This window comes from Amblyomma americanum, chromosome 3 (genome assembly GCF_052857255.1).
Source record: "Amblyomma americanum isolate KBUSLIRL-KWMA chromosome 3, ASM5285725v1, whole genome shotgun sequence".
Taxonomy (NCBI): domain Eukaryota; kingdom Metazoa; phylum Arthropoda; class Arachnida; order Ixodida; family Ixodidae; genus Amblyomma; species Amblyomma americanum.
Genome location: NC_135499.1, coordinates 103,398,020 through 103,465,954, shown reverse-complemented (window position 1 = coordinate 103,465,954; position 67,935 = coordinate 103,398,020). Strand labels below are relative to the sequence as shown.

The following is a 67,935-nucleotide window of genomic DNA, read 5'->3' as shown; positions in this document are numbered from 1 at the left end:
TGGTTAATATTTATGTCAATGCAGCAGAGGCTAATCAGGAAAGGGAAGACGGTCACTTGTACCCGGTGCTATGGGGTGTGTGTTTATTATTGTTCGGATTCGTGGTGCCGAGGGTGAATAGCAACAACAGAGGGCGTTGATTGTAGTGATAACTCAAGAGGCAGTACCCTCCTCTTTGAAGCTAGGTCAGAGTGTCTTAGAATGCGCAGGTACAAAAATAAATTTAACGAAAAGATGACACATGCGCTGTGTGTGTAAATCTCTAGAAACAATAGAACACCAAATTCTAAAATGTGATTGTATTCATCCCGATGCCGATGCAGGCACAGTGACTCTTCCTGAGGCCTTAGGATTTAGAGATAACAATAGTCATGTAAATAAATCTGCGGTGGAAATTAGCAAAAAGCGATTGGAGGATTGGTGGCTGAAAAGCAGAGAGCTGACATAAGTTTTAATGTGTAGGAAGACGTATTTAAAAAAATTGCGAATTTTATTAACAACTCACAGCAGAGTTAAACAAAAATGAAGAAAAAAAACTGAGCATGGTGGCAACTACCACTGCCCCGTTTCAAAGGGGACGCTGCTACATTCCATCCATCCATCGGGGGAGGAGGAGAGTTCGCGGTCATTAGTGTTGAAGAGGCCACTCCTCAAGGCATGGGGACAATCGAACTTTTCTGCTTAGGCTACTGTAGAGAGTAAAAATAAAGGCTGCAACGCGTAGCGAAGCGCCTCTCAATGAGAGACAGGATGGCGCATGTCAACTTGAGTGTAGCATATATAGAAATATGGCAGTAGGTGCGTTAGCACCCCATCTTTATCGCTTTTTTCGCACAAATCGACCTTTTAGAGGCGTCCAACAAATAAGCTATTTTCTCTGTTTTTTTTTAAACCTTAGTAGAGAGCAGTCGGTTGCGTGGAGAAAACCGTAGACTAATGCATACCCCAAACACAGTTAACCAAGCAAAATCATTCATTCAACACATGACAGCAAATGGCCACTCTGCGGGGAACACTCAACACTTTATCACATTGCATGGGCCTGTCAGAAAACGCAGGCAGCGCCAATAAACAGCACACCAACACCGGAGCAGCGGGAGGCTGCGCTGTCCTGCTCGAAGCCTGAAGAACAGCTCAAGCTGATCGACAGGGCTCGAAAGACTGCAAAGGCCACTGGGGCCCCGGACTGAGGGACCGACCTAAGCCGCGAGAATCATCCTTAACAATAAGGTTTTTCATTCATTCATTTTCTGTTTTTTGTATGTTTTGACTTTTTTGTGTTGCTTGCCGCCGCGTGCGTTCTTCGATGCTGTAGCCATCATTCGTGGCTGTGTCGCTGCCATGCTTTTCACGTTTGTTCCTCGCCTGTATTCGGTGTTCAACGTCCACCAGTAAAATTCATGTGACAGTCAGCGAGCGCTTGTGTGGTGTTTCGTACCTCTTTCTGCGGTTGCACGTTAGCAGTGTTTTTTTTTTCCGGAATCACGATGTGCCAACTCAGCCAGAAAGAAGTCTTAATGGCCCGAAAGACGCGGGTTTGATCCCGGCTGCGGCGGTCGAATTTCGATGGAGGCGAAATTCTAGAGGCCCGTGTACTGTGCGATGTCAGTGCACGTTAATGAACCCCAGGTGGTCGAAAGTCCCGGAGCCCTTCACAACGGCTTCTCTCATAGCCAGAGTCGCTTTGGGACGCTAAACACCTATAAACCATAAACCAAACGTTTCTGCCCCGTAGGTGAGCACCGGTAAGATACAGCTGTTGTACACTTTTTTCTTCAGGGATATTGGTAAGCTGATTATTCATGATCTGAGAGAACCTGCCATATGAGCTCCCCCCCATTCTCATCCTTCTAGTTATTTCCCTCTCATGATCCGGATCAGCTGTTACTACCTGCCCTAAGTAGACGTATTTGTTTACCAATTCCAGCACCTCGCTTCGAATTGTGAACTGCTGTTCCTTTGCTGGACAGTTAAACATTACTTTGGTTTTCTGCATGTTAATTTTAAGACCCATCGTTGTGCTCTGTCTAACTCATTGATCATAGTCTGCAGATCATCTCCTGAGTGACTCATCAAGGCAATCTGACCACCGAATCGCAAGATTATTCTCCATTAACCCTTATCCTCAAATGTCCCCAATTCAGGCCTTGGAAAACCTCCTCTAAACAGGCGGTGAATACCACTGGCGAGATTGTGTGTCCTAGCCTGGCGCCCTTCCTTATTAGAATTTTATTGCTTACTTTATGGAGAAATATTGCATATATATGGATACATGCTTATAGAATTTTATGTATATATATATATATATATATAATATATATAATATATATATATATATATATATATATATATATATATATATATATATATATAAATATATATATATATATATATATATATATATATATATATATATATATATATATTTATATATATATATATCCGAACCCGGCGGCGGCATGGTTGTGTTTTCTGTTGCTTTATAAGTCATTTTCTCTAAAACCAATTGATTGTCATTACAAAAAAAAAATAGAAACATTCCCCTATGCACCTGGGTTTCGGTGACTGTTAGCTTCCTTATTATATTTGTCAAACGAGCCCCTCATTTCATTTGCCTTGTCTGCTAATATATATATATATATATATATATATATATATATATATATATATATATATAGAAAGATAAACGTATTTGGTTGCTAGAGGCAAAAATTCTCAAGTCTTGAGAAAGGACAGGCTCTGTCCGAAACGTCGACTCAAAATAAATCTATGGCTAAATGAAGCGTATTCAACTTTGAATATATATATATATATATATATATATATATATATATATATATATATATATATATATATATATATATATATATATATATATATATCTTTCAGTACTTTGATCTAAGGAGGCTATTCTACACCCTGATTCTGCAATTCCGCAATGCCTGTATCACTGCTGAGGTTTCCACTGAGTCAAATGCTTTCTCGTAATCAACGGTTTTGGTTTACGGTTTGGTTTACGGCGGTTTAACGTCCCAAAGCGACTCAGGCTATGAGAGACGCCGTAGTGAAGGGCTCCGGGAATTTCGACTACCTGGGGTTCTTTAACGTGCACTGACATCGTACAGTACGCGGGCCTCTAGAATTTCGCCTCCATCGAAATTCGACCGCCGCGGCCGGGATCGAACTCGCGTCTTTCGAGTCAGCAGACGAGCGCCATAACACACTCAGCCACCATGGCGGCTTTCGTAATCAACGAAAGCTATCTATAGGGTTAGTTATATTCCGCGCATTTCTCTATAACCGAATGTCCTTTACAAAAGCCTGCCTGATCGTTTGGTTTATTAAAGTCTAATCTTGCCCTGACCCTACTGCAGATTACCTTAGTAAATACTTTGCGGGCAACGGACAGTAAGCTGATCGGTATTTAATTTTACAAGTCCTTGGTGTCTCGTTTCTTATGAATTAAGAATATTGTCACCGATAAACGGTAGAAGCACACAAACCAGGTTTAATTAGACATGCTGGGCGATCAAGACAGCTGGGAGCTCAAGCGAGAGGATGACAAATCCTCTAGCCCCCCGAGTGCGCAAGGCATGGACAGTCCCATCTAAAACTGTTCGGCCGCGGTATAGCACCACAGGATTGATTGGTACTGTGGCATTACTACAGCGCTCTGAAGGGCAACGACTCTGTGCCGCAAGAATGAGAAGCAGGAAGACAAGAGACGTCGCACGTGTCCGGCGGCTGGTGTAGACACGCCTGAAGTGCTAGCGGGCGTGGTACAGGTTCATCCGTGCGACATGGACGACTTCGGGGGTCGGCCGTTCAGAGGGATGAACGGTTCCCTGAGGGAGAACTTCATAGTTCACCTCACGGACTTGGCGGAATGCTTCGTAGAGCCGAAAATATCGGCGTAGAAGCTTTACGGAGCGCCAGGCATGCGGATTGGGCTCCAAACCCACACTTGTTCGTTAGGCTGGTAACTAACAGCTCTGTGGAGGAGGTTATAGCGGCGAGTGTCGTGGGCTTGCTGGTTCCGGATGCGCTGTTGGGCGAGTTGGCGGGCCGCCTCGGCGTGACGAAAGAATACGGCAGTACCCATAACAGATGAGGTACTACTAGTCGGAAACAGCATGGCGTCCAGCATGGTTGTGGCTTCGCGACTATGCACTAAACGAAATGGAGTTAAGCGCGTCATTTCTTGTAGAGGAGTATATAGGCAAAGGTGACGTAAGGAAGTGTGGCGTCACAGTTGTGGTGGTCTGCGTCCGCGTCCACATACATGGAAATCATGTCGGCGATCGTCTTGTTGAGCCGTTCGGTGAGTCCGTTCTTTTGAGGGTGGTAAGCTGTTGTTTTGCGGTGACTTGTTCCGCTAAGGGGCATGACCTCTTGAGTAAGATCCGAGGTGAACGCCGTTTCCCTGTCAGTTACAATGATGATGGGTGCACCGTGACGAAGCACAATATTTTGAACTAGAAAGTTCGCAATTTCGTCAGATGTACCACGACGGGGAGCTTTAGTTTCAAAGTACCGGCTGAGGTAGTCGGTGGTGACCAGTGTAGCGGTTACCCAGCGAGGACTCCGGAAATGGGCCGAGCAAGTCCATGCCGACTTGGTGGAAGGGGACTTGTGGCGGATCAATAGGCTGCAGTAGTCCGGCTGGCTTAGTCGGCGGCATCTTGTGTCGTTGGCGCTCGCGGCAAGTTCTGACGTAACGCTGGACAATTGCAGACCCTGGGCCAGCAGTACTTTTGGCGTATCCGCGCCAAAGTGCGGGAAAAGCCCAGGTGACCAGAAGGTGGGTCATCATGAAACGCCTGCAGTACTTCGTCGCGAAGAGCAGTAGGCACGACGAGTAAATAGACACCTTCCGTCGCGCTGCAGTCTTTCTTATACAGGATTCCGTCGCGTAAACAGAACGACGACAGTCGGCGTGAGAAGATTCGTGGGGCAACGCAGCATTTCCTTCAAGATACTCAACGAGAGGCCGTAGTTCACCGTCGTCCCTTTGGTGTTGAGTTAGGATGAACGTGGAGATAGCGCCGAGGAAAACAAAATCATCATTGGGATCAGCTCGGTTACCCTCGATAGAAGCACAAGAAAGACAGTCGGCATCACTGTGCTTCCTACCGGACTTATAATAGATGGTGACATAAAACCCTTGAAGGCGAAAGCTCCAGCGTGCAAGCCGCCTCGAGGGATTTTTGAGTTTCGCCAGCCAGCAAAGCGAATGGTGATCACTGACGACTCTAAAAGGGCGGGTGTATAAATACGGGCGAAATTTGCTCACTGCGTACACAATTGCTGGCATTCTTTTTCAGTAGCGGAATAGTTCGCCTCCGAGCGTGACAAGGTGTGGCTTGCGTATGAGATGACGCGTTCGATACCACCCTGCCACTGCACAAGGACCGTACCGAGGCCGATGTTGCTGTCGTCGGTGTGCAGTTCAGTGTCGGCCTACTCGTCGCAGTATCCAAGGATGGGCGTACTTTGGAGACAAGTGCGCAGGTCTTCGAAGGCCTGTTGTTGCTCCTGACCCCTGAGGAATGGTTCGGCATCTTTCGTGAGGCGGATGAGGGGCTCAGCGACCTGGGAGAAGTTCGGCACAAAGCACCGATAATAGGCGCAGAGACCCAGAAATCGGCACACACTGCGCTTATCGGTTGACACGGGAAAGGTAGCGACGGCGGCTGTCTTATCAGAGTCAGGACTGACTCCTTTAGCGCTCACGATGTATCCGAGAAATTTCAACTCCTGGAAAGCGAAGTGACACTTTTCGGGTTTGAAGGAAAGACCGGCCGAACAAATTGCCGCGAGCACAGCGCGTAGGCGCCTTAGGTGCTCTTCGAACGTGGCGGAAAAGATGACTACGTCATCCAGGTACACTAGGCAGGACTGCCATATTAGATCGGCAAGCTGGGTGCCCATCATCTGCTGGAAGGTGGCAGGAGCCGAGCACCGGCCGAAAGGAAGCGCCCGGAATTCGTACAGACCACCCGGTGTAATAAAGGCGGTCTTTCCCCTGTCGAGTTCGTCCACCTCGATTTGCCAATAGCCACTGCGTAAATCTAGTGCCCAGAAGTAATTGGCATGGCTGCAGCCCGTCCAGGGAGTCATCAATGCGTGATAGAAGATAAACGACTTTTTTGGTGGCTTTGCTTAGACGTCTGTAATCAACACAAAACCGTAGTGTTCTATCTTTCTTCGCCACTAGAACAACAGGCGATGCCTACGGGCTCGTCGACGGCTGTATCACGTCGTCTTGAAGCATTTATTCAACTTGTCGGCGAATGGCATCTCGTTCCTTTGAAGAGATCCGATAAGGCGGCTGGCATAACGGTCGCTGGTTTGCGCCTGCGGAGTCTGCCTAACCTTGGAGGTCGAGGCAAAACAGTCGCGGAAAGTTTTCGATAATGCTCTCGAGGCAGCGTTTCTAATTAGACGGGAGGTTCGGGGTCACGTCGGTTTTTATGTGAGTGGTCGGTGCCTTCAGTGATGCCGGGATTTCGGACAGCGCGTGCTATCCCGCGAATTGGCTAAGTTATTCGAAATACGCTATAGCTGTTTTGCAAGGCAAACACTGGGGTTCAGAACCAAAATTGGTCACTAAACGTTCGGTCCGCCCACTGTTGAAATCAATAATTGCGCGAGATACGCAGATTTGCCGACCGAGGAGAAGCGAGATGTTGGTTTCAGCGATGCCACGAGTGCTTGGGTTGTTACTGCACTCTACGGTAACAAACATGCTGGCTCTTGACGGGATCAATACGTGGTTGTCACAGGCGCATAACTTAGTCCTGCGTGGCTCGGTATCGTCGTCAACAGGGCCTTGGGTGGAAAACGAGATGATTAGCTCCTAAAGGTTGATAACGGCACCATACTCCTGAAGGAAATCTAAACAGCAAAGAAACCAGGGAAAGTAACACCGCGTATCTGGATTCGCGAAGCGCAGACACCGATCGAAGTTTCCACGTGGCCACCAGCTGTCCGGATCTGCTGCCCAGACCAAGGGGTCTGAAACTTTTTGAGGGCCGTAGCTAACGGAGTGCTCATAAGAGAAAAATCGGCGCCGGTATCCACGAGTGCGGTAACGTCGTGGTTGTCGGCGGATACCGGAATTTCGGCGAAAACCAGTCGGTTGCAGCGCGTCGTCGAGGTCGTCGGCTCAGGTCGTCAACGGTCGGAGCGTCGCGGCGAATCGTCGGGTGGAGGCTCTTGACTCGGTCCAGTAGCGGCGGCCCTACCCCCTGAGGACACCGTATTCTGTTTTCCCGACGTGGGGACGTACCTCTGAACTGACCAGAGGATGACGGATGGCCAGGCGAAGACAACCGCCTTGGGGATGGCGATCGGGACTGGCGTCTCTGCGAGGTTGAAGATTGCACGTTATCAGCCAAGTACTGCTCGATATCCCGTGGCCTTTCACTGTAGCGTGGTCGAGGTGCGTCAGGTGAAAACCCCCTTAAACCCATTATGCGGTAGGGGCAGCGGCGGAGGATGTGGCCGGGCTCCCCGCAGTGGTAACAGAGCGGCCGATTGTTTGGCGTACGCCACACCTGTGCTTTGCTCACGGGGGGCCTGAACTCCTGCGGCACGGAGGGTACAGTTGCGATTGGCTCCTGCAGATATGGCACAAGAGCGATGGGGGAAAAGGTTCGAATCGCTGGTCCGGGACTTCGTAGCGCCTCGCTGTACGTCATAACGGCAGGCGCCGGGTGTGGAGCGGGGGTGGCTGCACAAATCGTCGGATTTCTTCTCGGACCACGTCCGTTACGGCAGCGACGCTGACCAGTGGCGCTTCAACGCGAAGTTTCGCCAGTTCCTCGCGCACAAGGCTTCTTACAAGCTCCTGAACCTTCTCGGCGGGCAGCGACGTAGGCGTGTACTGGGAAGCGGCTGTTACAGTTGCCTGACGTCCGTAGTGTGCGCCCCGTTCCTGCAGAAAGCGCTCGATACCCGTTGCCTCCTTGGTGAAGTCGGACACTGTTCTTGGCGGGTCACGAACCAGTCGGACAAACAGCTGCTCTTTTACGCCACGCATTAAGTGGCGTACCTTCTTGACTTTCGACATAGCAGGGTCGGTCTGATTGAAGAGTCGCGTCATGTCCTCTATGCACATCGCTACACTCTCGTTTGCCTGCTGTGATCTCGAGTGCAGGGTGATTTCAGCTTTCTCTTTTCTTTCACTGCTGGTAAATGTCGCTAGCAGCTCTTCACGGAAAGCCTCCCAGGTCGTAAAGGAAGCTTATAATTTTCAAACCACTTTTTGGCCGAGTCCTGCAGCGCAAAGTAGACGATGCGCAGCTTGCGCTCGCCGTCCTACTCATTGAAACCCGCCACTCGGACAAAGCTGGCCAACCAGTCTTCGACGTCAACCTGTCCCCGTGGAGCGGTGGCGGCGACCGAGGTGCGTGAAGGACGAATGGCGGGGCATTCCTGGAATGCTGAGTTGTCTGGGTAGCCGCGGTGGATGTCATGGCCCTTACCGGTGCTGTCAGTTGGCCGAACTCCGGTTGTAGGCCTCGCAGACGGCATCTCGCCTTGTGCACGGGTGTTGAGTCCACGCGTGGAGAACAGGCGTCAAGAGTGTCCTCGTAGTCACACTAAGTGGGACAACACCCAGCCCCTCCAGCAAATATGTCACCGACAAATGATCGAAGCACACAAACCAGGTTTAATTAGACGTGCTGGGCGTGCAAGACAGCAGGGAGTTCGAGCGAGGAAGATGACAAAACCTCTAGCCTCTCGAGTGCGCAAGGCATGGCAAGTCCTATCTAAAACAGTTCTGCCGCGGCATGGCGCCACTGGATTGATTGGTACTGTGACAATATATTTGGGTTCTTGCAAGCATCTGCGGCGGTTGAGGTCATAAAGCATTGCGTATACAGGGCGGCTAGTTTTTCTAGCACAATCTCCCCTCCGTCCTTCAACACATGTGCTGTTACCTGATCCTCACCAGCTGCTTTTCCCCTTTGCATTTCTCCTAATGCTTTCTTTACTTCCTCTGTCGTTACTGGTGCGATGACGCATTGCTGTGCGGTCTTCTCTCTATTATTAACGTTCTCATTACATTGGCTACTCTATAGATTTCTGTAGAACTCTCCGCCTACTTTAACTACCTCATCCATATTGCTAATGACAGCGCCCTCCTTTTCTGTAAGCACATACATCTGGTTTTTTCTTATGCCTAGTTTCCTCTTGACCGCTTTTAGGCTACCTCCGTTCTTTAAAGCATGCTTGAGTCTCTTCATGTGAAACATCCTTATATCTCGCTACCTCGCGCTTATTAAAATATTTATTTATTTATTTATTTATTAATTTGAGCTTATTTAGATGCAGCGATGGCGTAGAGGTAAAGCATCCGCCTCACGTGCAAGAGGACAAGGGTTCAAATCCCGGCTCCGTGCAATTCTCCACCTGGTCTGAAAAAAAATGACAAGAGAAAAAACTCCGCGTGTCGATGGAATTGCATAAGCAGGCCTGGGGTGCGCCCTGATCTCGGTGACCAGAACCAACAATGCACTCAATCAACAGAACAGGACTTGGCCACCGTGGTGTAGTACTTGGCCACAACCTTCTATGAACAAACTAATTAATCCTTCATATACCACGTGGCTATTCACTGTTGACACAAGATTAGGATTTGACGAGAACACTCCTTTGGGCTGTTTGCTTAACACCGCGCACGCTTACTGCTCTTTTTCGAAAGCACGAGAGCGCGCTGAACAATTTTCACAACAGCGTCACAGCAAGAAGAGCGCACAAGCGGGCGCGCGCTTCTCTCATAGCTAGAGTTACTGTATCGTACAGGAGTGGCACGCTTGTACGCCATAGTGCTCCCCTCAGCATCTAAATTATTAAGGAAAGCCGTAACTCTTGCATACATGAGGCGGACTTGGTGCAGTAGTTACACCAAGTGCAGGCGCAAATCCGCTTGATTCCGGCTGCGGAACTTCTTTATTATAGACATGTTTCTGCTTCAATGAATGACAGCTTGCTAGTAATGCGTCGGCTGCCCCAAGGCCTATACGAATTACGAAAATATTTGCCATGAGGTGGAAGGTGGCGCCATCTGTTATAAATGCCACAAAATACAAACGTTCTTTTTTAACAATTGGCGAACACTTGTGATACAATTGAGTATAATTGATAACCAAACATAATTTTGAGTGAGCATGTGCCTCGGACAAGAAAAAAAGCAGCACAGAACGATAACAGATGATGTACGAATAGACTGTCAGCAACGGTCATGTGCTAAACGATGCAAATGAGTTGGCTTCATGGAATGAATGGATGTTTTTCAACTGGAAGTTCGGGGTTAACCAAAGTGGCGCGAGTGGCGCTGGCAACTCTATGTGCTTATACAGTAACTCTACTCATAACGGCGTCCAAGCGCGAGCAAGTTCTGAAAACGGCTTCGAAACGCGAAGTTGTAAGCACGAACCAGTGTGCACGAAGCAAGTTTTCTTCGCTTGCAGGATGTGACCACAGTGTAAGAATACACGATGTTGCAGACACACAATTTAGTAGCGGAGGCAGTCGTCCTGACCGCCCGATCAGTAGGCCGATTTCGCGAAGTCCACTGCGCAGGCGCGAATTTACCGAAAGTGGTCAGCCGCCATCTTAGTTGTAGTCCATGGCGTCGTCTGCATGACAGCCCTCTTTCCTTGACACCTTGATTGGCATTATGCCCGGTCGCGGTAGCTTTCCGCCGTTTCATTTCTTATGAACAGCTGCAGGAAACAAACGAGCCACTGCGGAGTTTCGAGGAGCGCAATGCTAATCGCAGCAGGCGCCGCGCAGAGAGGGTGGTGATTTGCTACATGAAGTGATGTGACCGCAGCGGCAACGCTGCGCTTGTTACTCGAACCTGGTTTTCGAAAATGTTCCAGGTGACGATAAAAACGCACTAGAAGGTCATTTTTTTCATTTTTTCCAGCCGAAGATTTCTGAGCATAGTGATGCACGTGTTTTAAATTCCTCAGACCGTATTTACATATCTTGCCAGCTCAATTTGGCCGTTTCAGTATTCGCCGTATTGATCTACGCATAAGCTATAGCCATGGCGCACTGCGTTTGCTGTCTTTATTTTTTTTCATCATGGTCCTTTTTTTCAAGCTGATCATGTGATAGCTTATTTTATTCATGTTGGTCACATATATTAAGGAGACTAAATTAAATTTTAAAGGAAAGAGGTCTCAAAAAGACGACGTCGATTAACCGACGAATAAAGAAGAGGAAGCAGCATTCGGTGAGGTGGAGAGAGGTGATTGGTGGAGAAGCATTCGGTGAGGTGGAGAGTGATGATTGGCGGAGAAGAGAAGAAGACGACGACAAGGCTTACGTGGACTAACACCGAGGTTATAAAAGGGCGTGTGAGAGCGAGGCACGGGGGCGGGGAAAGCAGAGAAGCGGAGGCTCCGGCGGGTCAGGGACGCATCGGCTGGAAGAGAGCAACGCTGGCTACTGCTCCGGTGAGCTCGCGTTCTATGACTTCGCATCGTGGACTTCCTGCCGTTCCTGAGCCCGTTCCGGGGAGCCAACGGAGGACGCTACCACCTGCTACGGCCAGGGGTATCTCCAGCGCTGCTACCAGCCATCCGGGTGGTGCCCCCAACGCCAAAAAACACCGGCATCACCTCCACAGGCGCTTGGACCGGGAGCTTATACGACGCAGTCAGCGACATCGCCAGCGACGCCAGCCCAAGCACGCCGAACGCCGCCTCGACGCCGAATACTGGATCCATACAACGCCGCAGCCGCATCGAACCAACCGTGAGCACGAACACCGACCACGAATAGTATAACGCTAGTAGTAGACGGTGGTAGCTCTGTGCCCGGGTCATGTGTATTAATAATCTTTGTGTGTTGTGTTAGTTTTGTGTTCTAGTGTGTGCGTCACATAGGGTGTATTAAATGTGCGTTTGTGTGGGTACACCCGTCGCCTAGTCCATTCATTCGGTCCGAGTTGTCTCCGGAGAGATCCGTGACAAAGATAAGTGGCGAGCCTGTGCCAGGATACATTTCCTTTTTCTTTTTTGCTTTGTCTCGGATTTTCCCGATCTCTCGACGGCAGAAAGCATGGATTTGGCAAAAAAGATAGGAATGGCGCTTAAGCTAGGGTTAAGCAAGGAAGAGGCGATGCATCTCTATGAGGAGGAGGGAATGAGGCAGAGAGGGGAAAAGGCGCAAGCACGCGCAGGCGCTCGTGAAGCAGAAGAACGCCAGGCGAAAAGAGCTCGCGAGGCAGAAGAGCGAGAAGATAAAAGAACTCGCGTGGCAGAGAGAAGAGCTTGCGAGGCGGAAGAGCGGGAAGAGAAAAGAGCGCGCGAGGCAGAAGAACAGGAGAAGAGAAGGATAGAACGGGAGAAGGGGTTTATTTTGTGGAAACATGCGCATGTCGCTGGAGGATATGAGGTGATCACGGACAATGATCAGCGTTCCTTAGCGGGTACAGAATCTCCTAGACCGGCCAGGGTTTGGCCAAGAAAGCTGATGGCTCCTTTCGATGACAAAAGAGATGATCTGGACGCATATCTGCAACGATTCGAGCGGATAGCTTTGGGGCAAGACTGGGAGCGCAGTGAATGAGCCACGGCATTCAGCATGTGTTTAGTCGGAGAGGCGCTGAATGTATTTGGAAGGATGCCTGCTGCTGATTCCATGGACTACGAGAAAGTCAAAAAGGCACTCCTCCAAAGATTCAGGTTTACGGGAGAAGGTTTTCGTGAGAGATTTCGCACCGCGAAACCTGAGGATTCGGAAACCGCTAAGCAGTTTTCCTGCAGGCTATCGAACTATTTTGATAGGTGGCTTGATATGTCAAACACAGAAAAGAGTTTTGAAGGTGTGCGTGACAAGCTGGTCACAGAGCAATTCATAGCGTGTTGCAGCTCAAAGCTGGGGCTATTCCTGAAAGTTGTGTTCGTTGGAAGAGTTCGGCGACACTGCAGACCAATTCCTCGAGACTCAAGGGCTAAGAAATTTAAGTAAGGCAAAGGAGGAAACCCAAAAGGTCCCAGAGACAGATGCGGCAAAACCAAGAGCTTATGGCGGTGCATCCAAGTCGCCAGTAAGGTGTTTTCTCTGCGGCAAGGTGGGGAACCGTGCAGGTGACTGTCGAACTAGTAGCGCTGCCCAAAAAACACAGGTTGTGTGTCAAGGTTGTAAGAGGAGGGGTCAAATTCTGGATGAGTGCCGATACAGAACGCAGGACCGAGCTGCATGCGTTGTAGACTCTAGGATAGAACTTGTCACGCCACCCGAAGTTCCGCAGCTGAAAGGAGAGCAAACGCCGCTGCAAAATTAGGCAGTGAGTGGAACACCCAAGTCGAAAGCAGCAATGCCAGTGGTGGTTTGGCAAATAGGGGACCGTCCTATATTGGTGCTTTGAGAAAGCGGAGCCAACACAGTTTTTGGTTTGGAGAAGCGTGGTTAAGGACGAGGATCTTACAGGGGAAGCGTAGGACGTCACTCTTGTAGATAGCACAGAGGTACCTTACTGAAGCAGGGATTCTAGTGTCCACGCCATATTATACTGGGCAGGTAGTGGCAAAATGCGTAGACCAACCCATATATGATCTCATCCTGGGAAACATTACGGGTGGAAGAAGTTTCGAAGACCCCGATCCCGAGTGGAGGATGCTCGACGTTGAAGAACATCCAAAGGAGGAAAGGCCTGTGGCAGTCAGTTTCTCGTCGGCAGTGGAGACAAGAGCTCAAGCGACAGCGCGAGCACCGCAGCGTCCGCCCTCTACTCCTGGTGCGATGTGCTTGAGCGTAACACCGGGCGAAATTGCAATTGGGCAAAAAGAAGCCTAGAGCTTGAAAGCCTGCTTCGAAAAAGTCGGGGAAAAAGTGAAAAGAAAGAAGAGTCGTACGTCCTTCGAATATCAATTGGTAGATGGTCTTCTGCTCAGGGAGTGCATATTTAGTTCAGGAAGGCGCGTCCAACAGCTGGTTTTACCGAGAGATATGCGAGAGTCCGTACTACGCTTAGGACATGACGCCATTATGGGCGGACACCCGGGTGTTCAAAAAACGGTGTCAAGGATCACCGATGAGTTCTTTTGGCCGGGTGTTCAGAGTGACGTTAAGCGCTTTGTGCGCTCGTATGATGTGTGCCAGCTCACAGTTCCGAAGGGAAGAGTTAGTCCCGTACCTCTGAGCAAGATGCCAGCTATCGACCTGCCGTTTCAGCGAGTGGCGATTGACATTGTGGGGCCAATCTCTCCAGTATCCGCCAAAGGCAATAGATATGTGCTTACTCTGGTTGACGTGGCCACTCGTTATCCTGGCGCTATTCCACTGAGAACGATTGACAGTATCCAAGTGGCGGAGGGTATTGTGGAAATGTTTTCGCGTTATGGGTTCCCGAGGGAAATTTTGAGTGACCGGGGCTCGACCTTCACATCGTAACTAATGAAAGAGGTTAACCGCCTTTTGTCAGTAAGGCAGTTACTGACAACGCCTTACCATTACTTGTGTAATGAGCTTGTAGAGCGGTCCAACGGCGCCCTCAAAAATATGATCAAGAAAATGTGCCAGGAGAGACCTACTGATTGGGATAGATATCTTCCAGCTCTTTTGTTCGCTTACAGCGAAGTACCGCAAACGAGTCTTGGTCTTGCGCCTTTCGAGATGTTGTATGGGAGAACCGTTAGAAGTCCACTTGCAATACTCAAGGAGCTCTGTGCTAATAAAGAGATGGCATCAGATCTCAAGAGAACATACACATACGTGCTTGAGTTGCGGGACAGATTGAAGGAAACATGCAGGCTTGCACAACAAAGCCTGGAAAAGGCGCGTGAATGCCACAAGGGATATTATGAAAATAAAGCTATTCAAAGAAATCTGGATCCGGGCGACAGGGTTCTCGTCCTGATACCCACGGATCATACTAAGTTACTGATGCAGTGGAAGGGCCCGTACCTTGTGATGCGGAAGGAAAAGGACATGGATTATGAGGTATTGATAGATGGCACTAGGCACTAAGAGGGTTTTCGATGTAAATATATTGAAGAAATACGAAGAAGGAGGTCCCGTACGGTACGCCCCCAGGTAGCATGCTCGGTAGTAGCCAAGACAGGTAATGTTGCCGAGGTGCCCACGTGCAGTGGAAAGGAAAAATGCAGGAGGGGATGAATGACTGAAGAAGCCCAATTGGAATGATGACAGGGGATTACAGCTCTACTCCAAATCAAGGTGGAGATGTTTTCGGATGGGCCAGACAAAGCGGAGGTCAAATGTTACAAATTAGACTTGTATAGAGATAGAGCTAACTGAACAGCTCTAGGTATCTCTGGGATGTATCTTGTTGTTGTTGCTGTGTTAATGTATCTATGGGATTTATCTTGTTGTTGCTGTTATTGGAGTTATGTGATTATAAAAGGGAGTGTGTTGTGGACACGAACATGTTTATTAAGGGCTCTGTACGGACAGCGGCAGTGGTGTGTCAGTGTTCTGAAAACGCAAGTTGGTGAGCTGTGTTAGTGGTGTGCGTTTGGTGTGTGCTGGACCTCTGCTGTGTGTGGTGGGCTGCGACGGGGGCAGTTTTTCATGAAAAAACTCTCTCGAGAGGGGGCCCTTGTCACATATATTAAGGAGCCTAAATTAAGTTTTAAAGGAAAGAGGTCTGAAGAAGACGACGTCGATTAACCGAAGAATAAAGAAGAGGAAGAAGCATTCGGTGAGGTGGAGAGATGATTGGTGGAGAAGAGAAGACGACGACGACAAGGCTTACGCGGGCTAACACCGATGCTATAAAATGACGTGTGAAAGCGAGGCACGGGGGGGAACAGTAGAGAAGCGGAGGCTCCGGCGGGTCAGGGACGCATCGGCTGGAAGAGAGCAACTCCGGCTATTGCTCCGGTGAGCTCGCGTTCTACGACTTCGCATCGTGGACTTCCTGCCGTGGCTGAGCTCGTTCCGGAGAGTCAACGGAGGACGCTACCACCTGCTACGGCCAGGGGATCTCCAGCGCTGCTGCCAGCCATCCGGGTGGTGCCCCCAACGCCAACAACACCGACATCACCTCCACAGGCGCTTGGACCGGGAGCTTATACGACGCAGCCTGCGACGCCGCCAGCGACGCCAGCCCAAGCACGCCGAACGCCGCCTCGACGCCGGATACTGGATCCATACAACGCCGCAACCGCACCGAACCAACCGTGAGCACGAACGCCGACCACGAATAGTAGAACGCTAGTAGTAGACGCTGGTAGCTCTGTGCCCGGGTCGTGTGTATTAATAGTCTGTGTGTTGTGTTAGTTTTGTTAGTTTTGTGTTCTAGTGTGTGCGTCACGTAGGGTGTATTAAATGTGCGTTTGTGTGGGTGCACCGTCGCCTAGTCCATTCTTTCGGTCCGAGTGTTCTCCAGAGAGATCCGTGACAACGTTAAAAAAAGTATTCGCGATGTGGTCTGCGGGCGGCCAGCAGGAAAGCTGAGCAGTACGAGTGAGCAATGCCGTTTTTATAAATGGAGTTATGACAAATGCTTGTGTTCAGGGAAAAATGAGAAAAGTACATGCTGATTGGGGAGGTTTTGAGCGTGCCAAGTTAGAGTTAAATTGTTTTTAATTTTATGACCAATAGGTGTATTTTGAGCATATTGTAGCAATACTAATTATTTTTATTTAGGTTAATATATTCTTTGCTCCCAGGACGCCTATCATACGACACACTCTCGCTATTTTCTCAGCTCCGGGTACCGGGTCCTTTTTCAGAAATATATTAACAGATAAAGACTGATTCTGATTCCGAACCCGTCGACTGACGGGTAAACATTAGAGGGCCTTTTTTTCAAAAATACTGAGCAAGATGTTGGTGACATCTTGACATAAATGGGATGTTGCTGAAATGGCAATATCACGTCTGACTGATCTGAAACAAAACGTCAGGCATTCTTCCACGTTTCCGTAGTTTTATAGCTATACTTTCCAACTCGATGAAATCGAGAAAGCAGTATCGCTATCATGGCAGCTTGAGGTATCGAAGTGAAAAGCGCATAGAACGCACATTGTGGATTCGCAAATATGATAATAAAACTTAGCACAGTTCTTCAATTAAAATCTTACATCTGGCAGAAACCGCAGCAAAGACGGCTTGATGAGGCTGCACGAAGGTAAATTTGATCGCCTTATTTTTGAAAATTGAAGTAACATCCTTCAAGTAAAGCTCCGACAGCTACGCGAAGCAGTGGGTATTCGCATTTTTAGTTTTCTCCTATAGAAAGGTTCCTAAGAGAGCGTAGAAGCTGTTCGTGTGAGGCAGCTGAAGAAAACCTCTTCAACAGATTTCGCTCTCTTGCCCCTATTGATAAGTAGTCATTAGCAATGGTAAATTTGCAAGGCTTGAATCTATCTTTACTTTAAGTACGGAGTGAATCGTTAGGAACGAATCCGCGTGTCAAATCATTAACTACAGATTTACTCCTTGAAAGTGCTTGTGCAAGTGTTCTAGGCTCTAGAGTGTCAGATGATTTTGATGTATAACATTCGTGTTCTTTTCAATAAAACATTACTTGCCATTCAGCGCTCGTCTGTGGTGTCTCTTTTGTCCTTTCGTCTTTTTCACGCTGTACCACCCACAATGGGACATTACCTTATACAAGAGATCACGATGAAAGCATAAAAAAAATAATCAAGATGAATGAACTGTTTCTGTAGCGCACTATCACTCGCGCTAACCAGCTATGAAAAATGAAAGCCTACTTGCTACTGGCCGCAAGGTAAGAGGTACCGTGTGTACTTGAAGAACAAAACACGCTGCCTAAATAGCATAACTGCACAAGAACCTAGCAATGAAGTACTCTTCACAGAGTTGTGTTGCTTTTTAGTTCATTTCTTTTTCCGTCTGCAGTTGGTGTGCTTCGCCATTTAGTACCACCGACTCGCCGATACTTCATGCACAACATGCGGTAGATGCGGTATTCTTACTCCCGAGGTCACTGTGACAAGCTTAATCCAAGCAGCATTTTATGGACACTTAGTCACCACTTTCTCAACAAGACGTAGTCAAAATTATATATATATTATGAGTAGGAGCAGCCTCTACGACACGATAGTATTTTTCGTCCAAGAAAAACATCCCCCACGTGCCTTAAGTATAAGCAGCGACATTTCTGAGCACTAGTTATGCCGTCATCATTCGTTCTAGATTTTGCATGTGGAACTTTAGTGTCAATCGTCATGCCATTATGTGGACGACGTCTTCAGAGTCCCATAGTTTCTGCACTATGAGACCAGTCGCGCTTTTGAAAAAAAAATGTAACTGGCATGCAGTAAACGCACAACTGTGATGAACTACACAACACTGTGTTCACTGTCAATGCTTGTGGAAGACGACGAATAGCACTGATATCCTGGCTTGGGCCAGCGGCAGCCGTGGATATTTGTATTCGAAGGTAGCGTGTTAGCGTCCTTTTGATTCTTCTTCGAGCCTAATAGCACATCTCTCGACCCTGGCTTGGCCGAGGCGTCCATTCCGCCACTGGTCTCCAGAAGCTTCAAAAGGTCCACTTTAAGGAGGATGCTCATGCTGGAACCTTCCTTGGAGCTGTAGGCTTTGACCGAATTTAGATCTAATGGAACAAGCGAAGGGAAACTCCTGTCAACATGGCCCGACCTACGTGAGGCCAAGTCGCATGCTTTAGACTCAAGGGAAGGAAATTCCAGTGATCGGGCTCTCTCTGCTCTAGGTCCCGTTGGTTTTTGTTCCGATTCCGGTTTAACTGCAAGCTCTGTACGGTCGCTCGTCGATTCGGAAGTCCTGGCAACATATGGCTCGAATTGGTTTCGCGTTGCAGGCACCCGATCGGGCTCGTTCTCATCGGTGAGCTCGAAGCTGCCGAAGATATTAACTCTTGAAAGCAAACGGGGTGTCTTTCCTCTGCTGGCCAAGTTGCTGTTCACATCGACAGGATGGGGAGAGATTGGCTGGAGAGAACAAGGCTCGGTCGGTGATGCTTCTTCGGCGGGGGGAAAGGTGTATTCTTTATATCTGGAAGAAGAAAGTGGCCGTGACACAAGCTGCGTTTGCTTCGCCGGGATTTCGGAACTCGTCTCATCCGACACAAACGAGTAGAAAGGCGGTGAAGCAACACTGGAAAGCGTTCGGTGTTCTCGTGTCAGTCGCGAGTCCACTGATTTTAGACGCCTTTCAACTGAGGAAAAAGTTTGCGGTACAACAACTGTCGACGAAGAATGTAGCTCGGCTTGCGCTCCACTGAAATCATCGTTGGCTCCCACCGGACGCTGCACTTCTGATGCCTCCGAAATCGTCTCGGTCAATATCGGCTGGCGTAAGGAGTATCTTCTAAACCTCTCTGTGGTGTTCTCATGCGTAGAAAAAATTTGACATGACTCGGTGTTATTTCTGAGAACATCTGAAGACTTTGACTCGTACACCTTAAACGCAGGGAGTTTCTGCTGTGTCGGAGAAGTAACAGCGCTGTTGGAATGGAGGTGGTTCTCAGGAGTCGGCGAGTCTTGCGTGTCTGATACTCTGTGTTCAAAGCTGGGGCCTCCGTGGCGGCTCGGGACTTCTTCGTTATGAAGGCTACAAGCTGCTGGCGACCCTGAGTGTCCCTCCGACAGATTCACCGGCGCCTGGGAGTTGGCCTCTTTTGGTACAAGATGAATGGCTTGTATTTCTGGTTCGTATTGCATCTCGCCTCGGTTGGAAAATTTTTCTGTCTGATTTTCCAGTGGAAGCGTTAAACCTGGCGATGGGTTTTCACATCTGTTAGTCTGCTTTTTGTGAGAAGAATATGATGCGGCCTTTGCTTTAATTTTCCGGGAACTCGTTGCAGGAGCGTTTATATTTGAATACATCTTCGGTACGCAAGGTAGTTGAGTGCTATTTGCCGCGGCGTTAGTTTGCCCGGGCTCCATGTCAACATACCTAGAGAAGAGAAGAAATTGCAGAAGGCTATAGACTATTAAAGATCAGGGCGCAGGACAATTTTAGATATTCTGTAGATACGCACTGATGTGTCAGTTTTAGGCGTGCAATTGTTGTGGCTGCAATTTTGGGCTTCAAGCTACGAAGCCGAACTTCATGGAAGCCGGGCATCAGTGATCTCACCTCAGAGTTGAAGGCTTGTCGATTTCAGTTGCTTTCGGTGAGGTTAGAGACCTTGTGGCGCTGGACTGACTTGACGAATGCATTGAGGTGTGCAGTGACGTCATGCGCTGTTCTGGTGTGGCAGATTTTGACGATAAAGCACGCGCCGTCGATTCAGTCACTGCTGATTGGAGCTGGTGGTCAGTTACAAGTGGCAGAATAGGGTTCGAAATGGGGCTCGACATCAGTGGCTCCAACCCAAATGGCGTATGTGGAGAGGATAGAGTCTTGAGTGGCACAAGAGTTGAAGTTAAATCTGTTGTCCGTTTGCCAAAATTGCTTTGCGCGTTAGGTGGTGAGGCCGGACTGAGTGGAGTTATGCTATTTAGTTGGCTTGTCTGCTGCTCCAGAGAAATAAGCGATGAGGAGCGCAGCTGCAGCGGCTTCGTGGTTGGTGACCTCAACTCCCATGCTTTCTTCTCCTGCGTCTGCAGAACGCTACGCGTGTTTATGCTTCTTTTTTCGTCCTTGAGGTCGGCTGGTGCAGGTGGAGATAACACGAGCTGGAGTCCCAAAGGCACAGATGACTTCACTTCAATTAACTGACCTTGCTTAGACTCAGAAGCTTGGCGTGGTGACGACGCTTTGATCTCAGCCAGTGGAACGTCCGGAAACTTGGAAGATATGCTTGTAGCCTCAGGAGGCTTGAGCATTACTACTGCTGATTCGATGCTCTTGCTTCCAGAAAACTGAATCAAGTCTCTTGAATATTGCGAATCAAGAGCATTGCTGAGTCTCGTTTCCGTACTTAAAAGCGATGACTGAGACGGTAAAGGCTGAAGAGATCCTGACTTTCCTTTCAGAAGAGTAGTTTGCATTGGCTCTCTTGCGAAGATGGAACGCGAATTTAACGGTGTTTCTTGAGACAATGTCATAGAAGACAGAGTTGGTGGGGAGCACACGCTTTGGTTCAACTGATGTTTAAAGCCCTGCATTGACGTCATCATATCACGCTTTGATTCAATTGCACCTGAATTTAACGGCGTGAGTTGCGAAGGCGAAAGTATCGACAGTTCTGGCTGCGTTAACGGAACTTGCAGAGGCCTGTCATTAAAAACATGCACTGGCTTCTGCAAAGATGGCTTTGCAGCAATCGGACGAGTGTCGCTCGGTACAACGCCAGATAAATTTGGTCGCTCAGTTAAAGCGCCTTGCGCTTTCAAAGAGAATGTTCCAGGACTAGTCGAGGCACTCTTTCGAGACTCCATTGCCCTTCGCCCAGGAGAAAATGAAGCGTTACGCCACAACGCGCGATATTCGGAACTCCTTGGTCTGTGCACTGAAGAAAGTGACTCGCTCACACTGCTCTCCAACGGTCTCAAATCACTAGCCCACTCTGACTTGATTTTGGATTGACTGCTCACCGAAAGCACCGGCGGTTGCGGTGACTTGTGTTGTATGGGGTGGATGCTGACCGGCCTAATATCAATCGGCCTTGTCATGGGGGCTTGATGTCCGCGAAGGTTCTCGAGCGATGACCAGGAAACAGGTCGCCTTGAATCGTTGGTGCCGTCGACATCCAGAGACCTGGAGTCCACTGTCGTCAGTTCACGAGACAACCTGATGGCTTTGTCGGCGACGTTCACCGCACGAGAGAACGACGTGCTCTGCGTCCCTCGGCACCGTGCTGCAGAGTCCGCAAAACAGTCGAAGCTTCTCCCTCCGTATGTGACGTGCTTCGTCACAGTAGCGGCGAGCTGGGTGCGTTCTGCAGCGGCTACACGTTTTGAAACGGATTCTGCCGTCTCGTACGTCATCGTCGGAAAGCACGCGGACGGTGTCCTGGGCTTCGTGTTGCGGCTGCTGGCTGTCCGAAGCGGTGCGCGCTGGAACGCGCCTCCATAGCGAGCTCCGCAGACGCTGCCCATCGACGTGAATGCGCCGGGCCTTGCCATGGACGAGGATCGCTGGGCGAGAGCGCTCCGGCGGAGGGACACAGAGGATGGCGGAATCGGACTTGAGATTGCTATGGCGTTGAAGCTTACACCGGCCATGCTGTTGTTACTCCGTGATGGCGGGGCCTGGTGCGTCGTCGACGTGCATGTCCGTCGTCTGCACGACAGGCCCACGGACGCAGAGCTGGCTGTCTTCGGGGCGGTGTGCCCCGATACACGCCGCCGCATTGCAATTTTGGGCTGCTGCTTTACCAATAAATTTTGATCTTCGTCGTCTTCTCATTTCGCCTGCACTTCGGCCACCATTTGAGCCTGGCTACGACTAGGAATTATTTTCGATGATATCAGTCGCGTTGAATTTCTTCTTCCAGAAAAGAAAATTATTCAAGCGGATGCAGGGCGATGAAAAAAAAAACACAACGAGAAAATTGGCTGTGAGCTTCAAGCGGGTTCGGTTAATTAATACCCTCACCGCCACAAATTATACCCACTAGGGGGAATTTTGAGCGATTATTTTATAATATGCGACGAAACCGGTTAGTTTGTTCAATTATAGACGCTCAAGCAACTACTTACCATCAGTATATATTAACCACTCTGCATATCGCTCCTATTTGGCTTATCCGTGGTCATTTGTGGGATATCAGATAGCTGATACCAAAGTGCAGCATTATCGTCTTCATATGATGCAAAACGGGGTGTCAAATGTGGCAGGAGTGTGTGTGAAATCAACCAATGATTCGCAAATCTTTTTTATACATTCAAGTTTAGCATTACCCTCTCCTACTCTAACAAACTGGGTTTGTTTTTAACTAGAATAATATAATTGCGCGTTTCGCGTGCTGTACTGCGATGCTTAATCGGGTAAGGGGTGCCCAGTATTGCGTTTCTGGAAAGAAGTTCATTTTTTTCTTCTGGATGGTCATTTAATTGGAATCATTAAAATGTTTCGCAAGGTTGAGACTTGAGTTTCGATTTTAAATTCGCTGCAATTTTGGCGTAAGCTTCGCTGCGGTTTCAGGACGATTTTCTTTTTAGCTTTTATAGAATGTGGGCTAAAAGGATTTAATGCTTAAAGGGAAACTGGGGACAAATTGTTGTTGGGCCTTATCGCTAGACTGGACTGCTGCGTCGTAATCCCAGCGAGTCAGCATTTCGGCCTTTACACTTCGCTTTTTTTCTTTGGCTGGCTCTATGGCTCGAAAATTATTTTTTTTCGTGGTATAAAATTTGTTTAATATACAGATCTCGCGTTTCTGGGGCAGTGATTTGGATAAACTGATCGTTTGACCGCCTTCGCTTTTCGTTTGGGGGCGCCTGTGTGCCTGCCGCTCCACCTTCGCTGATGATGATTTTTCCCTCTCGCCTTTAGCAGTGGGGGGGGGGGGGGGGGTCTTGCGCTCGGCTTCATGTAGGCGCTGGAGGCTTCACTCGGTGGCAACGCATAGAAAAACTCCGACAGTTTAATATGATTCTCTCACACTGCTTACCCAGTAGTGTGTTGTCTTCAGATTGACATAGCGCCAGAGGCACCCTCTTTTTTCGAATGTAAAGGAGTTCTCTTCCAACTGATGTCAATTTGAAGTCGAGAGATTATCCGGGGAAAAGCTCTTCAGAACAACGCCCTATTTGTCGCTGAACATCCGTCATACTTTGTAGCATAATAAAAGTTGACATAGATTGCAAATGGACGATTGGAAAGACCCAAAAGATAACAACGTGGGCAGAGGTGCGGTATGCTTGTCGCCGAGTGTGCGACTGACACAAAACGTGAACGTAACAACCGCTAACTTTTCCAGTGTAGTACAACGCTACCCGCCATAGAAATCATTTTTACTGCTGAGCCTCAGCTTTATTGAGTTAATCTATCATGATTATTATTGAGTTAAGCTATCATGAAGTTAAGAATTCATGATCGCATGTCTATTTTCCAGTACAGGGTAGTTAATAGCACGACTGTGAAGAGCCCAGGAGCAAATGACCTAGCGGAACCTGGCCTGTTCCTCATCTTCAGTTTGGTAGTTTTTGCTTTATTTCCTCCTCGTCCTCTTACTCTGTTTGCCATTCTTCTTCCAGAATACTCCGCTCAGGGATGCCGGAATGGCATGAGTTCAATGTAAGTTTCTATATCCTGTCGTTATCTCAGCAGCTGCTAAATTACACCGTACCCGCCAGGTTAGCAGACGTGGGGCGTAGACTGAGAGTGCGGGTCAGGCGCTCTCCTCTTATTCCAGCATGTCTGGGCACTAAGAACATAGGTAGAAGTTCCTTAATTTATCTTTTTTTTATTCTGGCAAGCGAGTTTATGGCATCACGCAGCTCCAATTCGCGATGGACAAATCGAAATAGAGGTAATGAACGTCCTTGAATTTATTGAATTTAGGGATTTCTCTTGGTCTCGATAAATGGATGCTACTAACAGAATACGGCTACAGTAGCTTGCAAGTGATGCAGCAGGCGAAGTGTGTGAGGCATTTTTCGAATACAGGATATCATAGATGGAGGAATTAGAGCGTATTGATAAATATATCACTACGGAAAATGTAAGAATATCTTTTGCTCGAAAGTGTAACTTAATATATCATAAGCTAGGGGTTGTGGAAGAATATTTAATCCAGACGACATGCCAAGACATTTGCGCAGTGGTGAAACCAGCGAAACAGACGCAAGCCAAGAACAAGGAGGCACACACACAACACCGCTGGACTTGCAACTGTGTGCCTCCTTGTTCTTGTCATGCGTCGGTATCATTGGTTCCACCATTTCGCATTATGAACCAAATAGCTTAGCAATTTACTCTGTTGAGCCAAGTCAGTTCTGCCGGATTTATCAATATTCGAAAGTGGAAATAATTCAACACGGTCTATATATATATATATATATATATATATATATATATATATATATATATATATATATATATATATATATGATATTTTTTTTTAGTTATTAGTTCCGCTTGACTAACTCACTCCGCCTTGAATGGATGGAACTCGATAACTAGCGCAGTTGATATTTTTTCGTTTCTCTAAAAGTTTTTTCTTACGAAATGGAGAACAAGCGCGTTGGCTGTAAACGAACACAGCAGGGACAATGCCACTTCCGGTCCTCAGAGATGCAGCGCTGGCACAAAAAAAAAAATGATGAGAATTTGTGCACACTACAGAAAGAACCTTCGAAATACCATCAGTTCTGTGGTTCACAGATGCCGTTTATCAAAGTTACAGAAATACCTAGCATCGAAACCAAGAAGGTGTCGCGGAAGGTGACAGCTCGATAGTGGTGAAAAAATACTAGTGATGTGGAGCTGCGTAGCTATCTAATAAATAGCAACATACTCGGCGTAAAGTGACGGTGATTTACTAGCGGCTTTAGAAACAAACCGCTGCATTGAAGGACAATTAGAACACTAGCATGCTCTTCATGCAGACTGCAATTGAAAACCGAAAACCATGAGTTCGCGGTTATAAAAAATTCAGTGATGCCAAGCAAGTAAAATATATACACTTTCAGCATCAAATAATTCCTGGCAAGTGCAACAAACGTCAAAGGGGCTCGACAAGCGGTACTACCAAAATATCTTATTTGTTGATCTCAGAAGCACTCACATAGACAAAAACTCACACACACTTATACGCTGGGTTCACGTGCACGAAAGCAGCACGCATTCGGGACAACGAATGATGAAAACAGAACATGATATGTAAGTTAACTCTATCCACTTATTCTCATTTTCTCTCGTGTATATGTGCAAGAATGGGATGCTGGAGCATTGAGGATGTGTTCACCGAGTGTGCAACAACTTTATGAATGCGCGCGCTCCATCACCATTGCTCCCAGGATAGCAGACGTCTAAGAGTAGCGCTTTTCCGCTCCCATTTCTTCCGTTTTCCTGTCGCGCAACATGTGTCTCTCTAAGCCATGGTGAACCTACTGCCCTAGCGGCGAGTGCTATCAACCGCTTTAAAGACCTAGAGCTTCACGAGCACTCTTCATACAGGGTGGGCTGTTTGGTATGTTTCACCAGTATTTACGCCCTCTACCATGGCGACCATGCTCAGATGCTCCAGTGACTTTCAGAAGTGGAAAATGAAGACACATGTGAATCTTCTTAATGCTCGAGCTTTTAAAAAATGTCGTGAGGAGGCAGCACCACGTTATCCTGCTGCGAATGAATCATAAAAGGCAACTCCGCGTCTTTTGAAAAAGAGAATGCGAAAAAGCGAAACATTGGGAACTTCTCGATACTCTGAATGCAAGTTTTTTTCAAACCGATACCAATGAGAAATGTTTCGCGCGCAGCGTTTGCGAGCTTCATGGGATCCCCGGCTTTTCTTCTCAAATGAACCCACAGGGACAGTGTACGCGTGCAACTAGAGCGGACGCTGCCAGAGCACCCTTTTTACAATCGCTTGTCCTGTTGCTTCGATGCGCATTGGTCACACGGGAAAGATGCCATTTGGATTCGCAGGAGCATAGACACATCGCGAGATTATTTGCTAGATCGCCGACTGCCGTCCATCGCCTGATACGATACCTGTCTGGGCGCGGCCTTGGGGAATGCGACTGAGGAATACTAAATTTTCACAGCTGGTAGGGGCTGCACAACTAACAAGTGCAGTTTTTGCGAAGGTAACTCTAAGTTTGTGTCATAAAAAGGTTGTAAATTTTTCGTCCTAGAAATTAAACCCTCCTTGCGGCTTTAAGGCTATTAGTACTTTTTTCGAGCAAAATTTGTCTTCACGAGAAAAGAAAAGGGTTTTTTGTTGTTTTATTGATAAGATATCTCATGGCAAAATTGACAGCAAGGACATGTTTGCTCAAAGTGCTTTTTTATTTGAGGACGCTTTGATTTCTTTGTCATTATTGTTAGCTGTGGTTTCGGAAATCTGATAATGGTTTTCGGCTGGATCTTTCTCTGAAGGGTTGCAGCTTACCGTTGGTCATATCATACTATTGAGCGTATCAAGAGAATGAGTTCAGCCTGTATCCTCCCATCTGCCTAGGGCATGGCTGCTCATGTGACCCGACGACATCCTGCTTCTATCATCGTACACGTAAAGCAAGTCAAGCGGCGGCGCCCTGTCTTCATAAGCGAAGTCTCACCCATTTTCTGTCGCCAAAGTTGCTGTGGTGCTTTGCGTACTGATATCTAGAAAAAAGCCCGAAGAATTCATTTATTCACGGAGATTTCGCCACATTCCTCACCTGGTATTTTCCTCGAAAGTGGTATGAGTGAAATAGCCTTACATACGTACACCTCATCACATACGACTGAGTACACGTTGTGGTCGCAGGCATGGACCCGTGATATTTTTTTTGTTTATCATGAACCTCTTCGAATGGCGAAGCCCGTAGTAGCTCTCTTTTCTAGATGCCTTGCTGGACGATGCACCAAAGAAGTCAGGCCACACCCATTCATCACTCTGCTGCTCGATTACATTTAAAGAAGTCGTGAAGCACACTTGTCGAGATTTTTCATACTTGGCACATTTCCGATCTGGTTTGATACGGCATTACAGAATACCTTTCTCAGTAAAAAGCACCCTGCATATACTCCACAGATTCGTGCAGCGCTCTTCACACTGATTGCAAATTGTGTAATGCTTTCTTGTCCTCAAAATTTACTTTAAACTCCGAATGATGTTCCGAGCAGGGGTTTTAAACCAGTACAGGCACAAAATTTACAACTGAAAAAATGATATAGTTGTAGCTATAGGCGTAAGAAGCTTTCTCGCAAGATTGAGTCGCGGGATTGACAGGAACACTTTTGAATTTAAATTTTGTCATCCTCCGATCAGCCGATCGGCATTTCTAATTGGATCGAGTTATGTCTAGGCGCACTCGCCACAATTATAGTGATACCGAAACCACGTGGTTGTTCACTGAAACACGGGTGCTTTCCTGCTAAGCTGACGTCATCAGGATTATGTGAATTCAGGTTGGCATGTGACTGTAACGTCAAGATGCACTTGAGCGCTGGCGCTGACCGAGATCGATGGTACTGCTGGAAAATTGTTTGTAAATATTTAGTAACAGTGAGCAGTGGAGTTTTGAGCTTATTATATAAGACTACTAGGCTCAATGACCTTTAAGGAAAAAAAACGGACACCCAGAACTTTCTGCGGGTACCCGTTTAATTTTTGAAGAACTTTTTGTTTATCTCCTTATATTTCTCTTCGCCTTCCAGAGCAGCAGTAGCAATAATGAAACCTTGTGGGACACTTACGCTCCGTCTTAAGTGACGCGATTAGATAACCCCGTGACCTGGGGTCCTCTTTGCTCATTATTTCACCGAAGTTCGGCCCATGTGCCTTTGTATATGGATTTGGCCATTCTATACTTAACATTCATAGATCGCACGGAGTCTTCATACCACTCCTGGCGCAGTCGTGGCGGGGTTACGCAATGCACGACACCCCCGCAGCTGGCTGTTTCACACACAGCGACCGGTGGGCCTTGTGAGACCCAGCTGGCAATCACTGAGCAACCTCTCGCGAGCAATCACTCATTTATATGCAACCTGCCACGGTGGGCAAGTTGTGATGACGTCACAAGGGTAAGTGACCTAGGTGGCCGGATGGCCACCTGCGTTTCCGTTGACAGCACTGACAACGCAGGCGTCAGATTTTCTCCAGAACATGAGCCTTAGCGGTATGGAGGTAATGCTAATAATATATATGCAGTTATAGCACCTCAAATATTCTTAACACCTTGGAAAGTTCGCCCGAGCCATTGAGGCAGGTGAGGCTCCAATAGAATATTAGTTATTAACCATGCTGTACATGCTGGTACTAGATAGCATTCTGATACTGACGCCTTTTTTTATTCATCGGTACATTGCAATCTTATCGTTCGCCTTGCAGAAATTCCAGCAGGCACACTGCCGCAAAAAAAAAAAAAAAGCTTCAAATCAGCGTTCCGGACAACCTTCCAACCAACATTCCTTTCAGGCTCGCTTTTCTTCTTTTAGTTTAGTTCAGTTCTGCAAAGCTCCTCACTCCACCATCTCTCTACTGCATTGTGTACATCATGCGATTTATGTTTTTGAACCAGTTTTCGAAGGGAGAGGGGGTCGAACCCGCCCGCAATGAGTTGAGATTTTTAAGCGCTATTCGCACTTATGACCGACGTCGAAGACTGTGTATTTCTTTTCAAATAAACACTTTATTTAGGATTCACATCAGGGAATTTGCGTCCTCTTGAAGTCAGCGAAAATTATCAAAGAAACTCTGGTTTAGGAAAGCCTGCACACGAATACTAACAAGGTAAACATCCTGAAGATTACGGGGTTGGTCTACATTCTTAGATTGCTTTTAAATCACCATACGCCACAAAGTACCGAAAAACCGATTTTACGTGAACGCCACATTACACACTTAATTTTCGAGCATCTCTCCAACGGCTTAATTGTTATCGCAAAGTAAAGGCTTGAAATTTAAGAGAACAACAGCGGATGTGGGGCACTGCTGGGATGCAAATGATTTCCAGCTGGTATGTAGCGGCAGTCAGCGGTGGCAGGGATACAAAGAATTCTCCAGCACAAGAATGAAAGCTATCGTCATTACAGACCTTTAGAATAGGGCGATGCTTTCGGTTAGGGGCATAAGGGTGTAGCGAAGGGCCAGCGCACTGACGCAGGCCAATAATGCCCTTTCTCCGGTTATTGCCCTGTTCCTGCATACTGGCGCCCTGATATTGCCCTATGGCCCTAACCGATAGTGTCACGCTATTCTAAATGTCTCTATTTTCCCATTCGTAAGATGTGATAACGCCCGATTAACATAAATTTCATACAGAAGTGCGTAAAAAGAAAGTAATCTGTCCCCTACCGAACTCCCTTTCCCTCTTATAGAAGGAAGTACGATAGAGGACCGTTTACTCCTTTCTTTTTGCTCCCCTATAGGCATAGTCATGCTTAGAGCGTAAGTGCGTTGAGCCCTAACAGAAGCTCGCAAACGTACTGCAAGTACTCAAATAGCTTTACCTAAAACTTGTGAATTAACAAAAATAGGATACAGCTGGAGCACTGCTTTGGAGCGCTTAAACATTGCGCTCGCAGATACTTTACTAACCTTCTAGTGTGCGGGATGTAACTATTTGATAAGTGCCGGTGCTTGAGCCCATTTAATGTTTAAAAGTTTGAGCACTTGATGGATAAGTGCCGGCAGTGAAGCCCATTTTATGTCTTAATGTTTGAGCATATGATCATTTTATGTTCACTGTGTCGGCGCGTTACAAAAGTTTAATCTCGTTTTTCTTGACGGCCACTGCTGTGGCGGCTGGCCCGAACACTGAAGAAGATACATCTCCGTCTTTGGTAAAAATCTTTTCAACATACGTGATTTATTGCTGTGGTCGAGTAGAAGGATACTTGCGGCACCTTTGGAGCAATAAATAATGAAGGCTGAAAATTCAAAACTTCACTTTTACGGCAGTACAGCGTGCCCTAGAGGTTCGACAACGAACACCAACAAATACTCAATGGCTGAAAACTATTGACAAACGATTTCCTTTTGTACCTTCAGAAGGAACAATGCCTTGTTGTCGGCAGCCGAAATGATAATCTGCATAATCTCTCTTCATCTCTCGCCATGAAACTCTCGCTTTGTCTGCGCCCACCCAGACAACATGTGCCAGTTCTACTAATACACTCGATGGCAGCTGGTATTCATAGGAGTCCCTTGTGATTGGTTCAAAGAGAAATTCGAAGAAGCGTTCAGGATTATTTATTTTGAAATGTGATCTGAAATGAAAGAGGCCCGAGCCCAAACATGGCATTTCGCAATCAACCCATAGCACCCACAATGAGCCCCATGGCCTGCTGGGTCACAAATGATACGATCACGCCCTTGGCGATGTTTGTAGCCACGCCGGATATCTTGTCCCATATGTACGGGTCCACTTGTTCTAGATCCACGCCACTGGAGCGCAACTCCTCGATCTGGCGGAGCACTTCGCTGAGAGCGGCGCGCTCTTCCTCGGTGCCTGGGGCGCCCTCGTGCTGAAGCCACTCGCCCATGGCTTCCAGTGCACGGCCAACCTCCACTCTCACATCCTTAACCTCGTCTCCTGGAAACGGAAACACGCAGAGGAAGGCTGAAACGGCTTAACATGTCGATAATTCGACATTTTTGACAATATTCGCCCTTGAATCTAGGGCTAAATGCAATTGAGCCTTCGAAGGAATACTTTAACGTTTCAAAGTGTGTACTCTAAAGAAAGGGTGCTGGCATAACTACTAAGCACATCTCGAAGCTTCAGCTATGCCCTCGTGAAAACAGTTGCTCTTTAAGGTTCCATTTAGTAAGAAGCAGCGCTGCATTCTCGCCTTTTCTCACTGCCAACCCTCGTTCATAGAAGTCTACTTCTTAACGCAAGCGAAATTTAATTCAGGAGTAATATGCTCTAAACCAAAAGTTGGACTGCCTTTGCTTTTCGATAGAATGTAGAGGTCAACGATGCGTCATCATCCGCTGCACCTTTTAGTATTTACGAGCGACTGCAGCGAGGCAAGCTTCGATAAATTTGATCAAACTGCCGCAACTACTAAGCAGAATGACAATCAAGAAGTGGCGGTCTAAGTCTACCACTGGACGTCTTCACTGCCTCAACAACGTGGAACAAGTATTTGACTGAAAACAAATTCCGATAAAGAAGATGAACTTGTTCGTTTTTGGATAAAAAACTGAATAGTAGTTTGGAAACAGAGTGTTAAACGGCAATTTGATAAAAACTATCTGTGAGCAGCCAAAAATTCTAGACGCATACAAAACTAAGTGTCATGAGATTTATACGGTTAAACATCACACTTTGACGTAAGAGATGCGTGAGATAATGTGTTAAAAGAAATATCTAAAGTGCAATATATACGGATACAAAGGCTTTCCAAATTATGAATGCAGTAAGGTATACTAGGGCCTTTTCTTCCACTTCTGGGTCCTTCTACGAATAATATTTTTAGACGTTGCCCGGCGCCGGTCCAGAGCATCTCCAGGAAAGGTTATAGGCAGAAACGTTTCGCGGTTGTAATTACTGCTGAGGTAATATTACATTAATAATTGGTAGAATGGGCGCGTAACATTCTAACACGGTACCACTAGCATCGCGCAAATTGTGTAGCATGTCCTAATTATTTCTTGCGAACTATTGGAGGTGCTGTGCACAAGACCCGTTTTAGCAGATTGCTGTAACGATTAAGCCAGGTCATGGTAATAACCAATAAATGTATATAATACCCTTGACACGAAATGTGAATCATATTTCGATGATTTCGCAGTGAGAAGCAAAGCGAGGAACTTTAAATTGAACATGAGGTCCGGACACCATGCCTCTGCATTATATTTGGCTCTTACAATATGCTAAATAAACACTTGAAATTCAATAAGCTGCGCTATGAAATTTGTTGCAAGCTCACCAGCACAGGAGGCAACGCACAAAGCAATCAACAGGAGTAGGCGGCGCATGTTCAGGTGCTGCAGTTTGAATGGATGACCTGCAACATGACAGAGACCAAAATGTAATTTCCTGTGCAGAACAGAATTTTTATCAGTTAATTGAGGAGACGCTGGTAAGCAGGTGTGCAGTTACTGCACTGTTCTTGAGTTTGAGAAATTTTCTCATATAAGTAAGCTTAGCGATGGTAGCTGAGAAGAGTAAAATTTTTTCAAACTTGCCAGCTCTAGTCACTCACCCACCGGCGTTGGACTTCCTCTTTACTGGTTGCAGTGCTTGCGCACACCTTTATAACGGCGCGCTCAACTCGCGTCCTCGGAACTATCCTTTCGACGAGCTTTATCGCCTATCGGTTCTTTGAATGGCAGGCGACTGTTGTCACATTTCTCACGGATGCGTCCATCTGCTACAGCCCAGCAGAAGTACATGTTTGCTTCCTTGGTTAGTAACTTCTAAGTATTTCCACAAAAAAAAAATGCGCCGAAAAATTACCTCGGTCAGAAAAAGCGGTCAGAAATTATCGGTCAGAAAAAGCGGCTTGCTGGTGAAGCCCGAAGATGCCAAAGTACGTGAAGATTTAATCAACTGTTCGCCACCAGAACCAATTGTAGGCGCAGCGTGCGACCTGTCTCTCACGGAGCAGAACAAAAAAACACAGCGAACATCTTTTAAAAACGAGTCAAACGTGCATGGCTTCTGGAGAAAGTTGTTTGTAGGCATTTGCAGTGAATTATTAGAAACGGTCTCATTGGAGGTCGGATGCCATGATGAAAAGCTGATCGTAAAGGACTACCTAAATAGAACTTGATTGTTGACAGGTTTGTCCTAATGTTCTTTGCTGATAACCAGACAGAAACAAAACAGCGGCGGTGTTGGAACCACTTCTTCTCACAAAAATAGTCCATATTCAGCCATGTGCTCTTCTGTATCTGCTTAAAGGCTTCTGAACGAAACGACTGCGCAAATTGAAGTAAGGCAAGCTAAGTGGTACTATCCATTGCCGCCGATAAAGGCGAAAGAAACAGACTTTTACGGAGTCAGTACTACAAAAAAAAATATTGAGATTGCATTCAATTGTTGAATGTAAATGATCGCGGGCAAACCATTTCGGATTAAAACAGCAAAGCCATCAAAAGAGATACATACTCCCTATTATTTTTCGCACAATTCACATAAAAGGCGGTAGATATTCAGATATATGCGCTACACTACGTGAGAACTCGCGTTAAATAAAAGCTTAAAAGAATAACCTACAGGAAAATGCGAAAATATCACTTAGATCATATACGGCTACGGCGGCACTGTTTGTGTGGAGAAAACGCTGCCATGCATAAACTGATGTGAGAAGAAAAGGGACAGTGAATAATCCCGCGAACAAGAAGGCGAAAAGTGGTTTACTGATTAAGAAGTTTAAAATAAATTTAACAAATTGGAAAACCAAATTGTTATAAAGACAGCCAGGCACAAATAATGAGTGTCATTGAACATGTAGAAAACCGAGCGTCTGAAAGACATTACTCTGCTTAGGGATCCACAAATGTAGCAAGAAATACACAGGCATCAAGTTTAAGTATTTGTGTAATGAAACACTTTTTTGCACTCGAAATTTTAAATCAAGATGCCACCACGAGCGAAGGACAGCCAGGATTTATCAAACGTGCACGTCGCAATTGCTTCACTACCATGTCACTGATGCTATACTATGCGCGTAGGCAGTATGGACTATTCCAAAAGAATTGACATGATTTAAGCATAGTGTTGTTCAGGGCTTCAACTGGCGTTATATGAAAGTTTCTCGTATATAAAATATGTGGTCGCATGTCCAGGAATACTCATGTTTAACGAGCGCCAACAAGACGAAGCCGAAGAGGAAACAACATGACACAAGCGCGTGTTGTCTTCGTCTCTTCGTCTTTTCTTGCGCTCGTTAACCAGGAATACGTACCAATTAGCCCACCTTTTTTGCGTTAACGCAATTTATTTCCAGGAACACACAGGGCCAGGCTCCGGTCCTTGTTTATCGCTCCACAGTTTGCTTCGTGTTGTAGAAATATATCGGCGAAATCGTTGGTCCTACCAGTGCACCTTCTTGGGTCTTTTCTGCCGGGTCGCAACCCTGTCGGTGTGATAGAAGACACCATGTGTTGAACGCACGTTTTTGCGTTATTCGCTCCCGCTCTTTCAAAGAAGCCGCGCAACGCTTTCGCTGAAGTTTTTACTTCCCAGACTGCATATGGGTGAGAACGTAGTTGTACATTCGTTTCCTTAAATGTCTCCTATTCAGCCACTTTTGTGTCTCCAAATAAAGCGGCACATTAAGAATTTGGGGATTCATTTCTATGCGCTCTCAAAGTAGTTCTGTTATCTTGTCTTTTACTGTTTGCCCTGAATAGGCGAAACTGTAAGATTCACTTCACTAAAGATGCCATGACTCATGCCTCGCGAGGGGAATACAGTCTGTAATCGACGGGAGTAGGTTCGAGTCCTTGTTAGCAAATTTGATCTGTAAATTGTGTTATTCCTGATGAATGTTGTGTAGCAAATGGTAGAGTATAACAGAGGAAGATGTGTCAAAGTACACACTCGAATAGATCCGGTTATCAATAATGCTTAACAAAAAAAATGTCGTACAGCAACAAACTAATTACACAAATTGATGCATTAGGAAAATGGATCACAAATATCAGAAAACCGCAACTCCTCTCGGTGTTTAGTCAGCATGACATCGAGACAGGGTTGGTTGCCTTTGCCGCCATATTCTACTATAAACTGCATACCCTGTTAAATGCGGAGTTAAGGTGCGCCTTCGCGTTTTTTGCATTAGATGCACCAATTACGCAGGCACAATCACCAACAAAACGCAGCATGATATTTGCTTGTGGCTGAAGCTGTTGAGCGCCCTCCACTCGACATTCCGACCAGCCAAGTATGCTATTGTTGCTAGAATAGACATTCTCATTGTGGTCTGTGCTGTTTTCTTCAAAAATTGTCCAGGGCATAAGAAAAATGCCTGCAGATAACAGAAAAACATGGTGCACTTAGGTGAATTAAGGACTATTAGGTGAGTTCGGTCAATCAGTGTTCAAGGAAAGAAGCTTAAAACGACGTAACTGCCACGACAGCTACCTACTTCTTCGCTCCACCTAAAGATTATAACTCCCTGTCTCCAACTGAACTCAATCGCAGTGAGCATGGTGTGTCAGAGAGGCGTCTCCTCCAACCCCGTTTGAATAATAATAGAGGAATAATCATGCGACCGCAAGTAGAAATTCGGTAGGTTGGCTTGATTGATGCACCAACAGCGCACGAGGATGGCTGCTAAAAATCGACGAGCCACTTGTAGACCCCTGCAACAAGGTGGCATCAAGCACTGCATGCCAAACCCGCTGTAACAAGCAGTGCTCCTTACAACGACTGCCATTCATTTCCATAACATAATTTTTGATGGGTTGAGGCGTATAAAATATTTACGTCAAAAATTCACAGCGATTTAATCATGCACAGCCTGTTTAATGAAAGTGAAACTAAAGTTACTCGCCATGCATTCTGCATGTTGAAGTAAGAAATGTGCCAGGAAGACCCCTAGTTAAAGAAATATCAATATTCTCTGTATATTGACAAGTTACACCCCCCCCCCCCCTACCCTCGGTTCTCAGCAGATGCAAGCTATGAAAAAAAATGTTTTCTCAAAAAGGATTTGAATTCTGTAGTGAGCATGAAAGCTAACGGGAACTTGGAACACGAATGAAATGGCTGAAAATACTGGGTTTCTTCATTGGTAATAAAATAGCCTTAAATTAATGGTACGGAATTACAACCTACAACTGTAAATTTCTCCCAGAGGCATGTATTCATAATGGAAGGCAGAGTTATGTGAAGAAAATGTTTTTTGCAAGCTCATTTTGCCAGATTGTGAGGATGTTTCTTTCCAGATGGACTAAAAGCGCGCCATTGGCAAAAAAGCGATCGTTTTACGTGCGTTGCCACGTAAAACAAATCGAAGGAAAAGTCCGCACCGTAATTTGCGACGAAAGGCATCACGAGTGGGCACTTGCGTGCCTCGGTGTGTCCATTCAAGACAGGCTGGCAATAAAACATGTCCATCTGTAAGCCCAGGAAACGTCTGTAAATGACATGGCTGCCAGTCGGTTAACAGCAAGTGTCAGTTTCACTACCTCCGACGCAAGCAGTATCAAATGACAAAAATAGTGTCCGCGGCCAGTGTTTCCAGCGAAATTGTGTGCAACAGCGAGGGCGGGCTAGCTTACAAACACTCGGATGTTTGTTCCCGATTGAAATTAGTGAATAAAGCAGCCGGTGCCCTCGTAGGCGTACTGAAAAGGAAAGCTGGACGATAACGTATTTAAAGAGCCTCCCTTAGTTTTCTCACTGACTTTCCGGACATGATGGAAGAGTGATAAGCGAAGAACGACAAATAAATTTCGCGATAAGGAAATGGCCTGCATGTACAGATTTTAAAACCAATTTAGAATACACTTTTAGAATCTGCAGCATCATTTTTGAGTTAAATCAGTTCTGGACTAGTTTGCGGTCCTGTGCGGAGCCCTATGTTTTGGTAAGAGCGACATGTGTAGGTTCACTGTTTCGTAATACAGTTTACTGCAACGCAGATAAGCGCCTGAAGCAGCGTTTCATTCGGAGATGTTTGCTCATTTTGTCTAAGACGTCTTTGTATTGTACATTGAGCCTGATATAACAGCCTCCTTGCGAGATACATTTTGTCGCCTGACTCTTTCTTGTACGATCGTAATATACAGTTTTATCTGTGCGTACGCAACGGCTTAGCGTACGCAAGGAGTTTGTGGGGACGTTAGTGCGCATGCGCAGAACGCAAGCGCGAGCCCTGCGTCTTGCGTGCGTACGCTAGCCAGCGGACTTTGCGTTGGGGCGCTGGCGTGGCTTGCGTACGCTAACTTTGACAAGATGGCGGCGCTCTGCTCGCCCGCTTCGGAATAAATACATGTCGCCGCTGGATTCTTCGACGCAATAGCTCGCTCAAATGGTAGCGGTTCGCTTTTATTTCGCCTACTATTGACCCTTGTAGCGGTATAAACTGCAACTAGCCCCTGATTTTCAGATAATTTGGCGATTTTAAAGCTCCTACGCCTAACTCAATGCAGTGTGTTTTCTTCGTAGCAAGGAAACCGGGCGAAGCAGTTTTCTAGCTTTTAGTCAGTTCTTACAAATTCTTCGGTTTGCATAGTTTTTCTTCTTGTAACAAAAAAAGGCTCGCAATGCACTCACCCTAGTTATCAGTAATCACGGATGAAATTTTCTTCAACCGAGCGTTGATGTTCTTTGACGTCTTGTCACTAGATGGTGCTACTGTTTACGCGTTTGCTTGAGGGATGCTACGGCACGGCCAGCTAAAGCTATACTTCTGAGCGGGCAAGGTAACGCACGCAGGGCCGTAGCGTTTTGCGTGCGCAAGCACTTTCGTAACCACAGCTAAAACTGTCTAATAACGCTGAAACACCTCCACATTACAGCGAAGAGATTTAGATGCTTATTGTGCGCTGGAAACAATGACCTCCGCAAAGAAAGGCCTGAAAATGTATTGCCTGCCTTTACAAGGGCGCGCTCCGACTTGTCCGCAGGCCAAAATTGACATCCCCATTAAAGGTCTCTTTTCACATCTGTTATGGGGATTCCCACTCGAAAAAGGCGGTATCCTAGAACGTTTAAAAAGAATTTCAGAGGAGAGTTAGCGGCGATATGAAATTCACAAAAAAAGAACGATAAGTGCACAAATGCATGCAATACACATTAAAAATAAAATAAAAACATTCAATAATATCTTTAGCGCTAGCGATAACTGAAGAAAGTACGCGACTTTATTTATTTATTTAATATTACTCTAAGCGTGCTTTCCAGCATCATACAGGAGTGGGTCGCACAGTTTGGTCAAGGCAGTCAATGCTTGGTGAAGCGATGTAAATTTCACAGTCACGGTAACTTACAAAAACATGGGCAATATGTATACATCGCTAAAATAGACAAGATCAGGCACTTCCACAAAAAACCAACAAGAGGTTAGTAATAATTTTCAGGGACTTTACTGATTAAGCAGACTGAATCTTTTGAACCGACGTGTGCCATTGATGTGCTGATGTTGCTGAGTTAACTAGGTGCAAACTACTGTTCACGGCGTCCTTTTCCTGCAGCGTCGACCAGCGCAGATCTTGCTTACCACTCCGAAGTTCTCAGTCGAATACAAAATCCGCATGAAATATCAATCGGAATATGACCGTACGCTGTGGCCGATCACTGGTAAGAACTGTGTCAGTCTGGTACTTCCGGCAGCGAAAACGAATTGTGCCGAGTAGAACAGTGCCGAGATGAGCGCGGTACAATTCTTCGCAGGACGCCATGAAATTCTACTGGCTGCCAGTAGAATAGGCGCTGCCATTAATTGCCGTTAATTAAATGAACTGACTTTCCCACAGCCGCATATTCCATAAATTTGAAGGGGCCGAAGAAACATATTACGTTCCACGTGCGGAAGAAGGCAAGTTCGGACTGATCACCAGCGACACGTTTGATGCCTTATAAGCCGCTGACCGAAGGCGTGGGGCATACACGGTAGATTGGTGAACAGCAACAAAAAAAACCTCTATAAAGTAGCAATAAAACACTAAATTTATGCTGTTAACTGTTACAAAGTGGCTTCCAAAAGGCAGGGCAGTGAAGCTTAAACGAGTGAGAAATAACGAAGTAAAAGTGGTCACACAAATTACAAAGTAAGCTTATATAAACAAACTAATAAGGCCAGTGTAATGACTAAAAAGGTGCATAAGCATACGTAATGTTACGAAGCAGTACAAAAGTACACGACGAGTTACAGCATTTGAGCTCCGCGGACAAAAAAAGAGTTCGAGAGCGATGGGATTATCTGCGGAGTGGCAAGTTCCGATTGCCAAAAAACACTGCACGGCCGCGGACGCTGACTGCGGGGCCAATGTGGCGTCGCAGATGACAGTGTGCATGGGCGGGCATCTTCGGAGCAGCCGTCACCGCAGTTCACGTATCAGACACCAACCGGAGGCTCGCTTGCCGATCATATCCTTGAGTGGCTTGACACGCGTCCTACGCACCGACTTTCTAAGAAATCTGCCCGTCCCGCGTGTCTTCCGCTGCCGCGTCGTCGTGGTAAAGAAAGGCGACCTAAAGAAACGGCGCACAAGCGCTACAGGTAAAGGAAAGCGAAGAGTTCAAGGGCGAGACCGGACACACTGAGCGACACGCGTTCTACTGAACTTCATTTCGTATACAGCGGGGATCGTAACGGGCAGGGCTACAAAAGATATGGCTACAGAGGGACTGAGAACTAACAACAGAAACAACAACGAAAACGCGGGACGAAATCATAAACGACTGGCACTTCACCTTCAGTCTCCAGATGAGGCCCGATCGTCTCACGTACTCGCTGCCCTTCGAAAGGAAAGCGTGGTTGGCGCGTAGAGTAGGATGCTTCAAGTGCTCGGAGTTCCAGCGAAGCTGGCGCACTTACTCGAGGAGTGCAGGCCACTTCCGTCGACAGTATTCGACCATACGTTAAGAGCGTTCGCTCTTATAGCTTCTTTCTATGTTTCGCGCGGTCATCGTCGTCGCCGTCCACAGAGCCACCGGGTTCGGGTGGCAGATGTAAAAGCGGGCAGAGGGATATTTTCTCGCCAAGTTTAGGGAATATGAGGAAAAGGAAAAGTGGGAGAGAGAAAAGGAAGATTGTACAGCGCCACCAAGTTTGTCTAGGTGGTATTCCATAGGGTGGGACCGTTTTCTGCGCCGATCCTCTGTCACCTTCACGTCACCGAGTGAAGCCCTCATGAGGTGAAGGTGAAGATGCGCCCTCATGAGCATGTTCATGTCTACGAAGGGCTAGCGAGAGGAAGTCCTAAATCAAGATACGCTCAAGGGAGAAGATTCTCATAAACCCAGTACCCAACACAAGTACCCCGAGCAGTAGAATGATAGAATGAAAGCCGTGGTGCAAGCATTGGAAATAAAACTAATTAAAGACTCTGAAGCGGTCAACGTGGATATCGGGCACTATGCCAAGTAGTCAATGATTGCTGCGGTCGAATCGTAAGGCCAGGATTAAGGGAATCGATATATGCCAAGGACGCTGCGGAAGCGGAATCACTGGCCGTAGCCGTCTCCATCAAGACCGAAGACCAACTGGGGAAGCCATCGCATATAGTGACAGACTACCAATATCTCCCCAGGAGCTACTTTGATTGCACACCTCATGGAAAGGCCACCACACATTTAAGCACACTCTCCCACTGACACAGAATAACATGGATACATGAACAAGAAGGGAAGGACTACCAATATCTTCTAGAAGCTATCTCGCTGGCGCACTTCATGGAAAGGCGAGCCCACTTTTAAGCGCCCTTTCCCACCGACACAGAACAACATGGATATATGAACACGAAGGCCTAGACGGAAAAGAGGTAGCGAATAATCTAGCCAGATCTATCACAACCTGAGCGAATTCCCATCACTACCTAACATAGGACAGTACGGTGACAGCCTAAACCCCTTACGGCTAGAAAGAAGACACTTCTCGTCACCGTACAAACTATCCTCTCTGAACGACATAGATTGGGAAGAATACGAACACAATTCCTAATCTGCACATATTAAAAAAGGTTAGTCTCACAAACTACCCAGGTTACTGTCCTTTGTGCGGAGCAAGCCCCCACGTTGTATAAGTCTTCCGAGTGGCAGGACAAACCACCTCGAACGTTAAACGTGCCATACTCGACGTGCCAGCAGTGGAAGGTGGCCCTTACCAGAGATAACCTGGACCAGCAATCCTGGATCGCCCAGCTATCCCGCAAGTCAGCTGCCGCCAGCGGTACCCTGGGTTCGGGTACCGACAACACAGCTCCTGCAAAATCTTCTTTTTCGATGGAAGTTTTCTCTATTTCTCTCTATTCCAGCTTCTATTTAACGGGACTGTGCTTTTTAAAGGAAACTAAATATTGAAAGTAGTTATCTCGAAATGGCTTGAATTACGCCACCAGTGGACGCGCCAATCAGTATGCCTTTATTTTGTTTTGCTCCTTAACATAAAACCAATAATCGCGAACGCACTGTAACAAGAAGAGAGAAATGGAAACATTTCAAGCAGTGCACTTGAAAAAGCATCAGATTAGAAGGGGCGTGTCGTCTTGCAACCTCGCCTTTCTCAGAACACTTGTCGGTGGCGCTGTTCTCGGAGCACAGTTGCTAACCCTGGAAATGATGGCATGCAGGAGTAGGTGTTAGTTTCATAAATTAAATATGTTCTGCTATAAATGTAATACATAAAACAGAAATAATGATTTGGGCTTTCTTTGATAATCGCTTTTATGCGTTGCTTGCGCGAAATTATTCAGAAAAAGGACGCAAATTGTGAAGTTTTTGTAGAGGGCAGGTTCTAATTTTGAGTTTAGAGTAGAAGGGCAAAAAGAGTGGGCGTTGTGAAGAGCTTGTGATAAATCTCAGGTGAACTTTTATTTGTTGATTAGCAAAATCAATCAGACCGATATTTTCTTATAGGCGTATAACTGTGCAAACGGGGGCAAATGTCCATTAGCGCATTATCGGTGTGCGCGATGCAAGGCATAAAATCCAAAGTCTCAGGTCTACAGGAGTGACAGTATGAGGCTCCACGACGACAAATTTGGTCTTGCACGCTGAGGAGCTCATTTGCTACCTTTTTCAGGTTGAGAAAAATGAAAATGATTCCAATATGTAAGAGCATTCGCAAGTATTCTACAAAAGAACCAGCAAAAGGCCTTAAGCACCCATAGAATCCTTTTGATGGCCTTGTTCATGCGCTAATAATGAGTTTCCGTTGTTCTAGCACCAGACTGTGGCCTCAAAATGACTATCATAGAAGAAGAGGGCTACGCGGCTGGCCACGGCTGTTTCAGTTGAGGACGTCACGCCGAAAGGCGGATGTTTGTGGTGTCAAAATGAAAGATCATGACGGCAGCTTTTGAGCAAATTAACAGGCTATAAAAATGTGGCGTCGAATAATGTGGAAGTGTAACGTTAGTAGGTGCTAAACCTAAATGAGGATCGTGAGCATGCTATATAGGTAGGAGCTAAGGTTCGAAAGATTCCAACAAAACACTCACTTTTGGTACGATGGTCTCTGTCGGATCGATTTGCTCAGAATGAGACCGGCGCATCGTCATTGTGCTTGCCTCGGAAGGATGTATCTCGAGAACCGTAAGAGAAGACGAATGCTGCTTCAAAGCCTGGGTACTTCCCTGCTTCTTCCTGCTGACATTGATGGCTCTAGTCGATAGGTTCCGTCCAATTTGCATGGGTGTAGTACTCTTGGCTGCAACTGTGCTGCACTTCGGGCTTGCTGATGAAACCGTCTTGTCACAAGATGGTGACGCTGTCATTCCAGTTATAGAGCTTTTCATGCCGGAAACTTCAATCTGCCTCGGAGAAGTCATTGATTGCAAAGAGCCAGCTCTTTTTGCAGCGTAGTCTGGTGATGTAATTGGCGAAGGGGGCGTTAACTGTGGTAGCGTCTCTCTCCGATTTTTCCCTTGCTGTTGCAGGAGAGACTGCGATGTCAGGGAAGTAAAGCCCGACGGCTGAATTTCCCGGGAGGTCGTGTATGCTAGTTTCGAGTGCGATCTCTTCTTGTCGCTTTGTTCTACGCTTATCGGAGACAATCGTCGCGCTAAGTCTGACGGTACTTTTCTGGTATCCACCGGTGTGTCCTGACGCAGGGACTGAAAAGGGTGGGGCGACAAATGGGTGAATGACCTTGAGAGAATGGAGCCGGAGCCTAATTTGGTAACAGACGCGCTGTTTTGGCTTGGTTGCAGCAAAAATCGTTCGGGCGACGTCAAAGACGGTTGCTTCGTCAGACACCTGTCAGAAGAGCGCAATGCGCGCGCTGAAGACACAGACTGAAGTGCATTAGAGTCGATGAGTTTTAACGTGCTCTCTGGGAAAGGCTTGAATTCAAGGGGTCTGCTTAATGAGTTCATTGGCTCTGGTGATTTGATATGAGGAGGCTCAATATTGATTGACATGATACCAATTGAAGTAGCCTGGGAGCTGCTATACATTCCGCTGGAGCCAGTCGATGACCTGGAATCCTGTAAATTTTGCTGTTTCAACGCTTGTATTTCTCGGGACCACGCGTCATGCCCGCTGAAACTAGGTAAAAGCGCGCCTCCTCCATTCTGCAAGCCGGTACCATCGTCTACCACCATGTGAGACTGGCTCCAGGCATCGATGTCAGAAGACAAAGAAGGTGACCGGTATAATGGCACGCATCCGGGCATTGGGAAGCATACAGACCGAACTTTTTTCATCCTTCTTTGACTTACGACGTTCTGTGGTGAACTCTGCCGTCCGGATCTGTCGTGGCGTCTATCGGTGACGCTGGTATTTGAAAGACCGGACGTAGCGGACCCCTGCGGTGCTTGTCTGTAGCTAACCACTGGCGACGGTGGGGCTGGGGTTGACACTGCCGGTCTGGAAACACTTATCTGGCCCGCACTGCCGCAGCTCCATGAGCACGGGTTCTGCTGTTCCAAGGAGCTGTGCCATCCCATACAGCGGCCCCCGCGCAGCCTCGACGCCGAGCTGGCTTTCTTTGAGGACTCACTCAGCGATGTATTACGCCACATGGCAATTTTGAAGGCAAACGCACACCGAGCACTTTACACAGCAAACAAACTTTCTCTTCTTTAACCTCCCCTTTATTTTCTTTCGCTTCGTTTCCTCCTCTTAAGAGATCTTAAACCTTCATGCGTGGACGTAACGCAAATTTGAAGGCCTTAAAATATTTTCTGTTTCCATATTAAAAAATTCAGCGAAAACAAAACTTGATAAAAAAAATAGCTCTCGTCGTGCATTCAGTTTGTCTGATATCATTACAAGATAAGACAAAAATAAACGTCAGATATTGTTTTTTTGTTATTATTTGGCGTGTGTGTTCAATATAATCCAATAAATAATGTGACAAATGAAAGATTTATTCGTGCTCAAGAATGTAAGTGAGAATTATTTAAAGCCTCACAAGCAGTGAGGAGGAGGAAAAGGAGACAAAATGTTCACCCTGAACATCAGGCTGACTACGCACACTGCTGGAAAAATGCATCTCCCATATCTCTCCACTTTACCCTGCCCGGAGCCCCCTGCGCACACCCTGTCTCCCCGAAACTTAGCCTTATACGCCCATCTAACTTTCTCCCGCCATGTGTAACGCTTGCCTTCTTTTAATATCGAGTCTGACACCCATATACTCCGATACAATCGGTTATACTGTCTTCGCAATACAGGCTCTTTTCAAGTTCATTTCTTCCTCTAGATTGCAGCTATGATGACATTATCCCCGTTTGTTCGCTGAAGAACTCAGCCCTCTGCCTGTGTCTGAAATTTATACCTATCATTTTCATTTCCATAGCACGACTAGATGCCAATCTGCAGAAGAACTGCGGAAATATTGCACTACCTGTGCTTTCTAACTGTGTGCATAAAATGCCTTATAGCATCAATATTTCGAGGTGATGCACATTACACAACTTTATTATTTAAAATAACTGGTGTGACATGAAATATCAGAAAGGTTAAAGGCTGATTTTCTTATTCTCGTTACTTCTGACAGATAAACTTAGGCGATAAAAAGACAAGGAAAATGCTCTGCCTCAAAGAACTAAAAGGAGTGTTTTTGGGAAATGATAGTCGAGAATGCTTTTTAGTTAACACTGAAATACAGAACACATCACAACATAAGCTAAGAAAAACATGAATAATGCGTAAATATTCCTTTCATTGTTTTTAGAAAGAGCATTTGGTTAAGTTTAGACGCTTAAATCATAACGATACTGTATAACCGGGCGAGGCCTCTGGAAGTATGATAAATGTAAATTTATACCTTAGGAGCTCTTTTAGAGAGTATTGAGTAAGGGGGATAATAAGGCAAAAGGTGCACATGGTGACAAATGCGCTAGGAAAAAAATAAGTATGGACAGAGCAGAAATGCAACTTCATGCAGCATAATCTGCGTACAAGCGCTCACAAGACACTTTACAATCTGGTGTGAAGACGATGGGATAGAGAAGATTATTATAGAGTGACGTAGAGTAAAGCAATGCACATGAACTGTGTAACAAAATTCGTGCCTGCCCTGACTTTCCTCTCACTTTAACGGCCGGGACGCCTATGTTCTTAAGGAACACGCGAAGGCTGGGCGAAGATTTCGACCTCCCGCATGGGAAGTCCACCTCGCACCGATGGAAGGTAACCAAAGGCCATTTTATTCCCTGCCTTTTAAGATCGCCAGGTTTCGAGCAAAAGGGCACTGTTGTAGAGCGTCACGTGGCCGCAGGAGACAACACTTGCGGCTGAACGATGGCGGCCGCTTCAAAGAACAGTCCACTTGTAGATGAAAACCGTGGCGCCCTCCGCATACGCTTCTTATTAGGACCGCGGTTTCTCTCGTTTTCCTTTAACGTTTCTTTCGGTACTTTTTTCCTTTAGACATCTGCGTATTGTTTTCACTCGGTGGCTTAATAGCTCCCTGGTTCCCGACGAGGACGCTGCGAAGGAAAAACGCGAGCCGAGCAGTTTTCTTCGGCAAGTCGGTGCGTGCTGTCGTGCGTGGAGTCAGTGAGGGATGTAGTTGGCAAGCGAGCCTACGGCCGTGCTCTTGTGTGGCGGGCGCGGTGACCGGGCCACGAGGACTTTTGGGTCAAGATCGCCCTGCTACTGGACACCCCATCAGCTACGCAACGAGCATCCGCAACCCGGAGCTCCCTTCGGCCGGTCCTCACCACTACGCAGTGAGGCCACCGTTTCTCTCCGCTCTCTCCAACTTGTCTCTTTGTTCCCTTCGCTCTTTCTGTTTCTCTTCTTATCTTCTGTACAATATCCCTTTACTCGCGTAATATTGTTTTATTGTTATTATCCTCGTGTTTCCTTCCTCATATTAGCTGGTTTTTTGGGGTGATAGTTTTGTTTTTGTGATTGTTTCGGACCATGATAACTGATGCTTTTTTTAGGCCTGAGGTCAGCGGCTTATCAGGCGTGGCCCGTATAATAATAATAATAATAATAATAATAATAATAATAATAATAATAATAATAATAATAATAATAATAATAATAATAATAATAATAATAATAATAATAATAATAATAATAATAATAATAATAATAATAATAATAATAATAATAATAATAATAATAATAATAATAATAATAATATTAATAATAATAATAATAATAATAATAATAATAATAATAATAATAATAATAATAATAATAATAATAATAATAATAATAATAATAATAATAATAATAATAATAATAACAATAATAATTGGTTTTTGGTGGAAAGGAAATGGCGCAGTATCTGTCTCATATATCGTTGGGCACCTGAACCGCGCCGTAAGGGAAGGGATAAAGGAGGGAGTGAAAGAAGAGGCCCGTATCGCCGGTAAGCAGTCCGAACCTTTTGCAAAATCCAGTGCCGCTCTGGGCCAGTGTCCGAGCGCCATAACTTATTATGGGCCTAGTATGGCGCCGTGCATTGGGATACAGCACACTAGGATTAATACCGGGACGCGGCACTGTTTTTTTTTTTGGGAGGGGGGTATGAGCCTCCATTAAAAAAAATAGTAACCATAAAAAAGGCGGCATGGAGTAAAAAAGAAACAAAAAAAGCTGCGAATAAATTTCTTTGCAGAAGGATACAAACCACACACCTTTTGAATACCTGTCCGACATGCTTACCACTACGGCATATCGACAACGTTATTTCGTTACCGCTAGGAAATAGTGCCGAAAAGTAGCACGCTTATGGCGTGGTGTAAGCATGCTACGCCATATCGACAACATGTGAAGGCGAGTATATTTCTACTTTTCAAAGTGAAGTCTGCCTAAATAGTGCAGCGCCGCTGGCTGAAATCATGAAGTTGCTCCTGCGGCTAAACGATTACCGCTGAAGGAGCGCTGAAGCTGCTTGCCGGCTCTCGAGATTTGCAACTGGTGTTCTGAATATCAACGCGCACAGTAGTCAGCATGAAAACATTTTAAAATGACTATTTTCACAGCGCTGGGTGTTTGGCAGTGCTTTTGCACCATACACGGAATTTTGGCTACACACGGAGCTCCGGCGCAAAACGTATTGGATTACTGCACGGCGTAGCTTCACAACCGGCCTATGGAGCAGCGAAGGCCAATTTTTACTCCCAATTAAGCCTCGTATAGATTTCAACACATCAAGAAGCGTTGGGTGATTGACGGCGCAGCATTGGCACTCAGGGAATTAAACAGTACGACAGTGAAAATCACACAGGAATTAGCGGATCTGTGCATGCGCTGCGCGCTCTTTCTTTTTTTTTTACAGACTGGTTCATCGTTCAGCGGACTGTTCTTTGTTTTATTTTATCACTTCTGATTGGTTTGGCTCGATTGGAAAGAGGGTTAGCGTTAGCGATCGCTAATTCGTAGGCTTCGTTAGTATCCTGAGATGAAGCTAGCTCAGCATATTTTGGCAGTAGCCGCTGTATTTCAGTGCGTTCAAGCATACATGATTCAAGTTTGCGGCGACAGCCTGCATTTCATCTTTCGGTTTTTTTTTTTGCAGTTTATTCGCCAATTCCTGTTCTGGGGATATGCGCTACGTCGATTGCGCTAGCTTATGAACTATCAACTCACCCATCTAAACACTTGAAATAGCAAGGAATTCTATTCATTTTCAAACTGAGACTCCAAAAAAGAGCGCTTACTGGCACAACATTGTTTATTTGCATGATGTCTCGGCTCCCATTTTCCGGAATGCCGGCTATTTCCAAACTGACACTGGCACCAGGGCGCTCCTAATGAAAGAAGCGCTTGTTTCAAATACATGAATAATACAGCAGTGTTAAATCCAGCGTGCCAAAGCAAATTCGAGCGTTTACCTCTATCCTGGTAGCGAAAACAGTGTCTTCCTATTCCAGCTTAAGTGAGATTCGCCGACACCGAGTGTACTCAGCCAAAACCAGCGCGAAAAACATACCAGTCTCGAGCATGAAAACGCTGGAGGACAGTGGTTTTTGCAATAGGGAAAAGTCTTCTTTTTCACGTGGCGTCGAGATGTTTCTCGCTCCGCCCCCTCCAATCTTACTGAGAATGCAGCGGTAACCACGATGACCCGATTTTTTATAATTTCGGCGCTAATCAAACATCTGCTCCCCCCTGAAGTCTTCTCGAAACCCTCCTCCGTGAAGAGAAAAAAGAGCGGGAGATCTAGGTAGAGTTTATAAGAGTTTCCCGCATCTTATCAAGGCATACGGCCCAGAACGCCTGCAGCCATTTTTGGTTCATCGTTTTCAGTGCGAAAACGCACTGAGCGTTGTCTGCGGTCTTCAAAAGTTTTTCCCTTATAAAAATCGGTGTGTTGTTTTAGTGATCGTTTCATGGACTTCCGTCAACACAGTCAATAACATGGCAACAAAATGGTCATACACCTTATTGTTGGCAAATTTTTGCGTAGTATCCCACCTTTTTTTGACCACTTGTTGAAATTTGTTGAGTGGAGAAGTTGTTGTCCTTTTGTTGATGCACACAGAAAGATAATCTTGCTGATCCGCTGTTCAACGGTTGTTGAGTTGAGAAGTTGTAATTTTTTGATGCACACATAGAGGCAATCAATCCTGCTGGAAGGGCAGTTAGTGGCAGGAAAGTTAGTGGCACACGTACTTGCATGTACTTCAAGACGTACAGGAAAAAAATGCTAAAATTTCTTTTATTCGGAAAACATCACAGGTGCACGACTGGAGCCGAAAAACTTAAAATTAAAAAGGATAAACTAATCAAGAGATATATGTTGCGGCGGGTGAATGTTGCTGCCAGCTCATTACAGTAGAACCCCGTTTTTACGATCCTCACTACTGCACTTTCCCGACTGTTACGTTTTTCTTTCCCGGTCCGGTGAAAAACGTATGAACGGGGTTCCATGCTATAAGGCGTGTCAGGTAGACTACGAGGCAATATTTCACATGGCCCGCTCTGGCGTTGCTACGACCGGCTTATTGTTGAGGCGAGCCAGGCAGCTCGCCAGGCTATTCTTTTAGTGGCCTGCACTGGCATCCGGAAACTTCCTGCATTTAAAGCCTGGAAACAAATGCAGCAAACTGATGTTGAACATGTAAAAAAATCTTGTGCGAAAGCATTTGATGTGTGGTATCGCTCTCACATTTCTGCAACATTCATATATGCCTTTCCCAAATCAAGGTTGAGGTGAGGTTGAGGTGTTGAATGCTACATGTGGGGTTAGCCTTGCTTTATCTGCCGGCAATTGCTCCACCGAAGCGTCCCTTCGATATTAACAATGCCGCATCTACCCCGCTAAGCGCACAGTTTCTTATAATAGCACACATTCTCTCCAGCAGTCACCATCTATGCACACAATCAATCCACACAGTTCACATCACAGTCCACTCCAGAAGTCACCATCTATGCACATATTCAGTCACAGTAGAACATAGGCCATTGTAGTGCCACGCACCATACACACATTCACTCACAGTATAACGTAATCCACTCCGTAAGACACCATCTACGCACACATTCAATCACAGTAGGCCATAGTCCGTTCCTGCTGTCACCATTTAAAAACAAGATCCGTGTTGTGCAGAAAGGTTAAAAGAAGGCGTGCAGCCTCCCTTCTGCATGTCTCGTTTCCACTCGGGTAGACAATGTCCTGCACTGTGTTGTGACGGGTTTCTGTCTTCTTGAAGGAAGCGAACATCACATGCCTTTCCGCGTTGTACTCTAGACAGTACATAATATAATGTTCGATATCCCCGCACACACCACATAATGAGCAGAGCGGAGACGATGCTATGCCGGTCTTATGCATCCATGCAGGAGTGCGAGCAGAGGCCATGCGAATTCGATGTAGAAGGTTTGCCTGAGATCATGTCAGTCCCTTTGTCACACATGGCTTTGTGGGACGCACTCCACAGGGTACTGAAGTGATCGAGCACCATATTTTTGCAGAGACTTTTCCCATCTTGAGGTACTTTTTTTGATGGAATCCTTGAGAGAGCTTTATGGGCGATACTATCTGCCACCTCATTACCGTTGACTCCTATGTGAGAGGGCACCTACTGGAAATGTAGAGTAAAGCCTCTGCTGTACAGATTCTGCGCCAAGCGCAGAGAGCTTAAAGACAAGACGTCAGTAGCGAATCCGCACTCTAACCTCTGAAGGGCAGATTTTGAATCAGTTAGGATGACAACAGGTTGAGCCGGACAAGACCCTAACTTCCGTAAAACCGCCTCAATAGCAACACTTTCAGCCGTTGTGAAGGATACGACAGCAGTACAGCGTTCGGACCACTTACAGTCCAAAGAAGGAATGTAAAAAGCCGCTGCGCTAGCTTTTTTGACCTTGTCCACAGAACCATCCTTGAAAATTTGAAGATGGCAGGCATACTCTGTTTCCAAGTATTGCAGTACAAGCGAACGCGTTGCTGCCAAAGGAGAGCTGCGCTTTGTGCTGACATGAGGAATTGTGACCTTACAGTCGAGGGTCGGAAAAGACCAGGGGGGTTTCAATCGTTTCCTTTGCCTTCGGACATTAAAGCCTAAAGAACTAAGAGTATTGACTGCCAAGTAAGCCTTCGACTCATATCTCTTGCAAAACCGCTGGAGAAGGAATCGCCCAGCTACCGTCTCTCCTAAGCGGTCAAGATGCATTAATAGTCTCTGAGAAGCGATAAGGCTAAGAGGTTTCGATAGGGACTCATGAAGTACTGCCTTATTCGCAGCCGCCTGGGAACTCCAATTGCTCTTCTTAGGCCTTTTCTGTGGACAACTTCGAGACGCTCAAGTTGTGATGCCGAGGGGGAAATTAAAGGTAATTGATACAGTAACCGGCTGACCACCAGCGCTTCATGAAGTTTGACAATTGAAGAAGGATGGTTTCCCCATTGCTCACGTGCAACTCTACGGATCACATTGAGACGAGAAGATACAGATGAAACAATCGTGTCTACAGCTTTTCGCCACTGTAGACGGGAGTCAATAATGAGGCACAGGAAACGCGCGTGGTTGAATTGACGGATGCAAGAGTGACCGAGGTCTATCTTCAACCGCGCTTGACGTCTTCCTACACTTGGAAACAGAATAAAGCCGGATTTGTCCACTGACAGAGACAACCCCACACCTTGAAGGTAAGCTTGTGCTGAAAGTATAGCCTGTCGAGCTATCAGGGCTAATCGCTTGTGTTGGTAGCCAGTAATCCAAATACAGATGGCGTCAGCATAAAGTGACATACGCACTTGCCTGCAACTTTTTTTCAATGAATCGGGTAGGCCAGCCATTACGGCGTTTAAGAGCGTGCGGGAAAGAACACTTCCTTGAGGCACACCTCGTGATAGAACCCTTTCGGTGCTTAACGTACTCCCTAACCGTACACGAACCGCGCGATCACTTATAAATTTTTAAATGAATCTTACCATATGGCCCTGTATGCCCATGCCTTGTAAACTGTTTAGAATTGAGCTCTGAAGCGCGCTGTCGTAAGCTTTCGCAACATTAAGAAAAATGGCTAAGGTGGAAAGGCCGAAAGCTCTCTGGTGTTCAATGTGACTGATCAAGTCTAAGACGCTATCTTGGGCACTAAGACCTCGGCGGAATCCTGTCATACATAATGGCAGTGCCTTGCTGTCCTCAAGCCACCATGATAAGCGTTCATTTATCAGCTTATCCATCAACTTAGCTACACAGGAGGTCAATGACACAGGGCGATACGAGGCAAGGTCTGTCACGTCTTTTCCAGGCTTCAGTACTGGAACTACATGTGCCACCTTCCAAGACAGAGGAACATCGCCGGTCTCCCAAACTCGATTGATGAAGTTGAGGAGCTCCTTTTTGAGTTGCAAGGGCAGATTATTCAGCATTTGATTGGTGATGCCGTCGGGACCTGGTGAACACCGGCGCCGCAGGCCACTGAGCGCAGTCTGAAGCTCACGAAGCGTGAACGGGACGTCCATGATAGACCTGGAGGAAGCAGGTGGTGTATATATATCTATTCTAGAATCAGCGCGTACGAGTGCGTCTGCAAATTCCTCTGCCAAGCACCCAATAGGTTTTTCCTTGCGTATTGCAAGAGCTTCAAAAGGCTTCGAAGGTCGAGATTCTGCAGCAAGGCTGCCAATAACTCGCCATATTCTCGTTATCGGTGAGAACACAGTCAAACTAGCACAGAATGAGGCCCAGTGCGACCTGTACAGCTTGTTCGTGTGCCGTCTAATAGCAGAATTCAGCATATTGCAGGTCGTCTTCAGTTGCCTGTCGTCCTTCTTCCGCATGAGTTGGCGCTCCGCCCTTCTTCTCGCTGCACAAATGTTCCTGAGTTTTAAATCCGGGGCCGGAAAATGATCACGTAACTTGACCGCCGTAGTTGCTGCTAGGTTACTAGAAAGCATTTTGTCAACAACATCACCAGAAACACGTTCTAGGTGCTTTCTGTACTTGTCCCAGTTGACCACGTTGCTAATTTTAGGAATGCGTACGAAAGTCGGCAGCAAACACAAAAATCGGATAGTGATAACTTCCCTTGAGGTCAGGCGCTGTTGACCAACTCACGCGGACGTCAAATGAATGCAGTGTCAGGTCTATAGCTGTCGCTGAGGCTGGAGGCCGGAAAAAAGTGGGGCTTCCGTTTTTGGCAATACACAGGTCCAAACTGTCAATAACCTCTACAAGTTTGCGTCCACGGGAAGCTGTGTTCCTGTCACCCCAAACGGCATGATGGGCATTGAAATCCCCACAGATGATTCTAGGTGCTAGGCAGCGGTCGCAGAGCTGCTGTAGAAACAAATCTAATGCTACCTTCTTCCGCGGAGACACGTACACGGATGCAATAGAAAGGGTTCTAGAGCCGAGCTGTATTCTCACAGCCGCTACCTCAATGTCATCCGTGCAAAGATCGGCAACGCTTAGAGAAACATGTGGAATTTCTCTTCTTATGTAAAGCATAGCACTTCCTGCAGGAAATGACTTTATGCTGCAGTTTTTATGGCCGACATATCCAGTCAAACATCTCCCGCTTGACAGGCCAGCTTCTGACAGGGCCAATACTGGAACACAAGTCTCTTTCAAGAATAGTTTTAGTTCAGCTAACCGACTTAAAATCCCAGCGCAGCTCCACTTCAATATAAACGGCACATTTCGGTGCATATGAGATCCACGAGGTTTAGCCCCATCCATTTTAGTTCGCAAGGAAGTTTGCTGCGAAGATGAAAATTAGGGACTCAAAAGAAAGCACCAGCTGTAGGAAGTTCTTCAGGTTACCAGGCGCCATCGCTGGAACACGTGAACGCAGGGCCCCAAACAAGATATCAAGAATGTCAGACATACCTCGATTTTTGAGCTCCTTATTTTGCGCAACGCACTCACTTACAACATCGTCAAAAGATGCCGACGGGGACACACTCTTGGCCGCAGTAGCTGGTTTTTTTGTCACTTGTGCATATGAGGGTCCCCCTTGCCGTGGAGTCTGGCTGTGATCCGGCCGCTCAGGAACATGGACATTTCTTGCTGGAGGTCGAACAGTCGACTCGCGCGCACTGGGCCTTGGCGTCTTGCTGGACTCAGGTCTCTTAGGGACATTGTTGGGCAACGCAACAACATCAGACTCCAATACTGGGAACTCGTCTAATCCTGGGACAGGCGTCTCAGTCGGTGGGGATTTTGGACCAGCAATAAAGGACATCCGACGGTGCAGAGCGCTCACACGGAAGGGGCAGCCTCCGAAACTCGCTGGATGATCGCCACCGCAATTGGCGCAAGCAAAATCTGCCCTGCAGGTTTTAAAGTCGTGGTCGCCTCCGCACAGCTTACAGCGTCAATCCTTTGTGCAAACTTTGGCCACGTGGCCAAACCGTTGGCATCTAAAACACCGTAGAGGAGCTTCAGTGAAATCTGCAACTGCGTGTTTTGTGAATCCCAGATCAATTTTTTCGGGGCGCTCTGAGTTGGGAGCGAATGTCATCACGATAGAGTTGGTAGGTTTCGCAGCCCATTCTTTTCCTGGAGACGACACACGACGCACAAGTCGTTTCACGCGCAGCACACCTTGTGGTTTCAGATAATCAAGTAGGTCGCGTTCTGAATACCACTTTGGTACACCCTTAATAACACGGGTGTTCTTCATGCAGGAATGGGGCAACCGCACGTTAACTTTGATGCCAGACATCTGAGAGCTCTGCAGGAGCTTGTCAACCTGCTCTTCTGTCGAGACATTCAGCTGGAGAGCCCCGTGCATGGTGAACCGTCTTCGAATCGGAGCTGATCCCAGCAGTGATTGAATGGCGCGAAAAGTAAGATGGGATTCTTTTCTCTTAAATCAACCCCCTTTTCGGTGGGCTCAACCACTACCGGGATCCCTACCGTTCGTTGCTTGCGATGGTTCACCAACTAGAAGCCCTCGTTGTACACATCAGCCATATCGGCCACTGACTCGTCACCGTCCACGATCGTTGACTGAGCCCTACTAAGAGATGAGGTCTCGCTGGACGCGTGGTCGAGTTCATGTTCTGGAAATCAACTCGTCCTTTCCTTATCTTAAGTACAGTAACTCTTGTTTGCTCCATAAATCAATAAGCAATGATATAATAAATCCAGCCATATATCTCTCAACTGTGCAATGTGAAGCTATTGCTAATAAGGGCAAATATGAATTAGTTACTTTAGGCAGTCTTAACTGATATGTTTCACAATAGTGGGAATAGTATTTTTGTATGCGTGCATGCAATCTCGAATTTCAAGGCATTCAGCAGCTGCTTTGTTTCAACATGCGTCATTTCTCATTCTTTCCTATTCTTTTCTTCTTTTACATACCATTTGGTTTATGGTTTATGAGGGTTTAACGTCCCAAAGCGAGACAGGCTATAAGAGATGCCGCAGTGTAGGAATCCGGAAATTTCGACCACCTGGAGTTCTTTAATGTGCAGTGACATCGCACAGTACATGTGCACGGGCTTTTAGAATTTCGCCTCCATCGAAATTCGACCGCTGCGGCCAGGATTGAACCAGCGCCTTTCGGACCAGCAGCCGAGTGCCGTAACCGCTCAGCCACCGCGGCGGCCACAAAACCATTTGGTGAGGTCTTGCTATATGTTTCATGCTAGGTGTGCGCGAACATTAGAATGTCGGCTTTATATGGTTTGGTATATGGGGTTTAATGTCGCAAAGCGAGTCAGGCTGTGAGAGACGCCGAAGTGAAGGGATCCGGAAATTTGGACCACCTGGGTTCTTTAACGTGCGTTGACATAGCACAGTACATGTGCCTCTAGAATTTCGCCTCCATCAGAATTAGACCGCCACAGCCAGGATCGAACCTGCGTCGTTCGGGTCAGCAGCCGAGCACCATAACAACTGAGCCATTGCGCTTGACATTTGAGAAAATCTCGAGGAGTCAAATAGTGCATTTTTGTAATTATTCGACCCGAATCGAATTGGTTATGAACTTTTGAAAACTTATAGAACAATTGGCATAATGTTCGAATAAGGCTGTGCATAGTATATTTCCTCGATGACTGTTCACTCAATTAACAGGGCACGCACTGATGCTGCGTACCAGCCTGCGGTGATCAATATCTGCGTGATGAAGGGTCCAGTGCCATTACATGGTCCATTCGTGCGGCACCATTCGTAATGCACATTTATGGCCTCTAAGACGCGACAACGCAGCAACGCTTCGGCAAGTTTAGCAGCCATGGAGGCCATGCCTCAGATATGTTTTCGCCCCTCTCATGTCCTTAGCAGTGGCTCTAGTTTATTCTGTATTGCTATGAATAAGAAAATACATTCTGTACATGCGTAACTTGACGTTCATATAGTTAACAGAATGAATTCGTGTGGTGGCTCCTTAGTAGAGATTAGTGTTGCGTAATTTAGCAGCTATAGCTTTAACTCCGTAAGTTAGCATCGTACTGCAGCGCCGCCACAATCATATCAATGTTTAGCATTATTCTTCCGTTTTGTACGAGTCTTTGCAAAAGTTGCAAATATTGGCAAAAATATTCTATTCGTATTCAACTCAGTAGGCCAGTTACGCTACTCATGTTTAATTAAAAAAAGTAATATCTGCACACCTGCAGTTTGCATTACTGTTTTGTTTGAAAAAAAAAATGTCAAGTGCTTTCAACCTAAGATATTGATTTTTTTACTCCCAGCTATAGGAGTTCTAAAATATAAATGGGCAGTTTAGATTTTTAAACAATGTTTTAGATGGCTGCTTACATAAAGATATGTCTGAAAAGGACACTTACCAATTACTGCCTAGAGCGTCTCTTGGTCCAGAGGCCTGCGTTTTGAGTGAGTACGTGTGTTCTGCTGCCCGAAGAGAGAGCTAGCTGCCTTGCTGCTCCTCAAGCGAAAACAGCTGGCAGAGCAGTGCACGGGCATATTTACAAGGCCCACTGTTCGAATATTTGAACAGCTAGCTCTAGCACCGATTTGTCAACCAGCACACCACCGCCAATATCAAACTGCAAATACAAAACATGTTACACCTTTGTAACTAAACCATTCACAAGATAGCAAATTAACAGAACAAAGATTTATAGAAGGCTTTGTTTTACAGTGACCACACAGAAACTGCTACTTAAAGAAACATGCTCCTGCTTTGGGGTTGTGCCATAAGAGACGGTATAATTGATTAATTTATTTTAAATACTGCTAGTCTGAATACAAGACTGTAGGAGGTGGGAACTCAGTACAATACAAAGTTCAAAATAATAAAGATAAATTGCTTCCTGCTTATCAAAACAAACAGAACTTTGAAAATAAGTGTTATGTATCTACTAGTAGACAGGTTACGAAAAAATATCTTAAAACTTCAGAACAACAGAAAAAAAGAAAACAAGTAGAGCAGCAGTCATTCCTGCCAGTAAGCATGCTAGAAAAAGAAGGTAGCGGGTCCCAATGGTCCACACAACCATCCATAAAGATAACATATCAAGCAATGGCGACAAGTAATGGCTGCGGAGTCATCTGGGAGAATTGAGGGCTATGTCTACTTTACTGATTTTTGAACGATTCTAATCTTGAGGTGAATGAAGGTCGTCATAGTGAGCTCGCACTACTAATCAATGGATTGAGTTAATTTCATTCGCTGATGGCTAAAGGAAATAAGGAATGCTTGAGAATGCTGGTTTGACATGAGTATTCACTCCGCGTACGCGAATGCTTGTGCCGGAATTGCAGTGATTTTGAGAAGGATGAATATTTAGACACATTTACACTATAGCTGTTGTGTAATAATTGACTATAAAACTTCAGGCGAGATTCTTTTGCCTTAGGAGATAGTGATGGAAGGCCAGATGACACGGTGATATCGGTAGGAGAGTCAGAGGATTTGTATTTGTTATGAATGAATCTTACAGCATTTCGTTGCACTCTCTCAAGCTGAGTGACGTTAGTGATTAATTTTGGGAACCAAAGAAAGCTTGCGTATTGCGAAATCAGTCTTACAAGGGCAGTGTAGGCAAAAACACTTGGTATATTGGGGGGCTAAAAGTAAGCAACTTCTAAGGAACAACACCTTTCGCAAGGTGGCGGAATATAAATATGGCCAAAAATATAAATAATCCAAATATAAATAACACAAAAAGAGTCAATTGTGATAAACTGGTCATCACAAAAGCCTAATTTGCATCCAGAGATTATGTAGCAAAATTGAAAACAATTTGAGAGTATCTTCCGAGGTAAAAGTAGCTCAAGAACAACCACGTACAAAGGAAACGAGGCAGTAGTAGCATTAAGCTCCCATTTAAAGGCGTATGGCAAGAAAAAATTGAGTACTCACAGCGAGATATGACATGACCTCAAAACCAATTTAACAACAAAAAAACCTGCGCGGTGGCTCAATGGTTGAGGCGCTCATCTACTGAGCCGGAGTACCCAGGTTCGAACCAGACCTTGGCCGCTGGGTTTCGATGGAGGCGAAATGCAAAGGCGTCCATGTGCTGTGCGATGTTAGTGCACTATAAAGATGTTTATGTGGATGAAATTATTCCGGAGCCCTCCACTACAGCACCTCTTTCTTCCTTTCTTCTTTCAGTCCCTCTTTTAAACCTTCCCTGATAGCGCAGTTCAATAGACGAGGGAAATAAATTAATGCAGTGGCCTTCTGAACATGACATGATGTACTTAGTCACGACAATATACAGATCCAAGCAAAACTAGACAGTAAAGCATAGCTCAGGTACCCCTGTGACCTGATGTTTCCAAAAAGGTGTGCATTTTGCAAACCAAGTTGAATGCTTTTTACTAATACGCCGTTTTTCACTACGCCCACTGCTGCTAGGAGCATGAGAAAAGGGGTCATGTTATGCGTGTCTTTTTCCGGTTTGCTTTTTTTTCTCTTTTCTATTTCTGAGTATGCGGAATATAAGCCATATATTTTGGCGAACTGATAATGTAAACACCTGTGAGTACAGCATGCATCAATGTCTGATAAGTTTCTTTCAAGCTTTGTCTAACTATGATATCAGGTAGCATGCCGAAAGGCTGAGTCAAAATGTCACTACAAGCTCTTAATTTCACATAAGTGTATTTTAGCTAGTATATTCACTGAACTTGACAGTGTCATCACCAAGCAACTTAAATGGCAAAACAAACACCAAAACTCACCAAGAACGTTTTATGGTGAATATTAACCTTTTTTTTCATTTAGCGCTTTTAGCTTTTTTGTACACAGGCTATAATTGAACTGATTCTGAAGTAGTTTGCAGTAGACGGTGCTTATTTTGCACTCAGATCTTGAGGCATTAAAAATATTGCAACTACAGTGAGAGGCCGCAGAGGAGAAGCTTACAAGAGAAGCTGACTGCAGAGGAAGTAAGAGTAAGACCAAAAGTTCAATTACTATTTCGTTTTTGAGGCGCATTCATAGCTGTACTATAGAACACTATTCATACTTTTTGACCAACTGAAGTAAGCCGCCTTTGCTGGAGCAGTCTCTGAGGGGTGCCATGTGAAACCGGCCTTACAGCAGAATGATGACATGGCTATCTTTCTGCTATTGTTGTGTGAGGAGTGCCATGTGAGATGGGTACTAGAGAAAAAAGGATAAAAGCGTTGTCCTCATGCTATAATATTGCCTTAAAACACTGCCCTGTAGCCCATTACTTCGTATTGGTATTTTTTAAAGCCTGGCTGCATTGAAGGGGGTCTCTAGTGACTCGAAAAAAGCTGGTGAGAGAAATAGAGAGGGAGAAAGAAAGTGGCTGTGCTGAGGCTATGCCGGTGTGCTCGTTGTTACTGTATAGCCTTACAGCTGAGAGGCCAGCTCTGGAGTCACTCGAGGTGTGAGAGTGCGGGTTTCCATTTTCCTTCCTTCCTTTGAGTTGTGCGGTCAGCTGCAGTTTTCTCTATCTCGGCTTAAAAAAAAAAACGTATTAATGATTCTTGCTAAAGATCACCACGAAATTTTGGAAATGATAGAATAAATGTTCCGACCACCACTAACAAAAAAAAAGAAAATTGGTTTCTTGCTTCGGATTCACACACTCCCTACATTCGAGAGCGGGGGGCTCGAATTCCTCGTTAGTAATTGGTAGGGGTTCTGAGGCCAACAGACACCCCTCTGAATTTAAGCACTGCTTCATACTGAACATGAAAGTGGCACTATCTGATGACCTATTTGACCTATGGAGAAGAGACAGAGATGTTATTTTGAATACGGGAATGGCCATACATGCCGTCAGCGTTCTGGTTCGAAGCAGGCATTGCAACAAATTGATCTCAACACAGAGGTGAAATAAAAGATTTTAGAAAACTCAATACATACTTGTGCTCTGCAATGTACGCTGAACGGGCACAGAGAAGAACAGTCCCAAATCTGGACAGTGAGACATGCTCTTCGATGAAGCTCTTCTCAGACCTCTTCATACTGAACAGCAGGCACTTCACTTCTGCACACCATCATAATTTCCAGCTGTGTATTCTTGCATCCGCAATACCTGGAACTTCCTGGTAAATATTTGTATTGATGGCATTTCACACAACTACAACAAAATGTTTAAACAGCCAGACTTGAAATATATAACTCGAATTGCTCACATTAGTTTATGATAAGCTCCGCACTACTTAGGGTATTCATAACCAATTAATTTGAAAGGGCTACAAAGCGTTCCTTTTCTACAGCTACTTCTTCGTCAACATTTAGCAGTGATTTTATTCTTGGCCGCCTGCAACTAAGAGAACTTTAAAGCTGCAGGCAACGTTACCAATGTAACACTGGTGATCGAGCAGCCAGATTCCTTGTTGGGGTATCGTTGCGACGCTTCGCTCAATACACTCAGTCGATTGCATGCCTTGACGCGTCAGCCCCCTCGCACCGTGAGCTTGACGGCTGGTGTGATCGACTAGTAGAGGTGTGTTACAACCTTAAGACGTCACATCAAATAACAATAAAGACGCACATATGCGTAGTGAATAACACAACGCTAAAGAGACCGAGCGGCGCATGCTATCGTCGGTCCGCAACGGGCCGATAGTGGCGTCAAAAACACGCGTGCAGGCAGCGCAAAATCATGCCGCACGTCGAATAATGAACAGGAAGTTCACCCTAACAAAAACCCAAAACACAGTCACACGGTTCGCTGGGCCAGCGCCTTGCAGGGCGATATCCAATTGCCACATTTACATTAATTAAGAACTCCTACGCGTACCTGGCATTTAGCAAGCGCATCTGTGCACACACCGTGTCGCGTCGCAACACATACATTGCGAACAATGACAGACCAGCATGTTGATGATTCGATGTGGAATGCGCTTTCCTGCCGGGGAAACAACCAGTGAACCACGCGCAATGCCGAAGGAAAACGAACAGGACAGAGAATCGTTCCTTCCGTTTCTTCTCGCCTTTGTGCTCGCTCGTTCATTTTCGCGCTCACAAATTGAGCGCATTCCTGCGCTACACTATGGGTCTCACCTGGAAACGAAGACTGGACGGCTTGCAGTAACCGCTTCCTTTCTTGCTTCGCGGGAAGAAAAAGTCTGCAGCGGCTTCCACGGTTGAAGTCGAACGTATTGGCAAGATGAAACGGCTCCATGCTTCTCGGCGTGGTCACTTTCTGACAAACTACGCCAACGGATGCATGCATTGCTAACACGCGGCGCAAGCTACGATAAGCAGGAAACCCAAACGCAAGTTTGATGCAACAATTCTGAAATGAAAGACACAAACAGCATCCGCACAACAGCAGCACGGACGATGGCACGGCGCGGCGTAAGGCATAGCCGGATATCAAGCCGGCATGCCCGGATGTCATAGAGGGAGGGGTTGCTGTGTCCTGCCACGTGACCAGGCAGCCATCGCGCTGGATTTGAACGGCGTTGGGAAGCACGCCAGGCGTTCGCGCGTGCCTATTAGCGTTGCGCATGTCACGGCAAACAATTAGTGCGAACTGTTACAAAATTGCAGTTAGACTAAGGTGCTTCGAGCCTCAGTGTCTTCGAGTTACCACAATCAGCCCCCTCAAAGGCACTCGAAGTTGCATTGACGCGTCATTTTCAATCGTCAGATTTCCTACAGAGACTCTGTAAACAGCGACGATATTAGACATATAATTGTTTTGATATAATGCAATTATTATTTTGTCGTGTGAAGTCATTGTTTACATATTTATTTTATAATTATGCTGAGATGCTCATGATCGAAACAGAGCGAATCAATTGGCTTCTGTGGGCAGTGTTACATGCTCAAGAGCACACCATCTCTCCGATGTGCACAATACCACACAGCAGCGCTTCGATGTGCACTTTAGTCTGGTGTACACACTAGACCACACCAACCCACCCTGGCGTGCACTTCACAGCACACTGACACACTAGGATGTGTACACCAGCACACACCAAACTAGTCTGGTATATGATTTCTATATTATCCATGCCTCTTTTGTGCAATAAAGGCATGCGTAAATAGTTGGGCAAGCAAATGTCCATGAATTGGGCACCTCTTTTTTTCTGTCTATTTGTGTAATAATATGGTTGTCCTTGTTACCTTTGCTATCAACATTTTACCGGTAGCAGTGAACCATTATCTGTTCATTTTTAACTCTTTCTGTACCATTGTGATCATATGGCAGCAACACTTATTTGCTTTCATGTGATGCATAGATCTTTGTATTTGAAGAGCACTTACCAGAGGCCAGAAGTGACCCTTATCGTCATCTTCTGCCACAAAATTGTGCCAACCGTTATATTCCCAATATTTTAAATGAACAGTGTTGGTGGACTAAACCCAAATTTTGAATCTGTCATTATCTCTTACTTCACTAGTAGACAGTTCTGAATAATGAAGCGACTAACACAAATATTGTGGGCACAAAAGAGATAGAGCTTTTAAGTATATCGCCCGTAAGTTATATCTTGCATTTTTAAATATGCAAGGAGCTTCTTTAGTTTTTGTGATAAGATGATTTTTTATTTAATTTGCACCTATGAACAAAAGAACATTGAATTATATTTTAAAGTTAACAGAATTGCATGCTTAAGGACAGATGTTTGGAAATCTCCTAACTAAATGTGACACTTCCATGGTGCTTTTTTGTACATTAAGCATGATCCCCCCTCATTTTTTCAAGATTTGGCAAGATATTGATAGTTTATCCCAAGGAAAAAGAACAGGATTGTCTCAGCCTACTTGAGTGCTAATAAAAGTTTTTTATATATGAAGGCATTGCTCCTTGAATACCTAAGCGAAATATATATTCGGCTTAGTTTACGCATACTATGCTTATGTAGTTTATTGCTTGTTTAAAAGCGCAGCTTTTGACTGGGTAAATATAAAACTTCTGGACACTAATTTTTTTAGCAGCATTGACAGTGTTGGTAAAGTTGAGTATAAATTTTCCTGACACCTGTGGAATGCAGTCAACAGCGTCGACAGTGTTGACAAGGTTAAGAATAAATTTTGTTGATGCCCATTGAATGCAGTCAAAAGCATTCACTTTGTTGACAAGGTAAGTGTAAAATTTTTTGACAACCGTTGATTGCAGTCAATGGCACTGACAGTGTTGGCTAAGTTTAATATAAATTTTATTTACTGCTGTTGACTGTAGTTCGCAAGCATGGCGTTTTTTGTTGACTAGTTGTTGATTCCATAAAATGTCAGCAGTTGGTCAACGAAATGGCGACGCTGATTTTTGTAAAGGTTGTGTTATCGTTTGCCTCTGGCAATGTTCAACGGGTGTTCGAATTGTCAACGAGGCTCGTAAATTTCGTGGCCCTACTATTGTAGCGCAGTACCTAATCCGCTTATTTCAGTTCGTTGCTCTCCCCCCCCCCCCTGCTCTGTGGGGCAATCCCTAAGTGTGATTGGGGTTTTTATACAGACCTGGGACGCATGTGCAGAGAATAGTAGAGACAACAAAATATAACAAGATTTCTGTTTCTTTTTTTGCCGGTAAATATGCTTAAAGCACACGTTTTGTGAACTACAAAATGAAAGAACAGTGTACTTGTTCGTGGAAAGAATCGTGAGTTTACGTATATATCAGGCTTGTTGTAGATGATTAAAGAAGACTTTTCTGAGCGTGAAACTGCGGCCACTGTACATATCCTGCAGTGAATTAGTGTTGTGGAGTGGTGCATGGCGACCAAAGGAAGTTGCTGCAGGACTTCATCATTTTGCAACGAAGACACATACTCAGCGAAATATATGGCCATTTAGGTTAACATCATATATTTTATCTTTCTACATGCCCTTAAAACAAGCTCACTGTGCCTCCGCTTACTCGCTAAGTACGTGGCAGTTTTAGCAATCACAAAATGTCGGGGCCAGTTAATTATACTTGAATATTGTTCTTTCTAGAAAATGGTCTTCATAGCACATTTTAGTGCTACTTATTTTTCATGGTGTGCATTATCTTCCAAAAGTTAAGCACCTTGTAATTTAATACAATACTTTTTAAGCCATCGACAAACAAAACATTTCGATGCGTCGTTGCGGTCGACACTGCCGGAACGTTTATCCACTCCGCCAGCGTAAAGTCCCGGCACGTCATAGTGTCCAAGAAATTAGCCATCGCACTCGCCATATCTGATCACGATTGCGGGGTCGTTGTCAGCGACTTGCACATGGCCATAAAGAAAAACAGGAAGGGGGGGGGGGGGGGGATATCCGTGGAAGCCTGCCGAATAATCTAGAACCTGAAACGCTCACCAAACAACAAGGTCGAGCTAGTTCGGTTCCCCGCACACATAGGGGGCGTCTCTCCGCCCCTCCCGAACCTCAACAAGGTCGCTGACTCCGTCGCACGAGGGCTCAAAAGCTGTGCCGGCGATGGCCATGCTGAAGACGGGGGGAGAGATAGGCTGACGAGCTTCAATGACTTAGCCAAAGTCTTCTACCTGGCCCGTCGGGCCTTTCTTCTGCCTAGCAACCAATTATATAGGGCTCAAGCAGTCGCCTGAAGGCAATTAGGCCTACAAGCAAACACTCATCCGAACCCGCTGCAATACAACAGGATATACCCAGAAATATATAACACCAACACGTGCAAGGTCTGAAAGAAAGACTTAGCGACACTTAAACACATACACTGGGAGTGTGATGCAGAACTACATGTTGTTAATTCCAAACCCTCTCCGCAACGTGGTCCGCCTCTCTGCGCAGCTCTAGCCTCAACGACCAACTCTGGGCCGTCCAGCAGGCCCTCGAGGTGGCGAAGAAACAAGTGTTCTCGACGTCCCCACGTGGGGGACCTAGTCCCGGTACCGTTAAACTCTGCCGGACACTCATCAAAGTTATTACCCACTCACTTCTGTCACCGAATTTCCTGATTGGTTGCGAGAGGTCCCATGACTTGGTCTCATCATCACCACCGGCCTCCCCCCTTCCTATGGCAGGTTGAATCTGCCGACCAGGTATCAAGCAAACTGCAAAATGCGGAATGTCGCAGTTTAATTAGTGATTGGTCGAGAGAGGCTAGGTGACATTTCGACGCCATCGCAACCTAGACATCATTACAGGTAGCAACTTACCCACTGGGTTGTAAGCTTCATGCCAACGGAGCACTTGGCAATAAAATAGTTCAAATAAATGGAACGCAGTTGCCACCTGACCACCGTGCCGCTCTGCATGAGTCTCGCGGTAGCGTGGGCAGAAAAACCTGGGTCTCAAAAGCGCCACCTGTGCCTGCGTTTAACTAGCTATTCGCCGAAGGAGAGGCGCACTGCTTAACCTCTGCACTAGTGCGACAGTAGTGGTCGGAGGATTTTTCGCTATCTATGAATAGGACTGAGAGGGCTGTGGCTTGATCATTACCACATGACTATCAGTGCACCAACCATTGGGCACTGCCAAATTTGAAAATATTTGGACCACCAAAATTTTGAAGTGTGCCCACCCTCAGCAATTCCAAAGAACCCCCAATATTTTGGATGACGGCCTACCCCCTGTAAATGAATTCAGGTGGATTAGTGGCATCAGCGGGTGGATTACGGTGGACGAGAGTAACGGAATGTTATAATTTTTGTGATAACCCAATAGAAGCTACGGAACCGGCTCCAACAAGAGTTTTGGTCGGAAAATCTCACGAAGAACGTTTGATGCTCATTGTAGCCACCATAGTTGGCAATCCAACTGCTATCGCATTTTTTTAAGATCGTGGTTAACAAGGCCGACAAGATTTTGTAGCGATAGCTACACTGCGCTACCTCTTCGACCCTTAAGCGTGGCATTACTTTAGTTCTGTGTGGCGCCGTTGGTCCCGTGGATGGTCACGTGGAATGGTCACGTGGTTCGGAGCAGCTGCTGGTGCCGGCGGCGCGGCGCGCAACTTGTCAACAGCTCTGCGCGTGCGCTGTGTCAAGGTAGACGAAGATGAGGAAGGAACGCGCAGCGAAACGGTGCGGCGAAAAACTGACTTTGCAATTCGACTGAGCGAGTTCCTCTCGACCAGATGTAGCTAAAGCGTCACTCCAGGTTTAACAAGAGCTAAACCACAGCCTTTTTTTTCTTGCCCTAAAGCAATTTTTGGAAATTATGCACATATATAACATGGCACGCAAAGGCGTACTTAGTCACCTGGTGTTTTTTGTAGTTACCCAAACCTCAATACGTAACTATTGTTTTAATTTCCCTACGTGCGCAAACAGATGCTAGAGACAGAGTGCGTACCTTAATTTAGAGGTTAATTTTCACTTCAACTTGAGTGCATGCGAAACAGTGGTAACGGTGATAGTCAAGGTGCGCGTTTTGATATTTAGAATTAAAGTAAAAGGTGACCAGTGAGAGGAATACTAATGGACGAATAAGAGAAGCAACCGATGCTGTATGCATGCTTTACAAGCAATACATTACGGTGTGCTGCACTTTGCCTTAGCATCTGTCTCTCGGCGAAGGGCAAGTCGAATTGAGCAACAGAGAATAATTAAGAATAAAAAAAAATTTTCGAGGCATGTCAGGTATCAGATCAAACATCTCGCACCTGTATTCTTTTTATCATCTGACTTCGGTCGTTTGGAGTTGTTTTAGGAAATGTAAAAAAAAAACATGAAAGATGTTTTGCAGCGTCTAAGGCCTGGCTCTGAGGGTTCGACTTATGCATGAGCATTGAAATATCAGTAGCGGGGAAAAGCATGAATGGTGATGCTTTAGTATTTCGAAAGGCGTTAAAAGAACCCAGTGGTCGAAATTAGGTAAAACTCAGTCATTCCGTACTGTGGAAGTATGTCAGGCAGTCTGTCAATCGATTATTCACGCATATTGAAAGTGACCTCTAATATAAACAGCGTGTTTGGCGTGGATAAAGCAATGAAAGATGTTTTTACCTCATGATAAAATAAAGCATGCATGCAGGCGCCCACATATCACTGAGCTATATCATTTCTGAAAAATAGATATGAAAATTTAAAGGTTAAAACAGTGGCACCATTGACAAAATACTACAGGATGAGGCTGCTCAGAAATAATAATTTTTGCTTCCAGTGAATGTTTGTTCCTTCATGCTTCGTGGTTTCGTCTGATGCGCTGAAATATTTCGTCATTCGAACCCGCACCCAGCATGTTTTCATTGTGACTGTGCATGGTAGGTATGAAGTCGTAGTTGCCACAATAGCTAAAGCACATCTGCTAAAATCACATAGCGTCACAAGCACCGCAGGCCGCCATTCATGCCGAAAGTTGCAGGCTAAACGTCGGAAAATTGGGGCCTTCCAATAGATTCGTAATTCGCCGTAGTAGCAAGTTTAATGAAGAAACAATCACTTTTTTCTACGATAATTTGAACGAACATATCGCTTGCCACTTAGAGCACAATTTCATTTCTTTTCTGATGTGTTTCATTGTTTGCAAATTGCGTGCTATAAAAAAAATATTTATTTTTACGCTCTAACGAGAAAAACTGAGGCTCGCGTGGAGGAGTTTTGGCCTATGTTTATGTTGCCAC

The 67,935-nt window shown here is 45.9% G+C and overlaps 3 protein-coding genes across 5 annotated transcripts; all 3 read right to left on the bottom strand.

Annotated features, from left to right (window-relative positions):
• Positions 1-18,014: 18,014 nt before the first annotated feature.
• Positions 18,015-22,305, bottom strand: LOC144124777 (uncharacterized). Its single transcript, XM_077657651.1, has 2 exons — positions 20,089-22,305; positions 18,015-19,905 (listed from the first exon to the last, which is right to left on the bottom strand). Exons 1-2 carry the CDS (start codon positions 22,248-22,250, stop codon positions 18,306-18,308), a joined length of 3,762 nt encoding a protein of 1,253 aa, XP_077513777.1. The 5' UTR covers positions 22,251-22,305; the 3' UTR covers positions 18,015-18,305.
• An 8,429-nt stretch (positions 22,306-30,734) lies between these two features.
• Positions 30,735-32,776, bottom strand: LOC144124776 (uncharacterized). Of its 2 annotated transcripts, none has more exons than XM_077657649.1 (3): positions 32,699-32,776; positions 32,440-32,517; positions 30,735-31,094 (listed from the first exon to the last, which is right to left on the bottom strand). In XM_077657649.1, the coding sequence occupies exons 2-3, from the start codon at positions 32,486-32,488 to the stop codon at positions 30,811-30,813; spliced, it is 333 nt and encodes a 110-aa protein (XP_077513775.1). In that variant the 5' UTR covers positions 32,489-32,517; positions 32,699-32,776; the 3' UTR covers positions 30,735-30,810. The 2 variants fall into 2 exon arrangements, with proteins under 2 accessions (XP_077513775.1, XP_077513776.1); XM_077657650.1 differs by having other exon boundaries at positions 32,716-32,760.
• Positions 32,777-34,426: 1,650 nt separating this feature from the next.
• On the bottom strand, positions 34,427-44,214 carry LOC144123197 (uncharacterized). 2 transcript variants are annotated; one of them, XM_077656070.1, is made up of 2 exons: positions 42,632-44,214; positions 34,427-34,593 (listed from the first exon to the last, which is right to left on the bottom strand). In XM_077656070.1, exons 1-2 carry the CDS (start codon positions 44,153-44,155, stop codon positions 34,495-34,497), a joined length of 1,623 nt encoding a protein of 540 aa, XP_077512196.1. In that variant the 5' UTR covers positions 44,156-44,214; the 3' UTR covers positions 34,427-34,494. The 2 variants fall into 2 exon arrangements, with proteins under 2 accessions (XP_077512196.1, XP_077512197.1); XM_077656071.1 differs by lacking the exon at positions 34,427-34,593 and adding an exon at positions 41,531-41,741.
• Between the last annotated feature and the right edge of the window lie 23,721 nt (positions 44,215-67,935).

Bases quoted from the DNA above. Each gene is read 5' to 3' on its own strand.
- LOC144124776 (XM_077657649.1), bottom strand. From the start codon at position 32,488: ATGCGCCGCCTACTCCTGTTGATTGCTTTGTGCGTTGCCTCCTGTGCT. The intron at 31,095-32,439 runs GTGAGCTTGCAA...TTCCGTTTCCAG, and splicing joins GTGCGTTGCCTCCTGTGCTG to GAGACGAGGTTAAGGATGTG.
- LOC144123197 (XM_077656070.1), bottom strand. From the start codon at position 44,155: ATGTGGCGTAATACATCGCTGAGTGAGTCCTCAAAGAAAGCCAGCTCG. The intron at 34,594-42,631 runs GTGAGTGTTTTG...TCACACCGACAG, and splicing joins CAGAGACCATCGTACCAAAA to GGTTGCGACCCGGCAGAAAA.
- LOC144124777 (XM_077657651.1), bottom strand. From the start codon at position 22,250: ATGCGGCGGCGTGTATCGGGGCACACCGCCCCGAAGACAGCCAGCTCT. The intron at 19,906-20,088 runs GTGAGATCACTG...TCTCTTCTCTAG, and splicing joins GACAAGCCTTCAACTCTGAG to GTATGTTGACATGGAGCCCG.